A 71,741-nucleotide genomic window follows, 5' to 3' on the forward strand; every position below is an offset into this window, starting at 1 on the left:
AAATCATATACTTTAAATATATTTCTTATATTGTAAGTCAATTTTATTTCAATAAAAGTGTCTAAAAAATAAAATGAACATTCTCTCTTATCTCATGCCATATGCACACATTTTTTGGCCAGACCAGGCAAATTCTCTCCTGTGTGCAGACAACTCCAGTGGGCCCACCTGCCTACTTTCTTGGCAGTCCTTTGCACCATGAGTGAGAAGTGCCCAGCCACCTCTGCAGCAGAGCAGGGGAAAACCAAAAGTTATTTTGAAATGTGTAACAGATCAAAATGCAAAACTAAAAGAACTCAAAAACAAGGCTTAGAAGGTCTTGGCAACTTTGCAACATGCACAGATTTCTTATATAGCATCAAAAACCATGAACCATAAAGAAAACACTGATAAATTTCACCAAAATTTGAAAGAAAAATCATGTTTGAAATACTTTGTGATACTTAAAAGGCAAGCCACAGAGTAGGAAAAAATACTTTCAAAACATATATCCCCCAAGTGCTTGATATCTAGAATATATCAATATAAAGCCCTCTTATTGTTGTTGTTTAGTTGCTAAGTCATGACCGATTCTTTTGCTAACTCACAGACAGCCTGCCAGGCTCCTCTGTCCATTAGATTTCCCAGGCAAGAATACTGGAGTGGGTTGCCATGCCTTCCTTCAGGGAATCTTCCTGACCCAGGGATCAAACCCACATCTCCTGCATTGGCAGGCAGATTCTTTACCACTGAGCCACCAGTGAAACCCATAAAGCCCTCTTACAACTCAATAATAAATAAACAAGCTAATTCGTTAAAGGAGTAAAAGATTTGAATGGATACACTACAAGAAAATAGATACTGAATGGCAAGCATGCACATGAAAAGATACTCAACATCATTAGCTGTAAGGGAAATGCAAAAGAAATCCACAGTGAAATATCAGTACACGAGGGTGGGATGATTTGAGAGAACAGCATTGAAACATGTATATTACCATATGTAAGGACTTGCCTGATAGTTCAGTTGGTAAAGAATCTACCTGCAATGCAGGAGACCTGGTTCGATTTTTGAGTCAGGAAGATCCGCTGGAGAAGGGATAGGCTACCCTCTCCAGTATTCTTGGGCTTCCCTTGTGCCTCAGCTGGTAAAGAATCTGCCCGCAATGTAGGGGACCTGGGTTCAGTCCCTGGGTTGGGAAGATCCTCTGGAGAAGGGAATAATCCCACTTCAACAATCTGGCCTGGAGAATTTCATGGACTGTATAGTCCAGGAGGTCACAAAGAGCTGGACACAACCGAGCGACTTTTTACTTCAGACGGGCTGGGGAGGGAAGTGGGAGGGGGTTCAGGATGGGGGACACATGTACACTCATGGCTGACTCATGTCAATGTATAGTAAAAACCACCACAATATTGTAATTAGCCCCCTATTAAAACAAATAAATTAATTTTTAAAAAAGAATCAAACTGCCAAGGGTTGCTATTTAATGTATGTCAATAAGTCAAGCCTACATTCAAGACTGCAGTTGTCCAAGGGAGTGAATACCAAGCAGCCGGGATCACTGTGTGCAGTCTTAAAGGTTGATTGCCATAAGTGAATTGCTCAGTGATTAGTGATATATCCATACAATAGAAAACTACTTAACAATGAAAAGGAATTAAATATTTATTTGCAACAACAAGGATGAATCTCAAAAATAATATGCTTATATGCACACTACTATATTTAAAATGGGTAAGAAAATAAGGACCTATAGTATAGTACAGAGAATTTTGCTCAATATTACATAACAACCTAAATGGGAAAAGAATTTGGGAAAAAATACATGTGTGTGTATAACTGAATCACTTTGCTGTACACCTGAAACTAACATAACATTGTAAATCAGCTATACTGCAATATAAAAATTTAAAAAGATTAAAAAACAAAACAACAAAAAATAATATGCTTAGCACAGGAGGCTAGATTTCATAGTGTATGATTCCATTTATGTGAAACAGAATAACAAATCTATAATAGCAAAAACAAATGTAGAATGACAGAAAACAGATCAAGGGTGGACTGGGCATGAAGGGAAGGCATTGTCTGGAAGGGGTAGAAAGGAACTTTCTGCTGTGATGGAAATATTCGGTATCTTGATTGTGGCAATAGCTACACAGAGGAATGAATACTTTTAACAGAACTCATCAAAATGTGTTCTTATTAGGGTTGCATTTCATTGTATGTTAATTATGCCTCAAACACAGGAAAACTCTGAAAGGTGGAAGTAAGGATTCCATCGGGACCCTGGGGCTTAAGGAAAGACCTGGCAGTGAACTCCCTGGGTGTTCTTTTTGCCTCTCACATATCCACACAGGGCACTGGAGGAGCCTGCAATTCAGAACCATCAACAAAGAAAAGCTGTTCCCCTTAGCCAAGGGACTGGGAAAAGGTAGCCTAACAGAGCAGGGCACCTTTTTGACAATAGTCACCTTCCTCCAAGTCTCTTTTCTGCAGTTTGAGCAGGGCTGGGTGGGAGCTGGTCTTCAATCCCCGCTTCAACCTCCTCGTGGAAATAAGAGGGCAGGACTAATCAACCCTTTGCTTTTCTACCCACTGTCAGTAGCCAATTATTATTAGTTTTTAGCTTTTATTTTTTAATTAAGTTTTAAATTAATTTTTATTGGAGTACGGTTGCATTGTAATGTTTTGTTAGTTTCTCACTGTACAGCAAAATGAATCAGCTGTACACATAAATGTTGCTGTTGTTTAGTCCCCAATGCATGTCCAACTCTTTTGCAACCCCATGGACTGTAGCCTGCCTAGCTCCTCTGTCCATGGGATTTCCCAGGCAAGAATACTGGAGTGGGTTGCCATTTCCATCTCCAATACATATACATATAACCCCCCTTTTTGGATTTTGGTTTCCTCCCCATTTAGGTCACCAGAGCATTGAGTAGAGTCCCCTGTGCTATACAAGTAGGTTCTCGTCAGTTATCTATTTTATACATAGTAGAGTATATATGCCAATCTCAATCTCCCAATTCATCCCACCCCCTTCCCCTCTTTGTATCCGTATGTTTGTTCTCTATGTCTATGTCTCTATTTCTGCTTTGCAAATAAGTTCATCTGCATCAGTTTTCTAGATTCCACATATAAGTGATATACAATATTTGTTTTCCTCTTTCTGACTTGCTTCACTCTGTTTGACAGTGTCTAGATCCATCCATGTTTCTTCAAATAGCACATTTTATTCCTTTTTATGTCAACTGCCAATCCTGTATCTAGCAAATACAACCTTCAGGAATGAAAGTGAAATAAAGATATTCTCAGATGAAGGAAATCTAAGAGAATTGGTTGCCAACAGACCTACCTTTAAAGAATGGCTAAAGGAAATTCATTAACCAGAGAGGAAATTATAACACAATAAGGATGGGCCTTTAGGAAAGAAGAGTGATAAAGTGAGTAAAAGTTAAGGTAAATAGAATACCATCTCCTCATGAATTTTTAAGATCATGTTTCATGGTTAAAGCAAAAACTGTACCATCATGTGATGTGAGTTCAATGTGCACAGAGGAAATACTTAAGCTATTTTTATTTAAAAGCAGGAGGATAGAGGAACCAAAATGGAAGAAAAATTTTTCTACTTGATGAAGTGATTGAAATGATGATACCAGTAAACTGGGATATGTACACATGTATATTGCATTGAAAACTATAAAATAAAACAAACTATATGAAAAGCTACATTCAAAAGCACTATAAATAAATAAAAATGGAATTTCTAAAAAATGCTCAGGTGTCCTACAGGAAAGCAAGAAAAGGAAGACAGAGGAATGAGAAGCAAGATGAACAAACAGAAAACAAGTAATAAAACAGCAGACTTAAGCTTTAATATGACATAATTACTTTAAATGTAAATGGTGTAGGAATAACAATTAAAAGAAATTAGCAGAGTAGATTTTTAAAAAACATCACCAGTGGAGAAGGAAATGGCAACCCACTCCAGTATTCTTGCCTGGAGAATCCCATGGACAGAGGAGCCTAGTGGGCTACAGTCCACAGGGTGGCAAAGAGTCGGATATGACTGAGCAACTTCACATTCACTTTCACTTTCAACCCTCAGCTGAGAAGACTTTCAGCTCTTGTGTTTGCTATTGATTGTTTTCTTGAGTTCTCAAAGACCTGTGACCATATTTTTTTTTTAAGTTGCCTATTTTCTAATTGCATCACTTTACACACTGTTGTCTAATATGTGGTATTTAGAATGCCTTTTTAACTATTTTGACCAGCCATTGCCTGGATTTTCTTAGCACCTCCTTGGTTTTCTTATGTGAATTCATCTGACAGGGAAATGCAGCTTTTTTGTTTGCCCTCTCTGCATACTGGACCGTCTGAGTCAGTGTTCTAACTAATCCCTGATGGTCTCTGAGCTACTGTTCTACCAGACTCAGTAGTTATGTGCTTCAAGAATTTTTCGGTAGAATTGGTCCTATTAGGAGACTCTTGGTGTCACCTTTGTTATCTTAAAAGCTGGTCCCTTCGCTGAGGCTCTTAATTATTTGAAAACTTGATTCTATTTCAGCTGAAAATTGGCAAGGCTATTTAAAAAATTGAGGGAAGCCATTTAAGAAATTGAAAAGTAATCGGAAACAACATTGGGTAGTTGTGACTTTCAGTTCTGTATCAGTTGAATTTTTGTGCTCTTTCCCTGTGTACATGGTGGTTCTATTTTTCTCCAATAAAACTTTTTATTTAAAAAAATAAAAATAAAAAAATAAAAACTACCACCAAATTCTATGCTGTACACAAGAACCTCATTTCAAATTTTCATGTTGTTTAACAGATTTATTCATTCTAAGCATAGTTTTATGCTTCTTACACAAAACATGTTTTCTAAATAAATTACAAAATAAAATTACTTTATTTTATAATGAACATAAACAATAGTGAACTTGAAAGCAACCAAGCCTGGAACTGTGAAGGATCTTTTGCACCATCTAGTTTAATGGCCTCATCATGGAAAACTTAGTTTAACAATATCCTAGACCAACAATTAATTTCTAGGTGATGCTAGTATACTTAAGATGGCAGTAGTCTCATTACTCCTCAAGTCTATCCATTCCCTAGGTTGATCAAAGACAGTTGCAGCCCTTTGGTCTTAATTCTAAACCATGCAATAGTACAGTGGCAATTTCATTCCTCTTAGGTCTGGTAAACTTTCAAGTATTTGAACATGCTGTCATATCTCCTTTTCAAGTCTTTGTTCTCTAAACCAGGTGTCCCCCACCTCCAGGATCTAATGCTTAATGATCTGAGGTGGAGCTGTTGTGATAATAGTAGGAATAAAGTGCACAATAAATGTAATGCATTTGAATCATCCTGAAACCAGCCCCCCCAACACTGTTCCATGGAAAAATTGTCTTCCACAGAATCAGTTCCTGGTGCCAAAAAGGTTGGGGACTGCTGCTCTAAACTACAAATGTTTCTTTCATCCATTCATCACAAGACATGGATCCAGCTCTTTTATCACCCACATTGCCTTCCTCTGGAAACACTCCAGAAGAATGCTTTTCTTAAAGTCATGAAACAAATCTTTAAGTATTTAAAAGAATTGAAAGTTTACAGAGTTTAATTTCTGACCACAATGGGATCAAACTAGAAATCAATAACAGAAAGATAGCAAGAAAGTCTCCAAATGTGTTGAAAAAAAAACCACACTTCTAATTAATTCTCCATAATTTCTACATGGTAACAATGAGCATGTGAAAATGGAAACTAATATATATATATATACAATTTATAATTGCTTCAAAGAAAATGAATACCTAAGAACATATTTATTAAACATGTACAGGATCTGAATGCAGAAAATTACACAAATTTTGGTGTAAGAAATCAAAGATCTAAATAAATAAATAAAGAGATATACTCATGGGAAATGCCAGATGAGCCATAAACTGGAATCAAGATTGCCAGAAGAAATATCAACAACCTCAGATATGCAGATGACACCACCCTAATGGCAGAAAGCAATGAGGAACTAAAGAGCCTCTTGATGAAGGTCAATGAGGAGAGTGAAAAAACTGGTTTAAAACTCAACATTCAAAAATTCAAGATCATGGCATCTGGTCCCATCACTTTATGACAAATAGATGGGGAAAAAAATTGCAACAATGATAGATTTTATTTTATTGAGTTCCAAATCACTGCAAACAGTGACTGCAGACACAAAATTAAAAGATGCTTGCTCCTTGGAAGAAAAGCTATTGACAAACCTAAACAACGTACTAAAAAGCAGAGACATTGCTTTGCTGACAGAGGTCCATATAGCCAAAGCTGTGGTTTTTCAGTAGTTATGTATGGATGTGAGAGTTGGACCATAAAAAAGGCTGAGAGCCAAAGAACTGATGCTTTCGAACTGTGATTCTGGAGAAGACTCTTGAAAGTCCCTTGGACTGCAGGCATATCAAACAAGTCAATCCTAAAGGAAGTCAATCCTAAAGGAAATCAATTCTGAATATTCATTGGAAGGACTGATGCTGAAACTGAAGCTCAAATACTTTGACTACCTGATGCAAAGAGCTGACTTATTTGGAAAAGACCCTGATACTTGAAAAGATTTAAGGCAGGAGGAGAAGGGGATGACAGAGGACGAATTGGTTGGATGGCATCACCAACGCGATGGACTTGAGTTTGAAAAAAGTCTGGGAGATGGTGAAGGACAGGGAACCTGGCCTGCTGCAGTTAATGGAGTTGCAAAGAGCTGGACATGACTTAGCGACTGAACAGCAACAATAACAACTGTGTTCATGGATTGGAAGATTAAACATATAAATGATGTCAATTCTCACCCAAACTGATCTGTAAGTTTAATACTTTCTAGCAAGCATTTTGTACCCATAGACAAGTTTATCCTAAAATTTGTACAGATGAGCACCAGCCCTAGAATAGCTAAATAAATGTTGAAGAAGAAAAATAAAGTGTGAGGAATTACTCTAACCAATAGTAACATATACTCTATAGCTGTAGTAATCAAAATAGTGTGTTATTGGAGAGAGGATGGATAGACACATAGACCAAAGCAACAGAAGAGAGAACATCAAAATAGACCCACAGAAATATGCTCCACTGGTTTTTGACAAAGATGAAAGAAAAAAATTCAAGGGAGGAAGGATAGCCTTTTTAAACAAACTGTGCTCTAGCAATTGGGCATTTTTAGTCAAAAATTGAACTTGGATTTAAACCTCCAAACCATACTTAAATATTAACTTAAAATGGACCACAGACTTAAATGTGAAATAAAACTTTAAAAAATTTAAAAGAAAACATAGGATAATATCTTTGAGACCTAAGGTCTGGTAAAAAGTTCTGACGTATAAAACCAGAGCCATGATCCATAAATAAATTGGACTTCATCAAATTACAAATTTTGCTGTGAGAAAGCCCTTGTTAACAGAATGAAAATACAAGTTACAGATTGGGTGGAAAAATATTTGCAAACCATCTATCCAACAAAAGAGGCATATCTAGAATATATTATATAGAACTCACAAAACTTAATAATAAAAACAAGCAGTTCAATTAGAACATGACAAGACATTTAGCTAAAAAGGATACATGCAGTTTCCCAGGTGGCACTCATGGTAAAGAACCCACTTGCCAATGGAGGAGACATAAGAGATGCAGGTTTGATCCATGAGTAGGGAAGATTCCCTGGAGGAGGGCATGGCAACCCACTCCAGTATTCTTTCCAGGAGAATCCCATGGACAGAGGAGCCTGGCAGGCTACAGTCCATAGGGTTGTAAAGAGTCAGACACAACTGAAGTGACTTAGCATGCATGCACAAAGACAACATACAGATAGAAAATAAGCACATAAAAAGATTTTCACCATTATTAGCCATAAGGGAAATACTGGGTTGACCAAAAGGTTTCAATGAACATTTTGGCTAACCCCAATATAAATTAAAACCACAATAAGATATCACAATACACCTATCATAATGGCTAAAATTTTTAAAAATAGTGATAATATCAAAGGCTGACAAGGATGTAGAGAAACAATATATTCAGAAATTGTTGACTGGGAGTGTAAAATGTTACAGCCACACTGGAAATTTTAACTGAGTCTTATGAAACTAAACATGCACTTACCATACAGCTTAGAAGTTGCACTGTTGGGCATTTATCCCAGATAAAGACAAAATCTTGTTCACACAATAATCAGTGAACAAATATTCACAACAGCTTTATCCCTAATAGTTCCAAACTGGAAACCCTGGTGTCCTTCTTGGGTAGGGGGTATACAAATTCTGGTGCAACCATGCCAAGGAATACTAACTTAGCAATAAAAGCAGTGAACTATTGACACTTAACATTTCCAGCAACTTGGACGACTCTCCAAAGAAGAATGAAAAAAAAAAAAAAATCCCAGATTGAGTGAAAAAGCCAATCTCCAAAGTAAAAAAAGAACCAATCCCAAAAAGTTACATCCTATAAGATTCCATTTTTACAACATTCTCAAAAAGACTAAATTATAGAAATGGACAGCAGATTAGTGGTTGTGAAGCATTTAGGAAGGAGAACAGGAGAGAAGTGGGTGTGGTCAAAAAAGGGCAACATGAGGAATCCTTATAGTTATGAAACTGTTCTGTATCCTGACTGTGATGTTGGATGCATGAATCCACATATGTGATAAAATTGCATAGAACAATTCACAAACAGACATACAAATGAAAAAGTAAATTGGGGAAATCTGAACCAGATAGGTAGATTGTGTCATTATCCTGATTTTGATATTGCACCATATTGCAGTTTTGAAAGATGTGGAAAACTGGGTAAAATGTACATGGGATCTATTTTTTTTCTTGCAACTGTATGTAAATCTACAGTTATCTCAAAATAAAATGTTTCATTAAAAATTCAATTGCAGGGACTTCCCTGGTGGTCCAGTAGCTAAGACTCTGATCTCCCAGTGCAGGGGGCTCAGGTTCTATCCCTGGGCAGGGAATTAGATCCCACATGCCACAACAAAGATGGAAGATCCTGTGTGCCACAACTAAGACCTCGATGCAGCCAAATAAATAAATTTTAAAAATCAGTTGCACTCTGTATATGAAAAGTGAACATGTGGAAACCAAAATTAAACACACAGTACCATTTACAGCCACTCTAAAGGAAATGAAATAGATGACACTCTAACCAAATATGTATAGGGTTGCTGAGTAAGTACAAAGAGGTGGCCCAAATCAGTTCTTTTGTGCTGTTTGGAATATTTTTATATCTTGATCATAGTGGTGGTTGCATGAATCCTGATATGGGATAAAATTGCTAGAGCGACACAGGCACACATACACACAAATTAATGCAGGTTAGAAAAATGGAGAAATCTGAATTGGGCCTATAGTCTAGTCAAGAGTAATATACCAGTGTCAGTTTTCTAGTTTTAATATTATACTGCATCTATAGAAAATGTCACTAGTGGGGAACCTGGGTAAAAGGCACAAGGCCTTTTTTGTGCTATTTGTGCAACTTCCCTGAGTCTATAATTATTTCAAAATAAAATGCTAAAAATAAATGAGATGTGGCCAAGGAGAGGTTTCAGAAATGATTGGAGGGAACAGGTTCTGCACATGAATGAGGCAGGATCCAGTCTAGGGAAAAAAAGGTTTCTATGTAGCTTAAGTCTATATTCATATGGCCCCTTCTTTTTCAAATATTTTGTTGTATTATACAAGTAATAGTTACAGACACACAAATGGATATACATACATATACACGGAAAACAAAAAGTATGTCTTTCTTCCTACTTCCTTAACCAGAGTAAATGATGTTCAATAATGTGACATTTATCTACCCTGTTGATTTTTATGCATTCATATTCATGCATGGTTATATTGCTGTGATCCAATAACCTAGTGCCTCTCAAACTCTCTCTTCTCCCCTGATCAGGTAGGTAGGACAACTGCTCAATCAGTGTATATGAATCTGCTGAGTTCCTTAAGCATTTATAAAGATGTCACAGAGATATTCAGTATGACTGTGAACAGGCCTTCTGAGAGGAATTAGTAAGGTATTAACTCAGGCCAGCCCTCCTTATGAAAACTGGGATGAAATCTTCATGAATCAACTTTTGCAGATGGCTTTTTAAAAGTCCTGACTACAATGAAGCATGCACATTTCAATAATTCTGAAAATGTCATGGGGTTTAAATTGGATTTGGTTTAGAAAAAGATTAGATGAAACCAAGAAAGGGCTTTAAAACTCAACAGCAGGTAAAAAGCAATGAATGAGGGCAAATGTATACCTGAGAAGACCTTGCGCAGCATCCAGGGCAAAGAAGGACTAAGAGGAGTGCATAGAAATCACTATGGTATGAAAGGTAAGGACAATGGGGTAAAGAAACATTCACGAAATACACATGAAAGGGGGGAAAATGAGCATGTAGGTTTGGTGAAACTCCACAGTGCAGAGTTACCAGAAAAAACATGAATTAAAAGTATAGTGGCAAAAAAAAAAGTATAGTGGCTAGCTGGCCAGATTTTCTGCGGAGACAGTGAGGGAAAGGGTATGGTGTAAATGGGTAAAGCACTCCGGGGGGTCCTTCCTTGCAGAATAGCGCATTCTGAAAAAGGATCCCAGGAAGGCAGCGCCTTCCAAAGAAAGCATTCAAGCCCTCGGGTTCTCTTGGGAGTCCGGGAGTAGGCGGGGCTTCTCGGAGGGGCGGGTACCGGGGGTGGGGCTAAGTCTTTGGCAGCAGTTTTCTGGTACCCGACAAGGGGCAGGGCCATGCTAGGGGCGGAGCTGCGCAGGCGATAGCCAATGTGCGTGCCGGCGAGGGGGCGGAGCCGTCCCTGGGCAGCTCAGGTGGGGCCTTGGCTGTGGCGGAGGAGTCATCAGGAGCCAAGCCCCTGAGGGGAGACCGAAGGCGGGGCGCGGCGGGACAAGACGGAGTGGGTCGCGACTGCTGTTGGCCAGCAGCTCCAGGCCTCGCGTCCACCTGTCCTCCAGCTCGTGCTGAGGTCGGTCGGCGGGGCCCACGCGGGCCTGGGTCCATGGCGGCGTCGGGGGCTCTGTCTGCCGCGGCGGCAGCAGCGGCCCTGTCGGGCGTGGCAGTGCGGCTGGCGCGCTCAGCCGCGATTCGCGGCTCGTACGGTGCCTTCTGCAAGGGGCTCACACGCACGTTGATCACCTTCTTCGACCTGGCCTGGCGTCTGCGCATGAACTTCCCCTATTTCTACATCGTGGCCTCGGTGATGCTCAACGTGCGCCTGCAGGTGAGGATCGAGTGAACGCCGGCTACCACCTCCGCCTGGTCGCGACGGCGGGGGCATCAGCATGAAGGATCACGGGTCTGGGGGTCGCCGGGACGCTCCAGGGGACGCGGAAGGGGCGGATCAGGCCTCCGGGCCCTAGACCTCCACGGAGGACGCAGCCACAGAGCCCCGGCTCTGGCCAGCCATGTCGCGGCCGGTGACAAACTGCACTGAAACTCTCAAAACGGGTCCTTTCCATCGAACTCGAGAAAATTATCTGAACGCAGCCGACCTGTTGCCTCACTTTGGCCGAAGAGGGGAGCAGAAGGAAGAAATTCTTCAGTAGGAACATGAATGACTGACCCCGACCGAAAAGGTAGGAGGCCAGAGGTTGGACTTGTGGGCTGGAGGGAGGCGGTGGCCATGACATCTAGATGTCCAGGCTGCCGGGCGGTTTGGGGTGGACGAGGAAAGGACCTGAGGAAACCAGCCTGGAAAGTTGCTGAGCCGAGAGCAGGCAAGACAGGGTGCACAGGCCCTCTGGACTCCCTTGTCATATATCCAAGATGGGGATGAGGGGCGGCTGCCTGGGCATCTCCAAGGGTCAGCCCATCACCTCGGCCCATGGCCCCGGTAGTGTCACCTGAACACGGGGGAATGGAAGGAAATGGCCCCAGAGAGGCCCAGAAAAAGCCCTAGAAGAGAGCGCATGCTGGCCCCCTTGTCCTCCACCCCTCAAGAGGCAGCCTGGAAGGATGGTTGTGTTCTTGGCCCAAGCCCAGGTCTGTCTCTTTCTCAGCCCTTCACAAGACTTCCTCCTGGTGGGTGTCTGGGACTGCTCTCTGCCTGCTCCTGCTGTCTCTGTTGCTCCTCTCCACCCTCCAAAGCTTTGCATCAGGGGACAGGGAAGAATGGGAAAGACGTGTTCCTCCCAGCCCTGCCCTGTCTCAACCACGCTCCCTCCACCTCCTACCAGTGCCCTCCTGGTGCCACAGAATGCGCTGCTCCAGTCCTGGACAGCCTCCAGCAGCCGCTGTGTCCCAGAGCATTTGGGAAAGTGGGGGTCTCCTTGAGTGGAGGGCAGCTGTCAGGCTGGGTTGGGAGAGCAGTTGGAGAAGAGACTTGTAGGGTAGGTGACAGCTGGGGAGACGGGGACATCTCTGGGTGAGGAAGGAGGCAACTCTCAAGTCCCCATGTTTTTCTTGCAGGAACTGGAGTTATAGAAGGTGAACTGCCCCTTCTGTGGTCTTGTCGAGAGAGTCAAATCCCTGCCTGGGGCACCCCTGACCCTAGAGCTGCCTGGGGGGCAGCCAAGAGAAGGGCCTGACCCCCGGAGGAGAGGAAGGGCCTTCTAGGAAGAGAGTCTGAGGGGAGGGGTGGCCTGGTGATCCAGCACTGGCATGAGGAAGGAAGGATGGAGCTAGAGACACTCTAGGGGAGCTCTGTTCTCCCCACCTGCTGGGCTCTGGGAAGGGAGACATTTGCCCTTGTCACATAGATCAGAAGTGGGGGAGCTGAACCTGCCTCTGGGCCTGCAATCCCCACCTGCCCCCCAGTCTCTGGGAGACCTGGCACAGTGGGATGGGGGAGGGGAGCACAGGCTCCCAAGAGACCTAGAGAGAAAGGCCCATGGTAGGGAAGGTGGGGTGTATGGCCAGTCACAGGGAAGAACCGGGGGACAGTCTGAGCTGAGATGGTCACAGGAGAGATGAGTCCCAGAACCCCTTGGGGAGCAAGGCCCTCACACACGGTCAGGCCTCCCCACCCCAATCCAAGCCCCACCCGAGGCTTAACCAGGAGTTCCTTGGTGTTGAGTGGCATAGGCCTCTCAATTTGGGTGGGGGTGTTGGCTGGCTCCTGGGGCCGAGTGTAATCGGAGGGAAGGGATACATGTGGGTGGAGTGGAGTTGAGATCCACGTGTGACCCCATGTCTCTGTCCCCAGGCTACCCCTCCTGCTAGGATCACCCAGGAGCAGCTGCTCTGGATGGGCGGGCCTGCAGCGGTCCTGGCTGTGCTGCTGACTGGTGCACCAGAAGTGGCACTGAGGGGAGCCGGGAGAGGCCCTGGCCCTCACCCCCCATCCCAGATCCACATCTGCTCCCTCACTGATTGCTCGGGGTCCTGGTCCTCAGTTCCCGGGACTAAGAACCACAGCAGCCTGGTTGCCCCTGGGACAGAGGGGCAGAGCCTCACACCATGTGCCCTCCTCAACCACCCGGGTCCCGGCTGAAGATCTCTGCCTGCCTCACCCCGAGGCCTGAGGCGGCACCCAGGCTACCACATGCTCCCCGCAGATTCCCACAGACGGAAGGGTCCTGATGGCTTCCTCCCTTGTGCCAAGTTGCCTGCAAACCCCTGGTCCTGGTGGCCCCTCCTCCACCCCAACTGTGTCCCTCCAGGACCACTTCCGGGAGACTGCCAGCCTTCAGACTGCATCCCTGGAGCTCTGGGGACAGCCTCTGAGAGACTGTGACATGGGGCTGCAGGGGAGGAGAGGAGCGGAGGACCAGGGGCCTCCTTGGGGCTGATGCGTAAATGTGCCCTTTTCAAGTTTCAGTGACTGGATCCCCAGCCGCAGCCTCCTGGGCCAGCCTGAGAGGACCTGGGGAGGGCACTAGGGAGGGTCTTTACTTACTATGTGTGTGCCTGTGTGTGAATGTGTGTGTGAGTGCCCATGTGAGTGCATGTGTGAGTGTGGGATGTGTGTGGGGATGTATGTGCGAATGTGTATGCACATGCATGAGGGCTTGAGTGTGTGAGTGTGTGGGTGTGAGTGTGGATGAGTGTGTGGGTATGAGTGCAGATGCATGAATTCACAGATGTTTGTGTGTGAATGTGTGGGTGTGTGTGTGTGTGTGAATACATGTGTCAGTGTGCATTTGTGAATGGGTGTGTGTCTGTGCACAAGTGTGTGATTGCTTGTGCACACATGAGTGACTACGCGCTGCAGAGGGTGCAGAACTATTTCGCAGGTGTGCAGTGCAAGATGGGCTCCGTGTCCTTCCCGGGCTTGCAGCTTTGTTGGAGCTGCCTGGGCCCTGGGAGGCTGCTTCCCAAAGTGGAGAAAGTATGTTGGAGATTCAGGGGCCTTGGGCTCAGAGACCCCTTGCCACCTGCAGAGAATCCCCCCTCCTTGTGGGGGCTCTGGCTGGGGGCTCTCTGCCCCCAAAGACACTGGCTGTGGGAAGGTCAGGGACATGTCCTCAGCACGTGTTCCTGCCACTGCTTTTCTTACCATTTTGATCTCGAGTAGTTTGTTGCTTCTGCTCTCCCACCTCTTCCTCATCTCCCGACTGAGCCCTTGCTATTCTCTATGCACTTTATTTGCAGTCTGTTTTTCAGGCAGTGGAGCTTCTATACAATCACTGACTTGAATAAGACAACTTTTCCTTGTCTGCGTGTGATGAACTCTGCACCAGTCAGCGCAGTCTGGTCAGAGAAATGTTCTTGTTTCCAGTGTTGTCAAATCTTGTGTCTAAGTTAATAAAAAAATCCCCTGAATTGAATAAACTAAAAACTGGAGCCCTCCTGTTTCTGGTGTGGTGCCCCCTTGGAGGAGAGGGGCTGGTGGTGAGCTCACCCTACTCTGGTGGCCAGAAGCTGGGGGAGGTGAGCGTCCTGAGGGCTATAAGTGGGTGAGGTCATGGCAGGGATGGTGGCCTGTTCAGAAGGTGCTCTGAGACAGGACTTGACTTAGAACGCTGCCCCCATAATGAGAAGTCAGCAGCATAGGCCTGGCCTACGATGTGGCAATTGTCCCAGTTTGTCCCATTCACAAACTATTTGAATAACCAGACAGCTAAGCGTTTCCTTTATTTTAAAGCCTGGTGTTAGAAAGCACTTAATTCAGTTGAACCCCAAGGATGGGGTGGGGTAGGTGAGGTGAAATGGACCATCTGCAGATCCTTTTGTGTCACCCAGAGACCCCTCTGCAGCAGCAGGTGGCAGGGACCCATCACTTCCCTGACAGCCAGGTTGGTGCCCAGTTTTGGAGAAGATCAACCTTGGGGACCAGAGACCATGTTTCCTTCCCTCCACCTTAGGCTCAAGCTGTCCTGTCACAGGGCCCGGGGTGGGGGCTCTGAGACTACTGCAGAGGGAGGAGGGGTGGTGGTCAGAGGCTGGGGGAGGGAGGCCTACAGAGGAGCTCAGCACCCACCTCAGAGGAAGGAAGGTAGGGCCCTCTTCTGCTCACAGAAACAGAAACGTCAGGTCGTGGGGTGGCTGAGACCTGTGCTTAAGCAGAGTCCCACGACAGGACCAAGGCTCTGAGCTACTGGCAGATCTTAAGACCTGGCCCCGACATTCCCTGAGGGTCCTGTCACCCCACTGGAGGGACTCATTCTCTGCTTCCCTTCCCCCCTGTCTGTCTCCTGACTCTGCCCACCCTTAGACCAGGATCCAGCTCAGACCTCACCTCCACACCTGCACCCACCTAACCAGGCAGGGAGGAAGAGCACACAGCTTCCCCAACCCTCATCTGGGCACCCTCGGCTCCCCAAGAGATGATTCCGTCTGCTCTCCCTCCTTAACCTCAGCCTCTGGTCTCAGCCAGACCTCTCCTGCTGTATCTTTCATGCTGCCTCTTGCTCTGCTCCTTCACTTCCACCACCCTGGGCTAAGGGCTCACTCAGCATCAGGGCCCAGGCACAGCCTGTGACTTCCAGTCCAGTGTTCTCGCTGCCTCTGGGTCTCCTTCTTGGCAGCCATGATTGTCCTGGGCCTGAGACTGCTTCTGAGCCTGCACCCTGCACCCCATCCAGCTCTCAGCTCCCTGCACCCACTTGCCCAGACTCTCCAGGGAGGCCCATTCCAGCCCTTCTGCTGCCCCCCACACCTAACCAGGCAGGAGGAAGATGCCCAGACAGTGCCTAACCATGGAAGCCAGCATGGTGGGGCTTCCCCTCTGGCCAGAGAGCCTCCTGGGGCCTACGACTGATTTTCCAAACCTCCACAAACAGTAGGCCTCCATGGGCCACAGCTCCCCACCAAGGCACGGGGTATCCCCCCCAACCCTGCACACTCAGAGACAGTCTCACTCCCCACTGCTCCACTGACAGTGGCAGAAGCTCCTGACTATCTTGAGGCTGTGTTCCACCTCAGCACTGGGGATCAGGCTGAACCTGGGAGCCTCTGCTTCTTCTGCAGAGCAGTCCCCAAGGCTACCTCAGTCAAGCTTCTCCCTTGCCTGGTCACCAAGCCTTTCTCGAGCCTTCCCTCAGTGGCTGCCATGACAGCCCTCCCTCTCTGTGGCCACCACGGGGTCCATCTGCAGCAACCGCCACTGCTCATCCACCCACAACACCCCTTACCCAGAAATCAAAGGTCTCCTCAGGAACCCCTCCTTCCCCTGCCTCCCACATCCCAATTTATGCCACACATCCCCTGTAGCTCATTAACATTCATCCTGATAATGGGGTCACAGTGGCACCCAGAGGGCCTCAGGGAAGGCGATTCTTCAGAGACCCTCAGCTGCTCATTTGGCAAGACATATTTCCTGGGCTCCTCTCCATGCCTGACCCCAAAGTAGGCCCTGAGCACCAAACCCATGGACCAGTCAGAGGAGCCCACACAGACCATGTGAGAGCAGAATAGGTGCAGGGCTCATGGGAGGGTTCAGTCAGGAGGAATGCGACCCCTCATGTACCCAGAAAGTAATCTGGGGTGTCGTTGCTATGACCAGCTCCAGGTCCAAGGTTAACTCAGAGCACCCTGGCCACCCAGACCAGCAGAGCCATAGGTGACTTTCCCAGTTCCCAGAGACTGGCAGCCAAAGATTGCATTTTTACATGGTATAGACTAAAAAGAAATGTCAGGACACATGTGGCAGGAATTCCAATGAATGCACCAGACACAACTGGAAGATAATTCCATCGATGTTCTCGAGGCAATTTTTCTGGAAAGTCTTATCTAAAGTTGTTTCCAGGTGAATACCATGGCAGATCTGAGCACTTTTTAAAGCATTTCTTATTCAGATATTGTGCACATCCTCAACCTAGACCCTGTAGAGTGTTCTCCATCCTGCTTTTCCTACCTCTCTCTACAACAGGATTTTGCACCCAGGAGTACAGAGGGCAGAGCCCCAGCCCAGGAATCAAAGTCCAGGTGGGGTTCCAGCTCTACAGATCACCAGCTATGGGGATGTGCGCGTGGCACTGTGCCTCACTGCACCTGTTTCCTGGCCTACAGGCACAGTAGTGCAGGCCCCAAGGAAGCAACATCTCAATTCTTTTTGATGTTTTGAGACCAGTAGACTATTTTCTCTATGTTTCTGTTTTCTTATTTTCTATGACTTCATGATGATGGCAACTCTCCATTTATATGCCACCTGCAAAATACTGCAGTTTGATCTTGCCCTGCTGGGCACCCTTTTCCACAAGGTCAAATTTAACAGAAAGCCAGTCTCTGTCACCCTGGGAATCCCAGTGATATGGCTAAAGCAGAGGCTCTACAACCTCATTTTGACACCCATTCCTCCCACCCACTTTCTGTGCCCCAAGACCTCTCTTCTCATCCAATTAGCATGTGCCTGTTGGCCATCTGTATGTCTTTTTTTTTTTTTTTTTTTTTGAGAAATGTCTGTTTAGCTCTTCTGCCCATTTTTTCAGTTTTTTTATATGGAGTTTCCTGATTTGTTTGTATATTTTGGAAATTAAACCTTTGATAAATTAGGAGTATGGTATTAACATATACCCACTACTATATATAAAAGAAACAAGGATTTACTGTAAAGCATAGGGAACGATATTCACTATTTTCTAATGACTTAGAAAAATTTTAAAAAGAATATACATATATAAAACCGAATCACTTTGCTGTGCTCCTAAAACTAACACAATATTGTAAATCAGCTGTACTTCAATTTAAAAAGCAAAACTGACTGCATATGGATGACTGCTTCTGTCAATGAAGTTCTTGGTCACACAATTCCCACAGGGTTTTCTGATATAGTTCAAGGGATCCACCAACACCGGCCAGCCTTGGACTAAAGCATGAAGGCTTCACCAAGTTTTGGCAGAATTTGCTTTCTGTAATGAACAAACCATGAGGATAAGATATACAGGTTTTTGAGTTATAGGAGGTGCAAGATCTTGAGTAAACAAGAATGTATGAACTGACTATGTGCTTCAGATTTCTATGCATACCACAAGATTTGCAAATATATCTGGGACGCAGGGTACCCCCTTAAGTCACCAGGGACTTTTCAGAACACCAGCAGTACTGGGAATTGTCAGTACCTTTTGTACACCAGGCACATGGTGCTTGGAGCAGACTTGGGAGGGGAAACTAGCTGGGTTTGAACCCGGACTCTTGAGCGGAGTCACTTTGTCCAGGTCCTTCAGACTCTCTGGGCTTCCCTGGTGGCTGAGTGGTAAAAAATCTGCTTGAAACCCACTTGAGAGGTGGGTTCGATCCCTGGGTCAGGAAAATCCCCTGGAGAAGGGAATGACTACCCACTCCAGTATTCTTGCCTAGAGAATTTCATGGACAGAGGAGCCTGGCAGGCTATGGTCCATGGGGTCATAAAGAGTCAGACAGGACTCAGCGACTGAGCACATTCAGATTCTCTGTCGTTCACTTCATCTGTGAGATGGTGAGTAATTCTGTGGTTCTCTGAGGAACATGTGAACCAAAACACATCAATCACTGAACACTGAGCACGGTGACTGACTCGTGGAAGTGGTCTGTACACAAGACCCCGTCTTGGTTAGTGATCAGCTTGATTCAGAGCTGGTCAGAAGAGCTGCTCAGTCTCAGGACATCAAAAGACAAGCTGCTCTTGCTGAAGCTGGGGAGGGGCTGGTGACTAGAGTCCTGCCTCTGGCCTTCCATCCACAGCAGCAGTGAGAGCTCTTGAGCCACTTCTGTAGTGTACGCTAGCCTGCTACTCAAAGTGTGGTCCAGGGACCAGCAGCATCAATATCACCTGGGAACTTGTCACTCTGAGGCCTCCACCACAGACCAATTGAATTAGGACTTACACTTTCATAATAACTGGTGATTCCAGTGCACATTAGAGTTTGAAAAGCACTACTCCCTGGTATCTTGAGAGTTGAGAGGTTGACATAAGTAAACTGTATTTTAAATGAACTAAAAAAAGACTTACAGTGATGTACCCAAAGCCACAAAACTAATGGGTGGGAGAGTCAAGATTAGCATCCAGGTTTCCTGACTTTCAGCTCAGGCTTTTCTGCACTATTCTGATCAGTTGCACCCTATGGCAGATTCCCCTATGATCCCAGAGGACAGGTTCATGCCTTGTTTCTGCAACTTAGCCCCTGTCACATGTCCTTGCATCTAAATCCATGACTTGTGAGACTTCCTTGGTGACCCAGTAGTTAAGATTTCACCTTCCAGTGCTCCCTTGATGGTTCAGTGGTTGAGAATCAGCCTGCCAGTTCACCGCACAAGGCTTCCATCTCTGGTCCAGGAAGATCCCACTTGCCAGAGAGCAACAAATCCAGAGAACCACAACTATTGAAGCCTTCTGGCTCTAGAGCCTGTGCTCCTAAACAAGAGAAGCCACGGCAATGAAAAGCCCACGTACTGCTACCAAGAGTAGCCCCGGCTAGCTGTAGCCAGAGAAAAGAAGACCCAGCACAGCCAAAATAACCTAGGAACCAATTACATTCTTCCGATTTTTTGAGTGAAACAGCGCCTTCTGCTGGTTGATTCCTTGAACTACATCAGAAATCCCTAAAGGTGTTTTGCCAAGGCCCTCAGCGACAGGGACAGTCATCCGTGCACAGCCAGTTTTGATAAGGGCAAAATAAGAAAGAAGAGAGGCCTTGGGACACACGAAGGGAGTGGGAGGAATATATGTCAACGTGAGGGTGCAGAGCCTCGTATAATTCGAAAACCCAGTGGAGCTGCGCCGTCTACTGGTGAATTCTTTGAATTACATCAGAAAATCCTGGGGGTGTTGTGTTGGCAATCCACATCACATCCATCAGTGGACACTTGAGCACAGTGGCTGACACGCAGAAGCGGTCTATCCATGAGGACCCGTCTTTGTTAGTGATCAGCTTGATTCTGAGCTGGTCAAAAGAGCTTCTTAGTCTCAGGACGTCAAAACGCAGCACCCAGTCAGGGTCAAGGGCATAAACTCTCTATTTAGACATAGCAGCTCCACCACTTAACCAGGGCAGGCCACTCAGCCTCTCTGAGCCGCAGCTTCGTGACTGGTCAAATTGGCGTGGATAGCACCCACCTGGCGACTGTCGTGGGTCCAATGCGGCCGCGAGCGTGGGTAAGGGCCTGGCTCATCCTGGGACGGGTTCGGTGGGTGGCGGCCTCTGTGTGAACCCGGCTGCGAGGGCGCCTCCACTGAGCACCATCTGGAAACAACTCACTCCTTCCGCCTCATCTGTAGCTCCTTCACCCAGTTCTCATCTGCTTGCCCTCAGCTGCACAGAGTGGATAGCCGAGATCCAAAGGAAGAAAAAAGAACACAGGAAATGGAAGGGATTCTATTCATCAACCTTTCCCTGGATTTGGAAAAGACAAAGCCACCCTGTGACTTTCAGGGTGTACTACAGCTGAAACTCCCTCACAGCCTTCCCCTGCTGCCTCTTTGGTGTACCTGAACCTTTGGCCTCCCGCAGCCACAGGAGCAAGCTAGTTGGTACTATTGCGTCTCCTCCCGGGTGTGGGGAGGGGGGCCGCTGGAAGGACAACTGAAGGCTGAGAGCTCCGCTGGATTCCTGCCCTCACTCGGTTTTGCCCTCTGCCTCCACCAATCTCTATCTATGCTTTTCCATCACCTGTGTGTTCCATGGAGCATACGGATTTGCTCAGCCTTTTATGCCACAGAGGACTTAAACCTGCAAAGTCAGCCACATTGTTTTCCTCTGGAAAATTTGTGGAACTGTAGACTATTATTTTTCACCTGGGGCTTCTGAGGTCCCCAGTTAAAATACATCTGTTCTAGCATCACTTTCCCTCAAGAATACCTTCTGCTTTCTAATTCGTGTTGGTATTTTACCCTGGCCATTATAGTTCCCACTGTAGTTCTCATCATGAAAGCTGATTGGCATTCTAGCTTGTATATCAGTCTCTGGTGAGTATATCTTAATTTTTGACTCTTGCAAAAATGAGTTCATTACCCTGCAATATCAAGAACCAACCCTTAGTGGTAACCAAGCAGATTCTCATCAGAGATCTAGCTGCTTTTGGCACACTCAAGTGTTCATAGTCAAACTGTTCCAAGCTGAATTTGTCTTTTCTAAAAACCCAAAATACCCTTCTTTTCTTTTTTGGTTCCCTATCTTGTGTGGTGTCACCACCATCCACTCCAAAATCAAGAGTCGTCTCTGAATTGTCTGTGTCCTTCTCCCCCATGCATCCTGTTAGTAAGACTCCACTTCCTGTTGTTTCTTGAATCCTTCCCCCTATCAGCCTTGCTTTAGTTTAGATACAACTTATTTTGCTGTTGACTCTCTACAAGTTTCCTGTCACTGTCTACCCATTCCCAGGTTTTCAGCCCCACCCCAACCAATGCCAAGTTCACCCTCCTTCTCCTAGATAATGTGCTTCAAGGAAACCATAAATATAACCATTCCATTCTTCTCTCAATATCTTTGAACAGATCTCAAAGTTTAGGATTAAACTGCATCTCCAGAGCACCTCTGACCCCTTCTCGCTGATGCACATTGTGCACTGTGAGGTTTGTTTTCTTGCTCTCCAGAGAATAATGAGCTTAAAAGAGCACTTCATGTGCAGAAGGGCCTGAACTTGCTGTTTCTCACCAAACAGATTGCATTTCACAAACTTCATGAGAATGATCAAAACACATGGAAGTTGAAAAATAATACAGAGAAACTGCATGTTCTCATCATCTATGAGCAATAAGTATCAACCCATAGTCAATCAGAATTGATCTCTGCCCCCTTCTCTTTCCTACCACCATGCAATTAATTCAAAATCAATCCTATATGTCCTATATGAGTATGTACAGGAAATTGCTTTCAAAAGGTGAGCTGGAAAGCCTTATGAATAACACTAAATAAGCAATTTTTGGATCTGTTGTATTCATCCATTTTATCGGCTTGTGAGATAATTCAGACATCCCACATGCAGGAATAATGTTTTGAGTTTCAAGGTCCATGAATAATACACAGCCCTATAGGAAAAGAAACCTTTGCAGGTGACTCCAGCTGATGCAAGTGAGTGTACTAGGCCATGTGGTGTGGTGCATGATGGTGCTGTATTGCATATCAGGTGACTGTAAGAAGCCTATGTCAAGTCAATAGATAAGAGTCTTCCTGGCATATACTAGAGGAAGTGCATGCTCTCTTCATCTTTTTATTGCCTCCCTGATACTAGAAGACTAAATGCCCCACTGTGAGATACCAGGTCTTTCAAGCTGCCCTGCATAACTGGTGATTTCTGAGGCTTAACAATTCATTAAGAAAAGAAAGAGATTAGGTAAATAAATAGAAGGTAAATAAATAGATCCCTATGAGAATTTATCCTTTGGGCCACAACACAAAGGCCACACATACATATTTGAGGGCTATAAGAATGTTTAAGGAAATCTCCTGACCCTGCTAAGGTAAGGCAGAATTAGAGTGAATGATATGGTCCTATGCATGGTCGCAGAAGAAGTCAGGAGGTTCTGACACTAAAAGTAAAGGAACAAAAGCAAAAAATAAGCAAGTGAGGCTATATTAAACTAAAAGGCCTCTGCCCAGCAAAGGAAACCATCAATGAAATGAAAAGGCAACTACTAAATGGGTGAAAATACTTGCATGTCATATATCTGATAAAGGGCTAATATCCAAAAAAAAAAAAAAAAGGGAACTTCCCTGGTGGCTCAGATGGTAAAGAATCTGCCTGCAACTCAGGAGACCCAGGTTTGACCCCTGGGTAAGGAAGATCACCTGAAGGAAGAAATAGAATATATAAAAACCTCATACAACTCAAGAGCAGAAAAGTGAGCAGAAAAGAGCAGAAAGTAGTGCCATTAAAACTGGGCAGAGGATTTGAATAGAAAATTTCCCAAAGACATACAGATGACCAGTGTTAGTTGCTCAGTTGTGTCTGACTCTTTGCAGACTCCATGCACTGTAGCTGACCAGGCTTCTCTGTCCATGGACTTCTCCAGGCAAGAATACTGGAGTGGGTTGCCATTCCCTTCTCCAGCAGATGTTCCCAACCTAAGGATCAAACCCAGGTCTCCCACATTGCAGGCAGATTCTTTACTTCTGAGCCACCAGGGAAACCCAGATGGCCAACAGGTACATTAAAAGATGCTCTCACCACTATTATTCAAGATAGTTTTGGAAGTCCTAGCTACAGCAATCAGAGAAGAAAAAGAAATAAAAGGAATCCAGATTGGATAAGAAGAAGTAAAGCTCTCACTGTTTGCAGATGACATACTATACATAGAAAACCCTAAAGATACTATCAGAAAATTACTAGAGCTAATCTGTGAATTTAGCAAAGTTTCAGGATACAAAATCAATACACAGAAATCACTTGCATCTCTATACACTAACAATGAAATATCAGGAAAAGAAATTAAGGAATCAATCCTATTCACCATTGCAACAAAAAGAATAAAATATATAGGAATAAACCTACCTAAGGAGACAAAAGAACTGTATGCTGTATACAGAAAATTATAAGACACTGATGAAAGAAATCAAAGATAAAAAACAGATGGAGAGATATTCCATGTTCCTGGGTAGGAAGAATCAATATTGTGAAAATGATTATACTACCAAATGCAATATACATATTCAATGTGATCCCTATCAAATCACCAATGGCATTTTTCACAGAACTAGAACAAAAATTTCACAGTTCATATGGAAACACAAATGACCCCGAAAACCCGAAGCAGTCTTGAGAAAGAAAAATGGAGCAGTAGGAATCAACCTTCCTGACTTCAGACAATACTACAAAGTTACAGTCATCAAGACAGCATGGTACTGGCACAAAAACAGAAATATAGACCAATGGAAAAAGACAGAAAGTCCAGAAATAAACTCATGCATCTATCCATACCTTATTTTTGACAAAGCAGGTAAAAATATACAATGGGGCAAAGATAGCCTCTTCAGTAAGTGGTGCTGGGAAAACTGGACAGCTACATGTAAAAGAATGAAATTAGAACACTTCCCAACACCATACACAAAGATAAACTCAAAAAGGATTAAAGACCTACATGTAAGATCAGAAAATATAAAACTCTTAGAGGAAATCATAGGCAGAACACTTGATGACATAAATCAAAGCAAGATCTTCTATGATCCACCTCCTAGAATAATAGAAATAAAAACAAAAGTAAACAAGTGGGACCTAATTAAACTTAAAAGCTTTTGCACAGCAAAGGAAACTATAAGCAAGGTGAAAAGAAAACCCTCAGAATGGGAGAAAATAATAGCAAATGAAACAACTGACAGAGGATTAATTTCCAAAAATATACAAGCAGCTCATACAACTCAATGCCAGAAAAATAAACACCCCAATCAAAAAGTGGGGGAAAGACCTAAACAGACATTTCTCCAAAGATATACAGATGGCTAATAAACACATGAGAAGATGCTCACTATTGCTTATTATTAGAGAAATGCACATCAAAACTACAATGAGATATCACCTCACACCAGTCAGAATGGCCATCATCAAAAAGTCTACAAAGAATAAATGTGGAGAAAAAGGAACCCTCTTGTGCTGTTGGTGGGAATGTAAATTGATACAGCCACTATGGAAGATGTTATGGAGATTACTTAAAAAACTAGGAATAAAACCACCATATGACCAAGCAATCCCACTCATAGGCATACACCCTGAGGAAACCAAAATTGAAAAAGACACATGTACCCCACTGTTCATTGCAGCACTATTTACAATAGCTAGAACACGTAAGCAACCTAGATGTCCATTGACAGATGAATGGATAAAGAAGTTGTGGTACATATACACAATGGAATATTACTCAGCCATAAAAGTTATGCATTTTAGTCAGTTCTAATGAGGTGGATGAAACTAGAGCCTATCAGAGTGAAATAAGTAGAAAAAGAAAGATAGATGTCATACACTAACACATATATCAAAAATGTCAAGGTCAAGAAGCAACAGTTAGAACTGTACATGGAATAATAGACTGGTTCCAAATGAGGAAAGGAGTATGTCAAGGCTGTATATTGTCACCCTGCTTATTTAACTTATATGCAGAGTACATCATGAGAAATGCCAGGCTGGATGAAGCACAAGCTGGAATCAAGATTGCTGGGAGAAATATCAATAACCTTAGATACGCAGATGACACCACCCTTATGGCAGAGAGCGAGGAAGAACTAAAGAGCCTCTTGATAAAAGTGAAAGAGGAGAGTGAAAAAGCTGGCTTAAAACTCAACATTCAGGAAACCAAGCTCATGGCATCTGGTCCCATCACTTCATGGCAAATAGATGGGGGAAACAATGGACACAGTGACAGACTTTATTTTCTCGGGCTCCAAAATCACTGCAGATGGTGACTGCAGCCATGAAATTAAAAGACAGTTGCTCCTTGGAAGAAAAGCTATGACCAACCTAGAGAGCATATTAAAAAGCAGAGACATTACTTTGCCAACAAAGGTCTGTCTAGTCAAGGCTATGATTTTTCCAGTAGTCATGTATGGATGTGAGAGTTGGACTATAAAGAAAGCTGAGCACTGAAGAATTGATGCTTTTGAACTGTGGTGTTGGAGCAGACTCTTCAGAGTCTCTTGGACTGGAAGGAGATTCAACCAGTCAATCCTAAAGGAAGTCAGTCCTGAATATTCATTGCCTGATGCTGAAGCTGAAACTCCAATACTTTGGCCACCCAATGCAAAAACTGACTCATTGGAAAACACCCTGATGCTGGGAAAGATTGAAGGCGGGAGGAGAAGGGGACGACAGAGGATGAGATGGTTGGATGGCATCACTGACTCGATGGACACGAATTTGAGTAAGCTCCAGGAGTTGATGATGGACAGGGAAGCCTGGCATGCTGTAGTCCATGGAATCGCAAAGAGTTGGACACGACTGAGCAATTGAACTGAATGCATATAAATGAAATCTAGAACAATGGTAACAAAGAATTTATTTGCAGGACAGCAGTGGAGAACGAGACAGAGAACAGACTAATGGACAGAGGGAAAGGGGAGGAGAGGCTGAAATGTATGGAGAGAGTAACATGGAAACTTAAATTACCATATGTAAAATAGATATCCAATGGGAATTTGCTGTATGTTTCAGGGAAATCAAACAGGGTCTCTGTTTGAGACCCACAGCCTAGAGGGATGGGATGGGGAGGGAGATAGGAGGGAGGTTCAAGAAGTAGGGGACATATATATACCTATGGCTGATTCATTTTGAGGTTTGACAGAAAACAACAAAATTCTGTAAAGCAATTATCTTTTAATTAAAACATAAATAAAAAGAAAAAAAATGCACTATGCTGTTAACCATCAGGGAAATGTAAACCAAAATGATAATGTGATATCACCTCACACTTGTTAGAATGGCCATTATGGAAAAGATGAGCTATAACAAGTATTGACAGAAATGTGAAGAAATATGAACCTTCCCACACCACTGGTAGAAATGTAATTGGTGCAGCCACTATGGAAAACAATATGGATGTTCCTCAGAAACAAACAAACAAAAAAAATAGAGCTACCATACGGTCCAGCAATTCCACTCCTGGGAACATATCAAAAAAGAAAAAGAAAAATGCTAGCTTGAAAAGATACATGTAAGCCCTTTCCCAAGTGTCTTGGAGGAGACAAACCCAGTTGGTAGAGGAATTTGTAAAATACTTATGTTTTTCAGTAAGATATGTATGTTGAAAAAGCTCCCACTTGCAGATGTTATTATTTGTGATGACTACAAGCATGATGGATGAAGATGTGGCTCTGCGTGGGCATCACACCAGGTACCGAGTGGGACTCTGGGCTCAGTAATCTGGACATTGATGAGAGGTGGTCGGTGACAGGGGGAGGGGTCTCCAGGCTGGAATTGAAGTTCTCCCCTTGTTAAGGTAAGAAAGGTGGTAGGTAATCTGACACCTTTCTATGTGAAGTGATCCTTGGGCCACAATACATGCTCAGATATTGTGGGGGTGTTGGGCAGTTCCTGCTAGAGTGAGGCAAAGTTAAGGTGACCAGCACGGTTCTGCAGAACATCAGTGCAGAAGTCACAGGGAACAAAACTGGAACTAGTGAGCATGCTGTTCTCTCTGGGTAAGATGGTAATTGATGTGAATGGTGAGTCTCAGAAGGATGTACCCTCTCCCTACCGCAGCCACTGTAATAGCCCCCATACAGATCTTGTGATGTCACCAAACTGATGTTGCTCCTACTTGGAATGTTTCCCTTGAAGCTGGAGCAAAGAGGAGGCCCATATAATTGCTCTTAGGCACTAAAAAGGCATTCCAACAGGGGTCTTCACCTAGTCCCCAATTCAGCCCCCCTTCAGGTAAGCTTTCACTAGTCTGCCAATGCAGGAGATGTAAGACACACAGGTTCCATCCCTGGGTCAGGAAGATCCCCTGGAAGAGGACATGGTAACCCACTCCAGTATTCTTGCTTTCACCTATAAAGTTGTTTGCTGCTCAGGATTGCATCTTGATTCCTTGGATGACTGAAAGTTGAAGTGTTTAGAGGAAAGAAAATCCTTTTTACACAGATTTTACATAGTTTCTCTTTTTTCACTTAGTGTTTCAAACGTATTAGCCAAAACATAACTATGGATGGGATCTGGGTGTTATGGATTTAAATTATAAGTAAATTATAAACCTTTAATTATGTAGAGTTTTATAACAGAAAACATGGGTCAATGTATGCTTAAACCACTAATCATATTAATAGTATATAATGAAATTTAAGTGAATTACAACCTGTCTTCCTGCAGTCTATAGTCATTTTTAAATTTTTTTTTTCTTTTCTTTGAAGCATATAAGCCATAGTAGGTTATAAGGAAAACTGAAGAGATCATTATACTTATTTCCATATTCATTCTAAATGAATATAACTGTATAATCGAATTTCTATTGAAGACAATTATAAGGAATAACTTTGTGCAGATTAATATTAAATTTCACATGGTTTAAAAATCTTACTATTTAACAAAGAGGAAAAAGAAGAGAAAAAGAAAATGCCTTTCTCTGACCATCCTCATTGGTTATTGACTCAGCTGAAAGGTAACCCTGGGAATTATCCAGAAGCAACAATACTCTGACTTCTTTTCCATTGTCATAAAACATTCGGTTGAAAACGCCTGACCTCAGGAACACAGCTTTGAAAAAATCACTCTGAAAACGACTCCCTGGTGAAGCAAACATCTTTACTAGTTTTACAATCACAGATAATGCACTGTGTCCTCTCACACTTTTGGGCAGCTTTGCTCTGCAAATAAGGATTAACCTTGTCTTTTGAGCGTAAACTTAGTTTGCAAGTTAAAAGGCGGACTAGCGCTCCTTGTTTATTTTCCTCCTTGTCATGCAGATCTCTGGTATCCTTGCAAGGGTAGTTTCTCACACTGATTTTTCACACTGACATCAGTTTTATCTCCACTGTACAACTGAGCTACACATAGTTTCTCCTCTTCGATTCTTATAGATAACCTTTGTCCAAATGGCTCAATACTAGGTAAACAACGAAAATTTGGAGACACTGAAACCCGAGATATCCGGGTTCTTAGAAAGATGCCTTCTCCAAAGAACTTTGCTAAGCACTACAGGATGTGTAAGAACCTCTAAGTGTAAGATGAAACAAGATTCCGTCCTTCAGGGAAGCACAATATAGTAGCCTAAGCATGGGGTGTGACAACAGGAGACCTAAACCGGACTAAAATCTGCCACCTGTAATCCACGTGACTCTGCGGACACCACGTCCTATACCTGAATTTCTTTATATGTCAAAGAGAAATATAAATGGAAGGGACATCATGAGGTTAAAACCTACCTAACAAGAATAAAATAACAGTTGGGAAGCACGTGCCTGCAAACCAGAAAAGGATTTTTAAAATATCAGGGACTGAGGCTCCTGATCCAGCGAGGGGTCTGGCCAGAAGGACCAAAAGCCTCTTAACTCGAGTCCTGGGACAAGCCTAGTGACGACTTTCGGAGATAGGGGTCCTAACCAGGGGAACGTCCCGGTAGAAAAGGCCGCCAGCTGTTGGAACGTGATGTAGTAGTAATCTGGACATAAGACACGCAGCAAGTCTGGGGGTCCGAGATCACGGCGCTGGGCGTCAGCCGGCTACAATGCTCGCAGGAGACAGCCTCCTTTGCGGCTCCGCTAGGACTCCCGTGAACCCGAGACTCGGTGACACGAACTGTCTTTTTTTTTTTGCATCCGGGGCTGAACCCAGGATGGGGCGGACCTGCGAGACAGTTCCGGACTCGCGCGTCTGCGACTCCCCAGGTGGAGGGAGGGCGGTGATGGGCGTGGCTGTCACGCAGCCACCGGAAGCGCATTCTTCCTTTTCCGGCCGGCGCCCGGCCCACAGCACGAGACCCCAAAATGGCGAGCCGGGGTACGGTCTCACGGCGCTAGAGGCGTAGCGCCGGGAACTGAACTTCCAAGGCCCGTGCGCTCCTGGGGCCTCGCGCCTTCCCGATATCATCCCCGGGGGCGCGGGAATCCGGACCTGCCTTCTTCCCCGCGACGGCGTGAGGTGTGGTGACTTCATAGCCGAGCCCAGAAAGAGGGAAGTGGTGTCCACGGAAGCCAGAGCTGGGTGGAGGTAATCGAGAACCTGATTTTCCTTCTGGGTTTGGTCAGGAGACCCCCGAGAGATACCGAGAGATACCCTTAGAAATACCTCACGTGCCAGCTGCGTTGTGGTGAGCGAGGATGGGGGGAAGGGCGGAAGTTAGCCGAGGCGCAGCCTTTTCGTTTTCGCTTTGGCTTCTTTGCCGGGCGGCGGGTCGGTCTGAGAACCGGCGGGACCTGTTCTCGAGGAGGCCGGTAGTCAAGGCCACCTACAGCCACATCTAACCTCCAGAAGCAAACTTTTGTACAGTGTGTGCAAATAAAACCCAGGGATGCTGCTGAAGTAGACTCGGAAGCTGCTGGTGTGTTGAGAGCTTTTGGTACTTTCGACCCAGAAGGTGTAGGTGGGGCATAGGGCAGTAAGGCCTACCAGTGCACCCAGCGAAACTTGCCCGTTTCTGCTGGCTTATGAGCATATTACTGGTGGAAGTGAAAGTCGCTCAGTTGTGTCCAACTCTTTTCGAATACAGCCCATGGGATTCTTCAGGCCAGAATACTGGAGTGGGTAGCGTTTCCCTTCTCCAGGGGATCTTACCAACCCAGAGATCGAACCTAGGTCTCCCACATTGTGGGCGGATTCTTTACCAGCTGAGCCACAAGGGAAGCCCAAGAATATTGGAGTGGGTAGCCTATCCCTTCTCCAGCAGATCTTCCCGGCCTAGGAATCGAACTGGGGTCTCCTGCATTGCAGGCGGATTCTTTACTAACTGAGCTATCAGGGAAGCTCCGAGAAAGGGGTCATTTCAGCCTCCAAGACATTAGTTTCTGCTGACAGAGAAATTCAGGAAGTGTCCCTGTACCTCCTGAGCCTAGATAGGCAGCAGGAACCAACCATTTGTTTGAATACCTGTGGCTTCCTTGAAAGAGCTTTGTTGTTGTTTCTCTTGGGTAACCTCTGAGAAAATCAGACTCTCAAGGCCATCATCAGCCTTGCTTAAAAATCTCTATGACCCTGAGGAAATGTAAAGTCAAGACAAGGGTTACCTTTTCTAGGACCTTTCTTGTCTCTGAAGAACCTTAATCGTCACTATTTCTCCTTTTTTTTTTTAAACAGTGTGACATTTGGATATCTTGTAAACAAAGCCAGCTGTCAGTTTTTCTAGTAAAGTGAGCAGAAATTTTCATCCATAGGTAGAAAGGAGCACAGTGACCATTATAAGTGTTCCCAGGAGGTGCCAAAGAAGCAATGTTGATGCCATCTGGTAGCTTAGTGGGGGGAAACTTGCTGAAAGGAATAAGGTTACTTTTTCTCTAATTCTTTTCTGATCTGGGTGTCTCAGTTTCCCTTCCAGTATTAATATGATGGAAAAGAGAATATAGATGTTCCATAAAGCAAAGGAATCAGTCTGCATAAGAAGATGAAGGGACAGAGAAGTTGTCCCTCATCTCACGGAAGATAAGAAACTGGAATGATTTATTAAAATGTAGAGAAAGTAAAATACCCCTGTTTGTAAAGGTGGGACATGAAGTACACGGATTAAGTATTAGATAATATCAAAGCTTCTTTTAGCAAATGCATGCAAGTTTTTTCATCCATCAACCTTAGAGAAAAAGTGATGAACTAACATTTGTCTTTCCAGAGCTGTAAATTTGTTTCAAAGTTGAGTAACAAAGGAAAGGGTGAAGACATGTCCTGAGTCTTGAGTTTTCAGGAGTGGCAGTTAATTTTAAAAAGGAGGCAGAACAGTTGCTTTCTGTTCCTTCTTTTCTGATAACTTTCTGTTCCTCCTTCTCTGATAACTATAAATAGTAAATGTGTGTCATGTGGCTTTCTTCTTGATGTGTACTTTTTTTTTCCTCCCCTCTCTCAGTGCCCTTGGGGAGAAGATCCACTCATTGGTTTTGTACCAAGCCTGACAAGGCCTCAGTTATCAGGTGGCCCCAAGAGGATGTCACACGTAGGAGAAAAACAGTTCCTAGAGCAAATAATGATGAGCCATGTGAAGGCGAATGCATGCTTGTACCCACATGTGGAGGTTTTGCAGGGGACTAAGAGGTCTGTGAAAGAGAGTTCCAATCAGAGTAAGAAATCCAGCCCACAGATGGGCAGTCTTAGTCCTGAGAGTGCTCGCCAGCACTTCCGGAGCTTCTGTTATCATGATGCACCTGGACCGTGTGAGGCTGTCAGCCAACTGCAGGAATTATGCTGTCAGTGGCTGAGGCCAGAGATCCACTCAAAAGAGCAAATCTTGGAATTGCTGGTGCTGGAGCAGTTCCTGGACGTTCTGCCCAGTCATATCCAGAACTGGGTGCAGAAGTATCATCCACAGAGCGTCAAAGAGGCTGTGGCCCTGGTAGACCGCTTTCAGAGAGAATCTGGTGGAATAAGCAATGAGGTGAGCAGAAAGATTCCTTACATGTACACTGTGAAAGAGGGTGAAAGTGGGGGGCAGTAATTGGAGAATGAGATGGATTAAGTCACTCTACTATTGTTCCTTTAGAATAACTAAGTGCAGTCTGAAATCACAGACTTGCAGTGACAGCTTTCAGATTTGGGAGTTCCGGAGAGTCTTTTCCTGGCCTTAGAAAAAAATGCATTTTGTCCTCTTTAGGGCCAGGGTGAATTGAAGGTGGTGGGCCTGGCCTAGCATGGCCAAGGAGACAGGACTTAGCAACCAAGAAATAGAAGGCAAGAAAATGCTAGGAAGGGAGGAAAAAAACTCTGAATGCAGGGTTTTAAAGGTCAAAGGCAGGAGAGGGTAGCAGCCAAAGTATAAATCAAACCTTTCTGGGGAAACTGCAAAGAAAGAGAAGAAATGGAAAGAGAAAAGGGAAACAAGGATCAGAAAGAAGAAAAAAGCTAACAGAAAAATGGAGAAAATCTGAATGCTGAGGGGTGGTGCTCTCTGGGCTGGGAACACACATCTAAGGGTCAGGAGAAAAGAGCCTCCATGGCCTTCCTTCATGCTTTGCCTTGGCCTTGCTGGTGAGTGGGTAACCAGGTCTGCCCTGGGGAGATGGCAGCATACTTTCTCTCCTTGGGAGCCCACGTTGAGGAGCACAAGTGTCTTATACACCTGAAGTGTATGGAGGAAAGTTGAATCCAGCTCTTCCCCCATTTTTTTCCTCTGCTGCATCCCCTTTCTCCATGAAATTGTTCCCTTGACGTGGGAGGATTGGAAAATCTAACTGACAGAAAACCCTTTTTTATTCATTTTCTTATTCTTTAGAGAAAACTAGAAAATAAAAGCCCACTAAATCAAGGATCCAGGTCTAGAAAGCAAGAGAGTGGAGGCAGTGAGAGAACAGGCAGCCTGCCCCTACCCTGCTCTTGGTGTGAGCCGTGGCTGTCCGAGGAGGTGTAGAGGCCAGCAACAATCATAGCTTCTCTCATTTTAATCTGATTTTCCCCGCTCATGTGTACAGTTCCTTGTGAGAAAATCATGGCACAATATCTCTTCATTTTTAAAAATTACTTCCTTACACACTCCCCAAACCTGGACTCTACTCTTGTATGTTCTTCCATCACCACCCCAAAACCAAAAGTTCTTTGCTAATGAGGATGGGGATTATTTCTAGGTCACAGCCCATGAACTGGGAAAGGACACAGAGCTCTTGGAAGGAACAGCAGTGGCCCCAGGCTTTAAGTGGAAGCCAGCAGAGCCCCAACCAACGGGTGTGTTCCAGAAAGAATGTTGGAATATATACCAGATACTGCAAGATCCGGGCTGGAATACTCACAAAGAAACCCAGCCTGTGTATGAAAGAGGTAAGGAGTTTCATCATAAATATCTTCTCTTGGGAGCTATGATAGTAATTGGTTCAGGTAGCATGTCATGGGAATTTTCCAGGTGCCCAGTCATGCTTTCAGTTAGGATATCTTTCTAGTGGGAGTACAGTAGGTCAGTGGTGGGTGAAGGTGAAGGTCCTTCTGGGGTACAGAAGCATCCAAACTACAGAACGCTGGTATTCATAATGTGGACCTTTCTCTATAGAAATTTGAGAGGAGAGAAGAAGGTAGAGCAGGGACAAGCGGGATCATCTCACTGTTAGAAGTTAGAGGAGAAATTGGGATCAGAAATGGGCTGTCAGTGGCAGAATGGGAAGAGAATTGTACACCAGGAAAAAAGTAATGAAATCTCCCATGTTTCCCATAATACACTGGAGGACACGAGGTTTTAATTTTCAAACATCCCTAATGCTTGCCCAGCTCAGTCAACAGTTTCTTTAATGATAGGAAAAACAATGGATTTCCTTTTATTTAATGGAAGCAGTGAAAGTGAAGTTGCTCAGTCATGTCCAACTGTTTGCGACCCCATGGACCCACCAGGCTCCTCCGTCCATGGGATTCTCCAGGCAAGAATACTGGAGTGAGTTGCCATTTCCTTCTCCAGGGGATCTTCCCAACCCAGGGATCAAACCCAGGTCTCCCACATTGCAGGCAGACGCTTTAACCTCTGAGCCAGCAGGGAAGCCCTATTTAATTTAATGAAAACTGGGAACCAATTCTATGGAGTGGTGGCTTTTTGGTTCTAATTTACAAGGAGAAGGCCACTCTTGTTGTACATGTGTGAGTGTGTGCTCATGCGCGTGCGCACACACATGTGAAGGTGAGCTGTCTTTACTGAAGGAGTCCTAAACTGTAGAAGTTGATTTGGGGTATTCATAAACAGAAAATATATATATTTTTTCTGGCTCCTTCTCTCCCACAGCTGTGCCTGCTGAAGAGAGTCTAACCTTTTGTGAGCAGAAAAGCACTCCAAGCTGGAAGACGGCATCTGAGCTCACCTTGCCTGAGTCTCAGGTGAGCTGTACTTTACAAGCTTTTTCAGGCAGCCTGAATGTGGCCTTGTCTGCTTTTCTCTGCTGCCCATGATCCTACCTTGCACAGCAGGTGCTCTGAGGCACATTAGCCCCAGATGTTCCTTAGGCAGCTAGGATTGGCGCTGTGGGATTGGGGCACCTCCCAAGCTGTGTACTGATCTCTTTGGCACCTTTTCTGTCATCTCACTTTTTTTCCCTTGAATCTTCTCTTAACTTTTTTGGTAACTGGCCTCCCATGTAATTCAGAGATGAGTGATAGGACGGCTTCTGTTGTAGCGAGTACTGAACTACAACTTACTCTCTTCTTTAGACGCAGTTGACATTTGAAGATGTGGCCTTGTCTTTTTCCAAGGAAGAATGGCAAATAATGGACCCTAATCAGAAGACCCTCTACATTGATGTAATGCGGGAAATCTATGAGACTGTCACCTCTCTAGGTAAAGAGTCTTCCTTTCCTTTGTGTAGCAGTTGAGCAATCTGTTACATCCTCAGTTCATGGAAAATGCACCCCTGTGAGAGTGTCCCAGTGTCCCAGCAGTGGGTTGGTTCTCAGCTTGATGGTGTGAGGGAAAGGGAAGGCAGATGCAGATCACCTGGAGAGTTTTTTACAAATACACATCTTTTTCCTAAGTAGACTGCTTGATCTATCATACTCTTGCCCTCCCCTGCAAGCCCACTCTTTCCAGATCTTTTCCATGTCAGTAGAAAGCATACTTTACCCAGTTGTTCAGGCCCCAAACCTCTCAGTTATCCTTTTTTCCAGTCCTTTTGTTATACCCTACCCCCCCCCCAGCCAATCAGTCAGCAAGTACTCTTAGCTCTGTCTTCAAAATAGGTCCTGAATACAACCATGTCTCAACCTCTTCTGCTCTTACCATCCTGGTCTCAGCTGCCTCATCTCTAACCAGGTCTGCTGGAATACCACATGACTCCCAGTCCCACGACATTTCCATGTGTCCTTAGGTTTAGTTCCTAGTTTCCTCATTGCACATCCACCCACAGCCATAGTAGAATATAAAGAAGATAACTGAGTTTAAGATTCCGCCCATTTAAATGTTTGGAGTAAATAAAAGTATAAAGAGTTATTCGCTTTTTCTGAAATTAGTCTGGAATTTAGATGGCAGTTCATGACCTCCAAGTTTTATTCTCAGAGCATTATCATTGCACCCTAAACTTAAAGTGATCTGTTTAGCACAAGGGCAAGAACCATAGACCCAACGTCCCTAAGAGTTCATGGACATTCTTGGAGAGTCTCTTTGAGGTAAATGTACATATAGGAAGAGGAGAAAATTCCTTAATAGGAGCCTTTATAAGGGCTTAACATTTTTAAGATTTTGTTCCTATATATTTTTAAAAATTAACCTCTTTATTGAGTTATTTGTAGATTCACATGCATATTGAAAATGTAATACAAAGAACCCATATACACTTTACCCATTTTCCCTCAATGATAACTTTTGCAAAAGTATATAATGTCACAACCAGGATAATAAAATGGGTATAGTCCACTGACTTTATTCATATTTCCATTTTTCCTTGTATTCATTTGTGAGTGTGTATGTATTTAGTTCTATAAGGTTTTATCACATGTGGAGGTTTGTATATTCACCACACCAGTCAAGATACGTTACCACAAGGATCCTTCCAGTTGCCCTTTTATCAATATAACAACACATACTTCCCTTCCACACCCTACCTCATCACCAACCTAGGCCAACCACTGATCTGCTTACAGTTTTTAAATTTTGCCATTTCAAAATTATATGATTAGAGTCATAAAATACGTTGCTTTGGGAGATTAACTTTTCTCCTTCACAGTAATTCCCTGGAAATTCATCTAAGTTATTGTGTGTATTAGTAGTTCATTCATTTTTACTGCTGAGAAGCGTTCCATAATATTGATAAACCACAATTTGTTTAACCATTCATCCATTGAAAGATATTTTTGCTGTCTTCAGTCTTGGGCTATTGCGAATAAAGCTGCCATGAATCCTGTACAGAATTTTGTGTAGAGACAGTAAATTTTCATTTCTCTGGGATAGAGAGTGAAAGAGTGAAATTGCTGTTTCATATGGTAATTAGATGTTTAATGCTAAAATGTTTTTCAGAGTGACGGCATCATTTTACCTTCCTAGCCAGCAATGGGTGTGATCCAGTTTCTCTACATTCTTGCCATTGTTTAATATTATTACCATTAAAAAAATTTTTTTTGGCCTTCTGTTAAGTATGTAATGTTATCTCATTGTGGCTTGGACTAGCATTTCGCTAATAGCTAATGATGTTGTAGTTTTTCATGTGCTTATTTGCCATCTTTATATTATCTTCAGTGAAACGGCCTTTGCCATGGTTTTCATTAGGTTGTTTTTTAACTGTTGAATTTTGAGAGTTCTTTTATAGATTGTAGTGCTTTCTTGGATATATGGTTTGCAAGCAGTTTCCCCAAGTCTGTATATTTTTCTTTTTATCCTCTTCCCATGGGTTTCCACAGAGTAAGTTTTTAATTTTGATGCCCAATTTTTCATTTGTTTTTTTACCGATGTTATTTTTGGTATCAGGGCTAGCCATAGAGCCCTAAAATTTTCTATATTTTTCCTAAAAGTTTTTTAAATTTGCATTTAAGTCTGTGATTCATATTGAGTCGATTCTATATAAGATACGAAATTTAGGTTGAAGCTCATTTGGTTTTTTGCCTATGTAGGTCCAGTTGCTTCAGCCTTGTTTATTGAAAAGGCTGGCCTTCCTCCATTGAATTGCTTTTGCACTTTTGTCAAAATCAGTTGGGCATACTTGTGTATCTGTTTTGTTCCATCGAGTTATGTGCCTGTCCCTCTGCCAATATCGCACTGTCTTGATTACTGTAGCTATACAATATAGAAAGCCTAAATCAGAGTCTTTCTTCCTACTTTATTCTTTTGTCAAGATAAATTTTATTTTAAGCTATGCTAGGGCCTGTCCCTTTCCATGTAAATTTTAGAATAAGCTTACCTATAAGAAACTTTTTTGGAATTTTGCTAGAAATTACATTAAACTATATGTTAATTTGAGGAGGATTGATATCTTTACTGTGTTGATTTTTCCAAACAATGAACACAGTATGTTTGTTCAAGTTTTCTTTGATTTCTTTCATCATTTAAAAAATTTTGTTTATTTACTTATTTTGGCTGCACTGAGTCTTTATTGTGGTGTGCAGGCTTCTCCAGTTACAGCTCGAGGGCTCTCTCTAGTTGCAGCTACTAGCTTCATTGCCCAGGGGCATGTGGGATTTTAGTTCCCCAACCAGGGATCAAACCTGAGTTCCCTGCATTGGAAGGTGGATTCTTAACCACTGGACCACCAGGGAAGTCCTATCACCAACTTTTTGATAGAGAAAAAAATTTATTTTATTTATGTTTTTGTTGGAGTATAGTTGTTCATCTACTTTTTATAGTTTTCAGTGTGCAGATCCTCTGCATGTTTGCCAAGTATATGCAGAAGCATTTAATTTTCATTTGCACAACTGTAAATGGTATTATTTTAAATTTATGTTAAAACAAATGTTCACTGTTTTTGTATAGTTATGCCTCTAATTTTATGTTTTATTTTATCCTGTGACCCTACTGAGCTTGCTTATTAGTTCTAAGAAGGTTTTTTTTGGTAAATTTCTTGGGATTATTATACATAGTCACATGATCTTTAGTGCTTTTTATTTATTTATTTTTTTACCTTGTTGCAATAGGTCCAGCTTCTGGTACAGTGTTGAATAAGAATCGTGAGAGCAAACATCCTTGCCTTCTTCCCAATTTTATCATGGAAACGTTATGTCTTTCACTATTACATGTGATGTTAGTGCAGGGTTTGTTTTTTTTTCCATTTATTTTTATTAGTTGGAGGCTAATTACTTAACAGTATTGTAGTAGTTTTTGTCATACATTGACTTGAATTAGCCATGGATTTACATGTATTCCCCATCCCAGTCCTCCCTCCCACTTCCCTCCCCATCCCATCCCTCTGGGTCTTCCCAGTGCACCAGGCCTGAGCACTTGTCTCATGCATCCAACCTGGGCTGGTGATCTGTTTCACCCTAGATAATATACATGTTTCGATGCTGTTCTCTTGAAACATCCCACCCTCGCCTTCTCCCACAGAGTCCAAAAGTCTGTTCTGTACATTTGTGTCTCTTTTTCTGTTTTGCGTATAGGGTTATCATTACCATCTATCTAAATTCCGTATATATGTGTTAGTATACTGTAATGTTCTTTATCTTTCTGGCTTACTTCACTCTGTATAATGGGCTCCAGTTTCATCCATCTCATTAGAACTGATTCAAATGAATTCTTTTTAATGGCTGAGTAATATTCCATGGTGTATATGTACCACAGCTTCCTTATCCATTCGTCTGCTGATGGGCATCGAGGTTGCTTCTATGTCCTGGCTATTATAAACTGCTGCAATGAACATTGGGGTGTAGTGCAGGGTTTTTATTGATACTTTATCAAGTTGATATAATTCCTAACTTTCCTAGTGTTTTTATTTATTTTTGGCTGTGCTGGGTCTTCGTTCAAGCACTCAGGATCTTTAGTTGAAGCATGTGAACTCTTAGTTGTGGCATGCAAATTCTTAGTGTCATTTCAGAATCTAGTTCCCTGACCAAGAATTGAACCTGGGCCCCTTGTATTGGGAATGTGGAGTCTTAGCCACTGGTCCACCAGGGAAGTCCCTCTTGAGTTTTTTTTTTTTTTATCATTAATGGATGTAGAGTTTGTCAAATACTTTTCTGTGTCAGTTAATGGGATTATGATCTTTCAAAGCTTGTTGATATATGGTGGATTATGTTGATTGATTTCAAATATCGAAATCCTATGTGATCATGGTATATAATGCTTACATATTGTTACATTCAGATTGCCAATATTTTGTTGAGGATTTTTGTGTTGAAGTTCATGGGAGATGTTAGTCTGTAGTTTTCTTTTTTAGTACTGTCTTTGTGTGATTTTGTTATCAGGGTAATTACTGGCCTTATGAAATGATTTGGGTAATATTACTTCTTCTTTTCTGGAAGAGATGATACAAAAGTAGTGTTAATTGTATAGATATTTTGTAGAATCCTCCAGTAACACTATATGAACCTGGAGATGTCTGTTTTGGCAGCTTTTTAATTATGAATTCAATTTTTAATTTTCAGAGTGCTATTCAGATTATCTATTTCACACTGGTTGAATTCTGGTAGTTTGTAGATTTTGAGAAATTCACCCATTTCCCCCTAACTTTTAAACTTTGTGAACGTAAGTTGGTTATAGTATTCCCTTATTATCTCTTTAATTGCTGCAGAATGTGTAGTGATAGACCCAGTTTCCTTCCTGATATGGATGGTTTGCATCTTCTTTCATTTTTGCCTGAGTTAATACAGGTTTATCAATTTCATTAATTTTTTGAGGAGCAAGTTGTTTAATTTCTGCTGTGATCTTTATTATTCCTTTCTTCAACTTTTATTTTCCTTTTTTTCTAGTTTTTTGAGGTAGAAACTTAGATTATTTATTTGAGAGCTTTCCTCTTTTCTGTTGTATGCCTTTAGGGCTATATATTTTCCTCTAAGCATTCCTATAGCTGCATTCCACATATTTTGATATATTATAATTTCATTTTCATTTAATTATGTATTTTTACATTTCCCTTGAGACTTTCTCTTTGAATCATGGATTATTTAGAAGTATATTTCCATTTGTTTCCATATATTTTAGATTTTTCTATTGTCTTTCTGGTTTTGATTATCAATCTGATTCCATTTTTGTCAGATTGCCTTTTCTCACTCAAGTTGTGTTGTTTTTTTTTTTTTGGTTCTAGGAGTGCTGTGTGACTTATTTTTTTGTATCCTGATCATTTTGTCTATTATGTTAGGAGAGTCTGGGTCCTATTTAAATATTTTAATGGGCAGTCACTCCGTTTTAGTTTAGCATGTTAAGTTCTTTCCTACTTTGTGGGAAAAGATTCATTCAGAACTCCCACCTTATTAAACACCTGCTTTGTAGAATATGTGTCTAGTGACAGCTTAATTTTCAGAGCTTTTATGGTATTATTTTGGTCTCCTTGATTTATGTGGTACTGCTGGGATTCCCATGTGCTCCTGCTTATGCTGCCACCAAGAGTGAGGAATGAGGAAGATCTTTACTTAGGCTAGAGTGTCTCTCAGTGGGCATCTCTGACTCATAGGGATGAAGAGGCTTCCTGGGGCAGGCTGCTAGTGGCTGGTTAGCGAGGTCTGTCTTGCTAGTTCTGCATGACAAATCTGATGTCTCTGACTGGAGTTCTGATGTTGTCAGAAGGTTTCCCATTTCAGATTGGGGATGGAGTAAGCCTATTCAGGTAGCGTTCTGTTGCTCAGTTGAGATTTAGAAAACACTAGATCTGGTTTGCCTACATTTTTGGATGTGGGGATGTAAGATACTACTGTGTTACTCTTCTAGTCCTGGGGTCCCAAACCATTTTGCCCTCCTCTTAGCACTTTTTAGAATTCTCTGTTCATTGTATCTTGCATTCTTGAATGGATTTGTTGTTGTGCCCAGCAAGGAGGACCAAGGAGAAATGTGTCTGTGCCATTTTGCCCAGATTTGACCAAAAATCCCTTGTTCCTGTATTTTTTTAAAGCTGTCAGCATTGATTTTTCTTTCCATGTCTACAGTTTTCTTATTCTGGGGAACAGATGGCTGATTCTTCTGTTTATTCCAACAGGGTTAAAGCTCAAAAATGACACTGGAAATGACCAACCTGTATCTCTTTCTACATCAGAAATACAACCATCAGGATGCAAAGTATTAAGAAAGGCCAGAATGAAAGTTGCTCAGACAACAGAGGGCAATGAAAATCAGGGTGGTACATGCAGGGTACGGAAACGACATCGTGCTTTTCCAGGGAGGAAAAGAAAGAAACTTAAAACTTGTAAACAAGAGCTTCCAAAACCTGTGGATGTTCATGGGAAGGGCTATGCGGGAGAGAAACCTTTTAAATGTCAGGAATGTGGGAAAAGCTTTAGAGTTAGCTCTGACCTTATTAAACACCAGAGAATTCACACTGAAGAGAAGCCCTATAAATGTCAACAATGTGATAAGCGGTTTAGATGGAGTTCAGATCTTAATAAGCACTTATTGGCACACCAAGGAATTAAACCATATAGATGCTCATGGTGTGGAAAAAGCTTTAGTCATAACACAAATCTACACACACACCTAAGAATTCACACTGGAGAGAAGCCCTTTAAATGTTATGAATGTGGGAAAAGATTCATTCAGAACTCCCACCTTATTAAACACCAGAGAACCCATACAGGTGAGCAGCCTTATACTTGTAGCATATGCAGGAGAAATTTTAGCAGGCGGTCAAGCCTTCTTAGACACCAGAAACTCCACAGGAAAAGGGAATCATGTCCAGTGTCTCCAGTCTGAGGAAAGTCACCATTTAGAGCTAGATCCTGGATGTGATGAAAGAATGCATAATGTTGAGGTAGCCAATGATAGGAATCTGTCATCAACAATGTTTTTAGGAGGGGCATATGGGATGTTTCACAAAAAGGAATCTAAACTCTCTTTTATGCAGCATTGTATCTTCAGTGCCTACCACCAATACCTGGAAAATTCTTTATAAATAAAAGAATGGAATCATTCTTGTATATCTGAAGTTACCTGTTTGTATCTGTCTGGTTACTCAGCCTCCCCATCCTCCATGATCTAAATTCTTCAGGTATCAGGTACTCAGCAAATAATGATGGTGGGGAATCCTACTCCCATTCTTTCACAGGAAAGATGGATCATAAGAGTATTCAGTTTCTCTGAAGGGAGCTCAGAATGAATTACTAAGTTTGAGGCAGTATCCGTGGCTATCATCCTATCTACATGAACAACCTCAGCCCAGGGTTCAGGAAACTGTATCCTGAAACAGAGAAGTTTCAGTGTTTGCCCTGGGAGAAGTACCCCCATTCTAGTTGCCTCTCCCCTGAGCACCCACTACTGCAGTGTTTTCTGTCAAGGAATTCTAGCATTAAGCAAAGGCCTAGGGGCCTTGGAAGCACTTGATACCTTTCTTCCTGCTGAGCCTTTGACACTGAGGTATTTAAACTGAAATGATGAAGGAGGCAGCCTGGAATCTCATCCGAGTACTTGTCTCTGTAGAAGGCATAGGCCATGTGAGTGGCCTTCTTTTTTTTAACTTTCATTATATGGACTGAAGACTTTCAAGTTGATGCCACCCTGCTCCAGGACCTAACAGGAGGCCAACTTGTATGGCTGTTTAGGCATTGCTTCATACGTATGGATGCTTTGCAGGAAGATCTGGAGATTTTGCAAACTGATTTATTCAGAATGGTAAGGAGAACCCTGTGGCCTCATGGTCTTATAGCCTCCGTGAACATTGGATGCTAGGAGGGGGTGTCCAGTCAGAGCAGGGTGAGGCCTGTGACTTAAAAGTGATGACTCACTGAAAGCCAGGTCAGACAAAAACTGGTTTGTTCATGTTGGGATTTTAGTTCCCGGACCAGGGATCAAACCTGTGTCCCCTGCAGTGGAAGCGTGGAGTCCTAACCACTGGACAGCCAGGAGAGTCCATGTGTAGTGTTTAGAAAGAAGAGATGGACTCAAAAATTGAAGGAAGTACTGTGTGGATGGAGCCAGCAGTTTTTGCCCATTCACCAAAGTTCCTGAGAACAGGTTGGCAAAAGGGCACTCTATCTTCCCAAAGTTGCTGTCCCCACTCACAACACTTGCAGCTTCAGAGTTCCTATTGCAGGTTTTCGTCTATACTGACATTCCCAGGAGAGGTTAAAAACAGGAAACATGGGTCTTCTTTTAGAGATTTTTTTTTTTTAATTGGAGGAAAATCACTTTACAACGTTCTATTGGTTTCTGCTGTACAACAATGCAAATCAGACATAAGTGTACATATTTCACCTCCCTCTTGAGCCTCCCACCCCTCCCCTCTAGGTTATCACAGAGCACCTGGCTGGGCTCTGTGTTATATAGCAACTTCTCACCTGCTATAGAGGTCAGTCTTTTTTTTTTTTAAGGCATAAATGGCAGGAAGACCTTTTAGATGTAAATAGAAACAGGAAGAGGATTGGGGATTCCTGGTTCCCAGTTCAGATACCCCACTGCTCCAGGAAGAAAGGACATTCTTGTCCTAGTGAAACAGAATGTAGAAGTTGGGTCTCCTGGCTATCTCATTAGTACCTATTCTTGCCTTTGAACCCTCTGCCACGGCCTCGCAGGGCCCCCTTCCCCATGCATCTTGACCACTCATATCAGCCCTCAGTATCTCAGAAAAAGAAGTGGGCGCTAAGGGAAGAAATGGCAAGATGGAATGAAGGAGAAATGTCATTCTGCTTCATACTCACTAGCCACCTCCCTGGCATGTGGCTAAAGAGGCGAGCACTCCGATGCTTTTCTGAGGAAAATGGAGACATACAAAATCCAGGGGACTGGAGATGCAGGCTGGATATTCATTCAGGGGACAAAATGGAGAGGCCACTTAAGATCCCACAGGCAGAGACGGCACTGAAGAGATGAAAGATGACCAGACCCAGGGGTGAGGGCTGTGGGCTCCCATTTCCACCACTGTGCTCCGACTCACAGCAAGTGAGGGATGTCAGGGAAAAGATGGGCTGAGAATGGAGCCAGGATAGCAGCAGGCAGTGGTCTTTTGCCCTCCAATCTCTGTATTTGTGATGCCTGAGGTTGGGAGTCAAGGGCTCAGGGAGCAGAGTGCCATTGCCCGCTGTGACCAAGGTACCAGGACCTGTCCTCATGTGCAGGCCAGTTCATGCAAGACATGTCTCTTCAACTTCTGCCCAGAAAACAGTGACGTGGCTGCTACCAAAGAGCCTGTGGGGGGTCCTTTCCAGCCCTTCTCCCATTCCAGCAGCCTCTTCCTCCATCACTGCCTTGCTCTCTTGGCCATGGCCACGCCTGCTTCAGCCACCACCAATTGTGAATGTAAACTGTCCCTCTGTCCCCAGGGGAATGGGCACAGCGACTGAGAATGGGCAGGGAGAGAAGAAAAATGAAATTATGGTCTTGTCGTTGTCAGATTCAAATGCTCTCTTTGCTACCTCTTCTCTCCAGTTTTTTAAAAACATGAGATGTTAGGTTGTTGGTCACCATGATGACCCTGTTGGGGTGGGATGGAGGGAAGCTATTCCTAATATGAAGGAGGGGACTCCCTACAAAAGCCTGTCCCAGGCTGGGTGGCCAGACATAGTAGTGGTGAAGGCCGTCCATTCCTGTCACTGTCATTGCCTTCTTCCCTCCCTCTGTGCCACCTGCTCCTTCCTACCATCATGGGCCAGGCGAGGGATGCAGCTGTGGACAAAGTGAAGGGGAGAGAGGGCCATCCTCCTGAGGATCAACAGTCATGAGCACGTGAGGAGGAAAGGAGCGGTGGTGAGCACCTGTCACCTCTTGATCTTTCAGATCACCTGGGGGAAGGAGGGAGGGAGGAGGCCAGGCAAGCTCAGGGAAGCAGTTCTGCTCCAGGGTTGGCATTTCAGGTGAAGTGGAGAGAAAGAGACAGGAAATGCCAAGAGAGGTTTCCCTCTTCCATCCTTAGGCTCTGATGTGTGACCGGGGGCGACAGAAAAGAACTGACTCCAAACCCTGGGCTGCAGACACCTCAGAGGAACTTGAGTTTGGTGACAGATCTCATGGCTGACAGTGTTCTCTTCAGGTAGTACCCATATGTCTGCCACCCCCAGGCCTCTCTTGAGGAGGCCCTTTAGCTTCCCTAATGGGTGTTATTCTGGGTTTTCTTCTTAACCTTATGCCCCATTCACTGAAGTATCAGCACCATATTTTCTGGGCATTCCCCATGCTGGAGCCAGTGCAGGTTCTCGCATAAAGTTGAGGTGGTACAGGCACAAACTATCTGCGCATTTTGTGTGTGTGTATGTGAAAAGTAAACCTAAAGGGAAACATCTAATCCCTTACCAAGACTGAAAAATAGCCATCTTAACTCAATTGTTTGCTTTTAAGGAATAGTTAGGGAGTTTTGGATGGACATGTACACACTGCTGTATTTAAAATGGATAACCAACAAGGACCTACTGTAGAGCACTGGGAACTCTACTCAATGTGGTGTGGCAGCCTGGATGGCAGGGGAGTTTGGGGGAGAATGGATACATGTGCATACATATGGCTGAGTCCCTGGGCTATGCACTTGAAACTATCACAACATTGTTCATTGGCTATACCCCAAAACAAAAGTTCAAAAAAGGCCCTTCTTAAAACAGGTAAGCAGGAATGTGAGCTGAGAGAAATGTAACAGCAGGGGGCAGTCTATGTGGATCATATTCTGCTTTGTCCAGCCCTTAACTCCCACAGATCCTGACACAGTGGGTGAAACCTTTCTGAAAATTCACAACAATGGAGAAAATTCTTGGATCTTCAGGCTCAGTGGACACAGGCCTACTCAGGCCCATGCTCCTAATGGTCCTTGTACAAAGACCCGCCCCTCCCTTGCCAAAGCCTTTCTGCCCATTGTGCTGGCCAGGGCCCCTCTGGGAGCCGGCATCCCCGCGGGATAGATCAGCACGAAAACAATATATCTTCCCTTCAGTGGTCTTTGACAAGTCTGGGAATCAAGGCTTCTTTATCTGTGGTCCATGGATGAGTTCAAAGGACTTTCAAAATTCTGAGTATGTGGGTATTTCTCTGAGAAGCTAGGCGGTAACTTTTTGGGGTTATTGAAAGTCTTCGTGATCCCTGAGCCTTTAGGCACAATTGCTGCTGCAGTTACTTAAAGCTGTGTCCCTGACTCCTCAAGTCTTGTAGTGCATTAGGGCTGAAGGGCCCTTGGAAAACCCAGGGAAACCATTCCCCTGGTTTTACAGAATAGGCAACTGGAGCTTAGGTGGTTTCCTTTCCAGGGTTTTGAGGCAGAGGGGGGATTGGAATAGTCTCCCAAGCCCCAAGCCTTGAGACTAAGGTCCCTCTCTCCACACATCACAGTACCTTCACCCTGGCAGTGGCATCTCAGGAAGTGTCATCACTTTCAAAAGGTGATCTCTTGGCTATCTCCCATGAGACTAGGAATTCGTTTTTAGCGATGGTCTGTTTTGTTGTTGCTTCCCAGGTGGTTCAGTGGTAAAGAATTTGCCTGCCAATGCAGGAGACATAAGACACAGGTTCGATCCCTGGGTCAGGAAGATCCCCTGCAGGAGGGCATGGAAACCCACTTCAGTATTATTGCCTGGGAAATCCCATGGACAAAGGAGCCTGGTGGGTTACAACCCATGGGGTTGCAAAGACTCGGACACAGCTCAGTGACTAAAGAGCAACAATATCCTTGCACAGGCAGGATATCAAAATCCTCTGATAAAGGAGAGCACTCTCCAGAAGTCGGGGGTGCTGCAGTTCCCTAGCCCCTGCCAGTCAGCAGAAGCCTGGGTACTCGAGGCCCAGGGAGGCCTCTTGGAGATGCTGTCTGAGGAGCTACCTCCGATGAGTCCTTTAGTCCAACAGGCTTCAAACCAACGTTCACTGTGCCTGGGGGGCACCCACAGACTGCCCAAGGGAGACTGGGGCACAGATAGTTTTCAAGGAATCTATTTCTGGGGCCTCCTGGGTGGTCCAGTGGTCAAGACTCTGCACTCCTAATGCAGGGTGTGAGGATTTGATCCCTGAATAGGGAACTAAGATTTCACCTAGTGCGGCCAAAAATAAATAAAGAATCTATTTCCAAATCCTTAGTTTCATATCTTTTTCTTCCTAAAACTTATCTGGGGAGACCCAAAGGACAGTATTCTGTTCCCACCTTCCCTTCTCCTCAAGCCTCCCACCTCTGCCCTGACCTCACCATGGTACCCCACCCCAGAGTGAAAAGTGTTTGAGGAGCCAAAGAAGCCTCATTATTAGTGCTGTTGGAATCCATTGAACAGATAGGCATATTTTGTATCCATTCTTTCACAGAAGGACATTAGGGGTATTTCGATCTTTTGGCTATTGTGAATAGTACCATAGGAAGATTCATGTACACGTATTTGTTTGGATGCTTCTTTTCAAAATAGGGATTCCCTAGTGGCTCAGATGGTAAAAAATCAGCTTACAATGAAGGAGACCCGGGTTCGATCCCTGGGTCGGGAAAATCCCTGGAGAAAGGAATGGCTACCCACTCCAATATTCTTGCCTGGAGAGTCCCATGGACAGAGGAGGCTGGCAGGCTCCTCAAAATAATTGAAAATACCAATTCTTTTAGGTATATACCTAAGAATAGAATTCCTTGGCCACATGGTAGTTGTATGTTTAACTTTATGAGCAAACTCCACAGCATATGCACCATTTTACATTCTCACCATCCAAATACAAGGGTTCCAATTTCTCCACATCTTCACCAAGTCTTGTTAATGTCCATTTGTTTTTCATTATGGCCATTCTAGTGGATGTGAGGTAGTACATATCATTTGTGGTTTTGCTTAGATTTCCCCAATGACTAATAATTGAGCATCTTTTCATGTGCTTGTTGGCCATATGTATATATTCTTTGAAGAAATGTCTGTTTGAGCCATTTGCCAATTTTTAATTGGGTTGTTTGCCTTTTTGCAGTTTGTTATTTACATATTCTGTTTATTATTTATTATTTATATATTCTGTTATTATGTAATAGTTATTTTTATATATTCTATATATAATAAATAATAGTTATTTATATAGTCTGGATGCTTGAACCTTATCCTATATGTGATTTGCAAATATTTTTTCCCATTCTGGAGAAATGCATCACTTTCTTGCACAAAAGCTTTTACTTTCATGAAGTCCTATTTTTTTCTTTAATTGCTTATAATTTTGGTGCTATATCTAAAAACCATTGTTAAACACAAGGTCATGAAGATTTGACCTATGTTTTCCTCAGAATTTTTATGTTTTAGCTCTAACATTTAGGTCTTTGATCCACTTTGAGTTAATTTTTGGTTGTATTGTAAGGTAGGGGACCAACTTCAGACTTTTTCATGTGGATATACAATTGTCCCAACACTATTTTTTGAAGAGCCTATTTTTCCTCATCGAATGATTCTGACACCCTTGTCAAGAATCATTTGACAGTAGATGTATGGGCTTGTTTCTGAACTCTCAATTTTATTTCATTTGTCTATATGTCTGTCTTTATGCCAGTACCTTACTGACTTTTTTCATTTATTTTTATTAGTTGGAGGCTAATTACTTTACAATATTGTAGTGGTTTTTGCCATACATTGACATGAATCAGCCATGGATTTATATGTGTTCCCCATCCTGAACCCCCCTCCCACCTCCCTCCCCATCCCATCCCTCTGGGTCATCCCAGTGCACCAACCCTGAGCACTTGTCTCATGCATCCAACCTGGACTGGAGATCTGTTTCATACTGATTTGATTACTATAGCTTTATGACAAATTTTGAAAAAATCAGAAAGTGGGGGTCCTCCAACATTGTTCCTCCTTTTCCATGTTGTTTTGATTATTGGCATGTCTTGCAATTCCATAGGAATTTTAGGGTTGGCTTTTCTGTTTCTGCAAAAAGGGCTGTTGAAATTTTGATAGAGATCATACTGAGTTTATAGATTGCTTTGTGTAGTATTGTCATTCTATCAATAAATCTTTCAATCTATGAACACAAATAGTTTGCATAATCAAAGAAGGAATTACTTTGATGATTAAGGTCTGTTTAAAAATGCAGATTTTAAGTAGATAAACATCAGGTAGATCTGGGTGGGCCATATTTCAGGCCTTGTGAAATCCACTATAAGACCAATTGTAAAGAAAGCAGAGAAGAAAAAAGTAATAGGTAAGAAACTTCTAATTGCATATTAATTACTTGATCATATGTAATATTTACTATGCCTGGAAAGCATCTCCAAAAGGTATATCCTGTAATGACTGAACGGTACTGATTTGGTTAGTGCTTTCATTTGCAACAACATCTCTCCAATACTAAATAAGCTTGTTCTAAAATTTTAAGTTATAACTAATATTTTAAGAAATATTAGACTCGATTATACTTACCAAAGGAACATTAATATTTTCCTCTGTGTTAAATATGGATTTAGACTTTTACTTAAAAAGGAATTAATGTGATCAAACTGATTCATTCCAGTCATCACTGTTGGGTCACACCTAGTAGCAATCAGTCTCTGAAACTTTTGCTTCTGTCTTCCCTTTCATGGCACAGTTGCTAGTCAATGTACTCAGTTGAATTTGGGGGCAGACCACTAGGAGGCTTCACAAAAGCTATAAAAGGTCCTTTCCTCAGGTGACCCTGGCATTCTAGGAGCTCCGGGTCTGCATAATGGCTCATTCTAGTAACTGTGTGTGAGGATGATCCCAGGGCAAGGTACACTTATGTCCTTGTACACTTAACTTATAATTTGCACCTGGCTGTATACAACTGGCAGGAAATTACAGACACAGAGGGTCAGCATTTCCACATATTTTGGTGGGGGGGCGGAATTCAACCCCTAACACCCTGTTTTAATTTGTATTGGACTGTATTAACTATTTATGTGGCATTGAAGGTTCAAGGTCTTCCATTTTATAGAGCCAATTGTGTCAAAGACTTTATTATTCATTAACTCAGAGCATATTTTAGGGTAATGGGCTATGGGGGAATTTATGCAAGGCAACAGTTCTGATGGTTACAGTGAGGCATAGTTTTTGTCCTCTCTTTTTGTGTTTGGTAACTCTCTCCTAAGAGTATAATAGGTTCCTTTTTAATTTTTTTTATTATTATTATTATTTTTAATAGGTTCCTTTTTAAAATTTAGTGAAGACACCCAGGTATAACTGTGCTTGTTTCCTAAGCCTGGTGCTGATTAAGGCTATGAAGCTTTGCCAATTGGTGCATATGAACAGATCCTAAAGTTAATTTAGAACCTATATTGTAGAGGTACAAAAGCCAATTAGTATAATTTAATCTTTTGTTGAATAAAAATTCTTTTAGTAAATTTTAGATTTCAAATTGGTTAAAACTATGGACCTCTATTTTAATTTTTTGTCCTCACCATCCAATGTTTTGTTTTTTGAATAGTTACTGGATACTTCCAGGGTCCACTCTATCCTGATCAACCCCAAATTTGGTTTAGATATCAAGCCTGATGATGCCATACATGCATTAAAGCACTAGTAACAGGATTACCACTCACATATTGAAGCTTTCTTGAGAGAGTAGGGCAGGTTCTGTAGGCAGATCTGAAAATGGCTTGAGTGAACATGGAAAGAAAATTGACTTTGAGGCTTTATTGGGCTAGGAGATGGAGCTGGGGTGAGGGATTTTGCTACCACTGGATGAGGCTGGCATGGTTTGAGCTTCTGGCTTGCATCAAAGGAGGGAATATGTGTCCCAAATCTTCTTTAAGATGATATGGTCCATATATACAATGGAATATTACTCAGAAATAAAAAATAATGAAATAATGTCATTTACAGCAATATGGATGGACCTAGAGATTGTCATACTGAGTGAAGTAAGTCAGAAAGAGAAAGACAAATATTGTATATTGCTTATATGCAGAATCTTAAAAAAATGATACAAATGAACTTATTTACAAAACAGAAACAGACTCACAGACTTAAAGAATGAATTTATGCTTACCAAGGGGAAGGATAGGGGAGAGAGAGACTGGGAGTTTTGGATGGACATGTACACACTGCTATATTTAAAATAGATAACCAACAAGAACCTACTGTATAGCACAGGAAATTGTCTGATATTATGTTACAACCTAAATGGGGAAAGAATTTGAAAAAGAATTGATATGTATTAAAAAAATTTGTAATAAGAGGGAGGAATTGGGAAATATATTCCACAATGAATGCATAATCCATGTACACAAAATGCTAAATAATAACTAATAAAAAAATAGACACATAAAAAAGGAGGGAATACTCAGGTACTCTTATCAGCTTGCCCACACATGTAGGAAGAAGGGGAAAGGGTAGTAGCAGGGCTTGAAATCTGTGAGCAAACATTAACACTGAAGTGATATCCTTTACTATCAACATTTTCTTGACAAACTCTGGGATGGGAGCAATTATGATCTTCACTTTACAGATGAAGAAATGTGGCTTAAATTGAATCCTCAATGTGAAGGGATTTGAACACACATTTATTTTATGTCAATCAGTGCTTGTGTCTTTGATATAAGGTAAAGTAGGGGAGCATTTGCACTAACAAGTTGATTTCCAAAGCAAGTGAGCAGAGTGTTATTATGTCTGGATTCCTGTAAATTAATGAAAAATGTTGTACTAATTATTTACAGTATACAATTACCCTTTAAATTTCAGGATGTTACTGCTGGTATATGAATCCTTATTCCATTTGGACACAAAGCTCACCCTTACATCAGTGCCTTGTACTACATTAATGAAAATGTCCTGGTCTGAAGGCACACATCCCTCTCTGCCACCAGCAACACTGTAGACATAGACCATAGATGGTGTGTCTGTAGGCTATGGAACTTCATGGTCTTGTGCCTGACTTGGGGCAATGACTCCTTAATCAGGGACTAATGAGCACCGTTAGTAGCACCAGCAGCAGTGCTTCTGGCCTAGATGCCCAGACTGGCTCGCATCTGGGTCACAGACAGACCTCGGGATCCCCAGCCCCAGTGAGAACTGGAATTGAGCTCACACATGGCTGCAAGAATAGTTGTCCTAGCTCTCTGGGACTATGGCCCATGCCAACTTATTCCAGCAATGCTTCTCAAAGATGTTAGCAGAACTTTCAGGGATACAAATGAAATGTTCTCTCTTGAAAGAATACAATTAATTGCATAACCAAGGAAGTTGCATGACGTTGAGACCAGCTTGAGACTCAGGAGCCCTGCCCCTTCTGATATTGTGAGGAGCATGAACTTTGCCTTACGCCAAGACTTTGTCTTTGGAAATGCGATGAAGAGGAGGGGAACAGTGTTACTGGGGGGGGGGGGGTGAACTTTGAAGGGACTCAATATACAGTATATCCAACTAAGGCTGCATCAAATTGTTGTGGCTGAGATGACCACAATGATGAATGCTAAGGTCATCCGAGCACTCCCTGTGTGCTAGACACTGTTCTGAGCACTTCAGTAGTATCATCTCATTCAATCCTCACAACTCTAAAGGAAGGGCGTGTTGTTGTCCTCTTCCCTTTACGGAGGGGGAGCCTATGGATCAGAGAGTTTAAAGGACTTGTCCAAGGTCCCACAGAACTGGCACTGGAAATTAAACAGCATGTCTCCTGAGCTTGTACTCTTAAACACTACTATGTGTAGCAACATTTTCCTAATGTGGGCAAATGGTAGTCACATAACTTTTACCCAGCAGGGCTGGGGTTCATCAAGCCAATTCATTTTGTGATGGCAGCTAAAGATGCTACATTAGCTAAATGTATCTGAATGTTTTACCACGGAGGTTATTCTGAGAGGCCACATTTTTCACAGGTGTAACCACTGGTCTGGAAGGGAGAGCAAAAAAGGGGAAGAAAATTACTTTTTCCCTTTTCCCACTACCTTTCTCTAAGTCCCAGGACCTGATTGGTTAGGCACCAAGAGGAGTCATGATGACTCACAATGGCTCAGAACACTCTGGTCACGTGCAGTGGTAAGATCTGACCATGGCTGCCACCACCTGAGTTACTCCGTGTTCAGGCATGAACACACTGAATTAGAGGCGCTGGAAGAGAGGGCAGACTATCACCTATGTTTGGGTACCATCTGTGTATCTGTTCCCTGGACATTCAGTTTTCTTGTCTTAGGAGCTTTCTTTTTATTTATTTATTTTTGGTAGCTCTCTCTTTAAAAAAAATAATTATTTATGTGGTTGTGTCTGGTCTTAGTTAAAGTAGGCGGGCTCTTCATTGCAGCGCACAGGCTTCTCTAGTTGTGGTGGGTGGGCTTCTCTCTAGTTGTGGCCTGTGGGTTCCAGAGTGTGTTTGCTCAGTAGTTGCAGCATGTGGGTTTAGTTACCCTGCAGTATGTGGGATCTTAGTTTCATGACCAGGGATCAAATCCCTGTCCCCTACATTGGAAGGCAGATTATTAACCACTGGATGGCCAGAGAAGTCCTGGCTCTTCCTGGACTTGAGCAAAATCTCTCTGTTAAAACTCCTCCCATGGCAGGAAATACAAAAAGTGTCCTAACTATGTTCATTGGATTTCAACAGGTCTGCTGAGTAATGTCAGCGATTGTGGTTTCAAGATCCAATCATCCAGTGAAAGCTTCAAGGCAATTCAATTCAAGGTAGGATTCTCTATACTTCCTTGATCTCATTGCCAGCCTTGGCAGTGAGTCTCAAATTACTGCTTTTTGTTTAATACCAATTCACATAAATGGGGTGTTAAATTGAGGAAAATATAGTTGTGAGTGGTCAGACTTCTCACACCATATTACCCTGTGAGTCTCTGATATCAAACAACTAGATAGTTAATGTTAAAAGTGTGTGACCCATGTGGATATTGTCTCAAAGTAGGACATAGACTTCTGTAGGATGTTTTTATTAACAGTGAAGATCAGGCTTTGTGTTTTTTACAGTGCTACTGTTTAAGGAACTAAAATGACTATTATGAGGAAATGTGACTTGGCCCCACACTGGCTGCCCTGCTCAGTCTCACATGACAACTGAGGAGACCGAGATATGGATGCCTGGACAAGGGACCCAGGCCATGTGCCCCCTTTCTTGAGTGGCAGGGAAGGCTCAGCCCTCCAGGTTTCCTCTCACCCACGTAGGACCATGTAAAGGCACTATGATACTGTTTTCAATGTTCAGAACAAATAGAGGGATGGGAATTGTCCCCTTGTCTTCTACAAGGATCAAGAGGAGGCAAACTGAAGGGGTAGAAGGCTGGGGCCCTTATGCCAAACAAATTGGGTTCACTTCCTGGTTCTGCCACATACCAGCTGTATGACCTTGGGCCAATTACATGTTTTTTCTGTACCTCAGTGCCCTCTTCTGGGTAAGTGGGCACTGAGTAAGACCCACCAAAGCTGTTATGATATTACATGAGCCATAGTATGTTAAGCCCTTTGGAGAAGTGCCTGGCAGACAGACACCCTGAGCAGAGGTCTGCTTCTGCTGCTGCTGTTCTGATCAGGAATGTATTCCTCATAAAATGGAAGCCTGAGACTGGAGAATGCATATCATCACTTTCTCTTTCTCTCCTGAATGAGAACTTCTTAAAGCCACAGACTGGTAGAGAGTCTTCCCAGGCAAAGTCTGTGCCCTTGCTTTGAACTCTAGTTACAGGCTCGTTCACTGTTTGTTTGGGAGTTTTGTTTGTTTGTTTGGCTCTTTCTTCTGAGCCCCAGTGCTCTTTTCTTGGAGGAAACAGTCCGAATCTGTGTCAACCTGCCTTGATGTTTGCACCTCTCTGTGTCTCAAATTTATGCTTCTAGGAAACTTTCTTTATTTAAATAATTTTATAGAATTGACTCACATTTTTAGATTCTTGTTGTAGAAAATACAAGAATTACATCTACAGAGATCAACTAGTAATCCATCTCTCCACCCTTTTTCTTTATTCCCTCATCTTACACTCCTACCCCAGAAGAACTGCCATTTGCTTGCTGTAAATATTTCAGATTTTATTCTTTGCATTTACTTTTATCAATATAGATGACTCTGAAGAAAGACAAATGTGATACTAAGACACATATTGTTTTTCAAGTTTCTTTCTTCAACTATCATTTCTTGGATATTCTTTCCAGGTCAATACATAGAGGACCCCTTCACCATTTTCAATAGCTGCATTTTATATCATATTATTGATATACTATAATTTATTTACATAAGGAAATTAGAAAAATTGCCTTTGTCTTAAGTGGGTGTCTCTTTGGAATAACAAGTCATTAACCCAGATATTTTATAAAAACTATTGGATATAAGTTAAATACATAAAAGAAGATATTATGTGCTCTAACAATAAAATATGAAATAGCAGAAATGATGTGTCCATTTCACACTGACTACAAAACACACATGAATATAATTTTTGAAACTAGAGAGAAATGTGCTTGAAGCTTTTTGTTTTCTGTTTTAAGACTAAAAATACCATTTCTTGCATAACAGGAAAATTAATTACTACCATCCTATCAGTTCATCCCAAAATACATCTTTGAATTTAGTGCAAGCACAGTCATGAACCTTAACAGGATTTTGCCATGAAATGAACAGATTATTCAATCAAATAAAAAAATCCATGTGAAAACTTCCCAGGTGGCTCAGTGATAAGGAATCCTCTTGCACATTTGATCCCTGAGTCAGGAAGATCCCCTGGAGGAGGAAATGGCAACCCACCCCAGTATTCTTGCCTGGAGAATCCCATGGACAGAGGAGCTTGGTGGGCTACAGTCCATGGGGTCACAAAGAGTTGACATAACTGAGCAACTAAACAACATGTGGAAACAGCCATGACTGTGAGCTGTTTCAAGATGTGATGATCTACACTATAGATTTAGCAACTAAAACAAGAATCAAAAATATGTCAATGGAACAGAACAGAGATTCTCAACACAGACCCATGTATATGACAGAATGAAGGAAATGATAAGGTTGACATTTCAAATTATACTATGCCCCAAAGCAATATCTTATGACCACTTGCTAAAACAAGTGTGTGTGGCAGGGAGGTGGCAGGGGTGTGGGGCAAGAAGTCCCTAGGTCCACTGGATTAAGTGAATTTCCTCATCTTTTTCAGGCCCTCTCAGCTGTGCTCTCTTCTGAAAGCTGTCTGTGGAATCAACCAGTCATGGATAAAGGAACCTCTAAAGTCAGTCCTAACACGCCCATACCAACCATCAGAAGGCTGGCAGATAAATACCTAAAACCCACCCTGGCTTCCAAAAACACAATGAGTTTTTTACTTGGTAGGCAACTGGGGAGGCACAGAAATGGCCTGGATTTGTCCAAATGGCTGTGGATGCTGACAAGAGCTGCACCAGGGTGGAGTTGGCCATTGCCAAAAAGTCATATAACCTACCTGCTTATGCCTGTCCATAATCTTGGAAAATGAAAAAAAAATAACAAAATCCTCCCTTGTTTCACTGGTTAAAGTAAAAGATGCCTGTCAGTCCTTCTAGTTTGATATGTTTTTATGTTGATATAATTTTCCTGGGTTACACTGGAGAGGAAATTCATTCTAACAGTCTTTACAGGGGCTCTCAGACACAGTGGAGATGGTGAGATCACACTTCATATCAGATTTCTTTCAGCTTTAATCTGAAAAAAACAATGAAGGGAATAGTTGGGTAGTCCTAGGTCACTCAAGGACCCAAGACTCCTATCCCCTAGGAAAGACATTCACTGCCATTCACTGCCAAGGAAGTGCACTGCTTCTCTCCTGGGCCTGAAACTGCCCTCCCCACTCCCCCAAGAGACACTCTTCTGCTGGGAGGCACCAGCAAAGGGAATCAGGCCACAAAGAGCCCAGGCCCAGGAAATACTCCCCATCCCCACTGGTCCCTGCCTCTTGCCTCCAGAAGCTCCCCACATAGCAAACATTCCTGTCTCTGGGGGCAGCAGGGGGAATCCTTTCCCTCACCTAGAATCCCAAGGTGGGCTGGCCTGGGGAAACTCCTTCCATTTCCCCAGGAACTCAAGGAAGCCCCAGTAGCCTGCAATAAACCAAGCAAGGTAAAGGCCCCACAAAGGCTCTGAAAATCACGCTGTCTTCACAACCGCAGCCCAGAGCAGAAGGCCAGGGCCTGCTCTCCAAACCCAAACAGGGAGACTGCCTGCTACACTACCAAGCTTCCACAGAACCCACTGTCTCCTAACATGAGGCCAAAAGTCCAGGACACAATGGAAAACTACCCTTCATACAAAGAAGCAGGAGATTCACAACTTGAATGACAAAAGACAACCAAGTGACACTAACTCCAAAATGAATTAGGTATCAGAATTATCTGACTGTGATTTTAAAGCAACGACCATAAAAAGAATTTAACAAACAATTTAATGTTCATACCAGCTTGTTTGAGGCTTCCCAGGTGGTGCTAGTGGTAAAGAACCCGTCTGCCCACAGGTGTATAAAACAGACTTTTGGACTCTATGGGAGAAGGCGAGGGTGGGATGATCTGAGAGAACAGCATCAAAACATGTATATTATCAAGTGTGAAACAGATCGCCAGTCCAGATTGGATGCATGAGACAAGTGCTCAGGGTTGGTGCACTGGGATGACCCAGAGGGATGGGATGGGGAGGGAAGTGGGAGGGGGGTTCAGGATGGGGAATACATGTAAATCCATGGCTGATTCATGTCAGTGTATGGCACAAACCACTACAATATTGTAATTAGCCTCCAACTAATAAAAATAAATGGAAAAAAAAAAAAAAAGAACCCGTCTGCCAATGCAGGAGACATAAAAGACGAGGGTTTGATCCCTGGGTGGCAAAGATCCCCTGGAGGAGGGCATGGCAACCCACTCCACTATTCTGGCCTGGAGAATCCCGATGGACAGAGGAGCTTGGGGGGCTACAGTCCACGAGGCTGCAAAGAGTCAGACACGACTGAGCGATTTTCACTTCACACCACTAGGGAAATGAGGGAAAGGGGAAAGAGACATCTCTATTTCTTTCAACTGCCTGTCAATCTACAGTAACATCAAAATGAAAAGTTTAATTAAAAAAAAAAGAGGAAAAAAAAAAAAAGAGGGACTCCAAGACATGCTCCTCCCTTCCAGAAAGACCCCAAACCACCATTTCTGAGGTCTTTCATTCCACACTCACTCCACCTTGACTTCAGACTTCAGAAACTCTCTCTTGTTAGCAGTCATGCTCCATCCTGCCCGGGAGTGAGGCCATTCCACAGCCCTGACTGCTGACCTTAATATAACAGCTAACAACTTCATTTGTTTGTTTGGTGGGGGCACGGGGTCTAGCGATGTTGCCCAGGCTGGAGGGCAGTGGCTACTCACAGGCACAATGTGGTACTGATCAGGAGGGCAATTTTGACCTGCTCCATTTCAGACCCCTCCATAGGCCACCTGGTGGTCCCCTGCTGCTGGGATATTCCCTTGTGGATGATCACAGGGTGCCCTGGATCCCAGAAGTCCTGAGCTCAAGAGGATCTCCCATGTCAGCCTCAGGAGCAGCAGGGTGTGCCATAAGCAGAAATCACACCAGGCCTGCTCCATTTTAAGCATCGACTATGTGATCCAAACGTACACGCTGGTCTCCCTTAAATCCTCAAAATCCCAGATGCCATTTAACCAAAAGGGAATTGAGGCCCAAAGAGGAAAGTGATTTGCCCCAAGTCACGTTGCCACTGAGCAGCAGGCAGAGCCAGGATCCAAATCCCTCTGATCCAAGATGACACTGACTATTTGCAGCAGTGACCTGCCTCCCTGTGGAGACAGGCACTCTACAACCGTTCCTCTGTGTGCTTGGGTTGAGGGTGGAATCTGGAGGGTGAAAGTTCCAGACTAAACTACAAAGTCACTTGCCCATGTCGTTCTACTCAGGAGACTCTTGAGGGGAAGTAAGACATTGTGATGTTCCAGTCGGGGCCACGAAAGCCCACATAAAACATCTCTCTCTCAGTCACCTCTTCCCTCATTCTCAAAAGCTCTGTCTGTATGCATTTTAAAAGAGTCACAGCTTCTTGGTAAGTTTATTGGATGGTGCAGAAGCTACATGTGCACCCTGCTGTGTGTCTCCTAGGACAGGATGGTCAGGAACTGCTCCATCACCAGAAGCTTCAGGACTTGCTCCATGCGCTTCTCCAACCAAAGGCACACATCCATGGCAAAGCTCAAGGAGCCGCCTGAGTGATTCTGGGGACCAGCAGCAGAATCCATAGAAATGCAGATGAGAGGCCCTGGAGCGGGGCCTCCTTTGGCTCTAGCCACAGAAACTTCTCTGGTTTCACAATGAGGACCTCTTTTTGTTCTTGGGAGTTGGGGTCAAACGCAGACCATCTAGGCCGGGAAACCATCCAAAACAGCTGGTGAAGGTACCTGGCGCCCCATGCAACAATACACAAAATCTGCAGGAGTCAGCGTGTCCCTGGTGCCAAGTCCCAGTTCATGAGCCCAACTCCAGCTCAGACAGAGCTGTTTCAAGCGCTTTGGCCTCTGTGGGTTCGGGATGGTGGGGTGCCTGCCTCCAGCCTAGCTTCCACCAGCGCCTCTGGGAGGCACGGTTGCCGGCAGCTTACACACACACACACACACACACACACACACACACACACACACCCCTAGCTCAGTTCCACCAGCGCCTCTGGGAGGCACAGCTTACACACACACACACACACACACACACACACACACACACACACCCCTAGCTCAGTTCCACCAGCGCCTCTGGGAGGCACAGCTTACACACACACACACACACACACACACACACACACCCCTAGCTCAGTTCCACCAGCGCCTCTGACAGCTTACACACACACACACACACACACACACACACACACACACCCCTAGCTCAGTTCCACCAGCGCCTCTGGGAGGCACAGCTTACACACACACACACACACACACACACACACACACACACACACACACACACACACACACACACACACACACACACACACCCCTAGCTCAGTTCCACCAGCGCCTCTGGGAGGCACAGCTTACACACACACACACACACACACACACACACACACACACACACCCCTAGCTCAGTTCCACCAGCGCCTCTGGGAGGCACAGCTTACACACACACACACACACACACACACACACACACACACACACCCCTAGCTCAGTTCCACCAGCGCCTCTGGGAGGCACAGCTTACACACACACACACACACACACACACACACACACCCCTAGCTCAGTTCCACCAGCGCCTCTGACAGCTTACACACACACACACACACACACACACACACACACACACCCCTAGCTCAGTTCCACCAGCGCCTCTGGGAGGCACAGCTTACACACACACACACACACACACACACACACACACACACACACACACACACACACACACACACACACACACACACACACACACACACACACACACACACCCCTAGCTCAGGTCAGATGTGAGGACACACATACAAACTAGCTCGGGTCAAATGTGAGGACTACATCTTACGGATGACATCATTGCCTCTGGCCTGGCCAAAATTCTCCGCTGACCTCCCAGAAGTGAAAATTTGACTCCGGGGGCGGGAACAGGGAAAGACCAATTGGAAGACAAGAGGCGGGGCCATGTTGGCGACATAAAGATCCAAGAGCTCTCTGGTGGCGGCCGAAATCAGAGAGGGGTGTCAGTCCTGAATATTCATTGGAAAGACTGATGCTGAAGCTGAAACTCCAATACTCTGGCCACCTGATGTGAAGAACTGACTCATTTGAAAAGATTCTGATGCTGGGAAAGATTGAAGGCAGGAGGAGAAGGGAACGTCAGAGGATGAGATGGTTGGATGGCATCACCGACTCAATGCACATGAGTTTGAGTAAACTCCGGGAGTTGGTGATGGACAGGGAGGCCTGGCGTGCTGCGGTCGTCGCAAAGAGTCAGACACGACTGAGCGACTGAACTGAACTGAACTGAGCTTCGTCAAATCCTAGTTCTTTAAGAGGAAAATACAAAGATAGCTCAAGGGCACTATGATGCGGAAGGGAAAGATCAGGGTCATTATCCCCAGGAAAGCTTATTAAAATGCGAATCCTCCAGCTCACGCGAGATCCAATGCGTACGGGTGTCGGGGGAGAGCCTAGAAAGCTGAATTTTTAACAGGTCCTCACAAGAAATTCTTCCTAAAAAGAGGTTTGAGAAGCATTGATCGAGTCATAACGGATTTCAGGAAGTCCCCAGCCGCTCCAGTTACTCTAGGGCTGATGGGAGAGAAGCCATCGCTAGGATCTAGAACAGCGGCATGCCCCACCCAATCCCCGGGAATGTACAGGCGTTTAAGACCGGAAATGGGATCGCTTCCAAAGAGGCCTCAGGGCCGAGGGAGGCCAAGGAAAATCCCAGCCTCTCCCGCGTCAGCATCCTTAGAGACTGAGATCGCTGGGCGAGTGTCGTGGAGCCTGCCGGGAGTTGTAGTCCTCAGCGCGACCGCGCGCCTGCGCCATGGGCAGCTGCACCCAGTGAGGCTGGGAGAGCCGCGGGCGCTGAGGCGGTGAGTCCCGGAGCGGCCAGAGGGCGTGGCCGTCCCTGGGGCGCGGGCGCGGGCGCGGGGAGCCGGGCTCTCATCTCGCTCGGGCTGAGCTAACCCGCCGCCTCCAGTCCCGATCGGGCGGCGGGCGCGGGAAGGAGCGACAGGCGGAGGGCCCATGTCCGGCCCGGGTCCCCGCCGCCGTCCCCTGCGACCCGCCGGGCCTTCCCGGGCTTCTCCGGGGCGGGGAGCTCAACATCCTCCCCGGGGAGCGCGCTGGGGCCGCGCCGCACCGCGGGTACCCGATTTTCAACCCGCTTTTTGGTTTGTCCCCCGATCCTTTTCCCGAGTGCCCTCTCTTTATACCCTTATTCATCCACGGGCCCTATGGGCCCGGGTTCACTCAGGAGGGTTTGGGGAGGAGCCATCCGCCCTGGGATGGAGTGAAGTTTTTCTCCGGAGGGGCCGACGCGGGGGAAACCAGTTCCCTGGTCGACGTTGTGTAAGATTTGGGACCGTCGGGGGAGGGCTGCCCAGCTGCGAGGCTGGAGCACGTTCAAGGCACGTCCCTGGATGCCCCCGAGATACTTAGGTGTCTTGGCAGGGTGGAGGTTAAATAGAAGCTTCCTAGGAAATGACCTTTCCTGAGCACTTCCTCTGTGCCAAGCATGCTGCTGTGGGCTCTGCCGAGGGAACTTCTAGGAAAGAGATTCTGTGATTATCTCATGTTAACGACAGAAGCCCTGGGTGTCAGCATCACACAGCTAGCAGGTTATCACTAGATGGGTCTGACGCCAAAACCCAGACTACCATCAAGATAAAGGTGAGATGGGGACTGTGTCCATTTGGGATGACTGGCTGGAATCATGAGTATTTTTTCCTTGTCCCACTCCAAGAAGGAGGAGAGGCACATGAGGTGCCCCTGAAAATACAGACAGAGAAGAGCCACAGTGCCCGGGTGGGTACTAGGGTTGGCATCTATGGAGACATGTATGTGAGGGCCTCTGTGACCTCAGAGATCACACTGAGAACATTTGGATGTTTTTAGACTTTAGCATTGCAGTAGTAGGTCGGTTCCAAACTCTTTGCCACTCCCCTCTGGCATTTACTGTGTGACTTGGAACAAGTTATTCAGTCCTTCTCATCCTTACCTCAGTCTCTCACCTGTGTTCAGGACACGGTACTAGAGCCCACTTCCTGATGTCGGGTAAGGGCTAAATGAACCAATATATGTGGGAGGCATAGAACAGTACCTGGCACAAGGCGTGACAAATGTGAGAAATGTCCTTGGTTATTAATGCAGACCTGATTCCTGCTGGCCTGCCTTGTTGCCATGTATTTTTCTCATGAGAAAGTCACTTAGAATGCTGTTTCAGGGTGAGGGTCATGGTGGTGTTGGCTGAACTACAGGTGACCCCTAGCGGGTAGGAATAAGGGATTGGTGGCTTACTCTCTTTGCAAGGCATGAGTCTAGCTCAGATCCCCATGGTTGAAGATGACTAAGGGCTCCTCAAAGGTAGATGAACTTTTAGGGTCCTTCACCATTGTAAATATTGCTTGCCATTTCTTCTGTGGCCTAGCTGTATGCAAAACCACAAGACAGTGGGAATTAGGTTGGAAGTGGGTTCAGAAGCCACTAAATCTGGAGGGGTTCGTTTAAGGGAAGGGTTTCTTTGCTTTAGGTCCATGGAATTCTAGAGCAGAGTTGTACAATAGAATTTTCTGCAGAGATGTCTCTCCTTTTTAAAAAAATTTTTTTGGGATATAGTTGATTTACAGTGTTGTGTTAGTTTCAGGCGTACAGCAAAATGAACCAGTTATACATATATCACTCTTTTTTTTAGTTTCTTTTCCCATATAGGCCATTACAGAGTATTGAGTAGAGTTCCCTGTACAGTAGGTCCTTATTAGTTATCTGTTCTGTATATAGTAGTGTGTATATGTCAATCCCAATCTTCCGATTTATCCCTCCCTCCCTTACCGCCTCATAACCATACGTTTACTTTCTACATCTGTAACTTTTTGTTTTGTTGATAAGTCATTTGTATCATTTTTTAAGATTCCGCACATTTGATATCATATGATATTTGTCTTTCTGTGTCTGACTTACTTCACTCAGTATGACAATCTGCAGATCCGTCCATATTGCTGCAAATGGCAATATTTCATCCTTTTTATGGCTAAGTAATATTCCATTGTATATATGTACCACACAAAGATGTCACTTGAGCACTTGAAATGTGGCTAGTATGAGTGAGAAATTGAATTTTTAGTTTAATTAATTTAAGCATCCATGTAGGCCTGCTTTTTTCTGTTGAAAGTGAAAGTGTGAAAGTCACTCAGTCGTGTCCGACTGTTTGCAACCCCCTGGATTATACAGTCCATGGAATTCTCCAGGCAAGAATACTGGAGTGGGTAACCTTTCCCTTCTCCAGGGGATCTTCCCAACCCAGGGATCAAACCCAGATCTCCCACATTGCAGGCAGATTCTTTACCAGCTGAGCCATAAGAGTAGCCCAAGAATACTGGAATGGGTAGCCTATCCCTTCTCCATTGGATCTTCCCAACACAGGAATTGAACCAGGGTCTCCTGGACTGCAGGTGGATTCTTCACCAACTGAGCTATCAGGGAAGCCCACTTTTTCTGTTGAGGTGTGGTTAATTTACAATGTTGTGTTATAGGATATTGAAAGATATTGAGTATAATTCCCTGTGCTATACAGTAAGTCCTTGTTGTTTACCTATTTTATATATAGTAATGTGTATATGTTAATCCCAAACTCCTAATTTATCTCTCCTCCCAACTCACATGGGACTATTGAATACCAGATTGGAGAGTACATTTCTAGAGAATCCATAGATGGTCTTAAAGATTTTGTAGCCTTAATGAAATTAAATGCAGAATTTCATGTGATGTGTATTTTTCTAGAAGAGAGTTCATGGCTTTCATCAGATTCTCAATTCCACCCCCCTCAAAGATTGATTTGCTTCCTTAGGGCTTTGGAGAAAAGGAAGCAAGTTAAGGGAGGTAAATCTGCCCTTTGGTAACCACTACTATTTCTCTTTTCTCATTTTGTCCCGACCTCAGCATATACATAGGTGGCTCCACCTGGAGGATAACAGAAGTAAAGAAATTTGAATCTGCCACTTCAAGTTTCATATAAATTGCACATTGCTGGAAGAGGGCAATGGCTGTGGCCCTGGGTTGTGCAATCCAGGCCTCCTTGAATCAGGGCTCGGTGTTTCAAGAATATGATACTGACTGTGAGGTCTTCCGCCAGCGCTTCCGGCAGTTCCAGTACAAAGAAGCAGCTGGGCCTCATGAAGCTTTCAACAAACTCTGGGAGCTCTGCTGTCAATGGCTGAAGCCAAAGATGCGTTCTAAGGAGCAAATCTTGGAGCTGCTGGTGTTGGAGCAGTTCCTAACGATTCTCCCCACAGAGATAGAGACTTGGGTGAGGGAGCATTGCCCAGAGAACAGAGAAAGAGTTGTGTCACTGATAGAAGACTTACAGAGAGAACTTGAGATACCAGAGCAGCAGGTGAGAAAAAGAGGTTGGGATCTTGGATCAGACCTTCTGACTGGTACCACAGGATTTCCCTGCTGGAGCTTTCCAATTTTTCCTTCTGCTGGAATAGGCTCCAGACAGTCTCAACTATTAAACCCAACTCCACTTCTATAACAAATATTTGGTAATGTCCCTTTTACTATCCTAAAATGAAATTTATGAATAATACAAATTACATATACAAAATTAGGGAAAAAATCAATATAATAAGTGCCCTGTGGGCCAAATATTACACAGAGCCTACTTTTATACAACCCACGAAATAGTCATGGTTATTACCTTTTTGAAGGATGGTTAAAAAAAGAAGAGACAACAGACCAGTACTCGAGTACTACCCACAAAGCCTAAAATATTTACTATCTGTCTCTTTACAAGAACATATTGCCAACCCTGAGTTGAGTAGAGTCTAGAAGGAATATAAAAGAAAAGGAATGTGATTTCTTATAAACTAATAAGCATTTTTGTGCATGTATTTGGGCTTGACTGCACCAAAACTTTAGGGAGTTGTCATTTGCTTGACTCTATGCATAGATACACTGGGAATGTGACAGCCAGAACTTCTGAGTGATATGGTACATTCAAACATTATGAGTGGTGTTGCTGCTGGTCATATGATTTCTCAAAGTGACAAACAACTCTTGGTCAATTGGAGCAATAAGTAGCATAGTCTTTCTTTGATTGCCAAAGTAATGCTTTTCTAGAAAATCCAAATCATGCTAAAATATGCAAAAATATTTTGTGTTTATATAACTAACAGGGTGAGATCCTTGACAGATTCTTTTTACCTACGTGAGTGTTTGAGGGAACATTCCTAAATGGTTTGGGAAGTGGAGCAATTCTTCCCTGTGAATTATATAGACTCCCATCTCTGGCTCAATACATTCTGATAGCCACCACCTACCATCCTAGGCAAAATGCCCCATAGGGGTGGTGGCACTGGTCTCTGTTCAGAACCATCGAGTGAAACCCATAGCTGAGCAGAGGCAGAATCTTTGGGAGAAGGCAGGAAGTACTTGTGGGTGGGCATTAGGGGCACTCCAGCAGGGGGTGTCGATGGGGCTCTGTTGTTAGCCTGCCTGAACAGAAGTCATCCAAGGTTCCCTGCCTCCTAGGATAGGATGAATTTATGGTTTCCCTTTCTCTGTCTTTCTGGTTTAGCTTACCATATACGATTTTATCTTTGTATGGTCTGATCATGCACTACCCAGCACAGTAACCAATAGCCAAGTGTGGCTCTTAAGCACTTGCAATGTGGCTATTCCAAATTGAAATATGCTCTAAGTATAACATACATAGCACATTCTGAAAACTTAATATGAAACAAGAGATAAAAATAAATGAAAAAAAAATAATAAGAGTAGGTAAAATATCTCACTAACAATTGTTTATATTGATTACATTCTGAAATTATGATATTTTAGATATATTGGGTTAAATTATGTTGTTAAGATTAACTTTGTTGCCTTTTTTGTTTCATATGGCCTCTGGTAAATTTAAAAGGACATGGGTAGCTTGCATTATATTGCTACTGGGCAGGGCTGATCTGGGCTTTTAGTGATGGTTCTGGCATTTCCTCCAGCTTGATAGGCAGGAAATGCTCTTGGAAGAACTGGCACCAGTGGGAATGGCACACATACCACCAAACATCCACCTGGAGTCACCCCCACTGCAAGTAATGGGACCTGCCCCAGAAGTCCCAGTGGCAGAGGCATGGATCCCACAAGCCGGGCCTCAGGAGCTGAGCTTCAGTGCTGCTGGGGAAGGCCAACCCTTTCTCGACCCTGGTAAGGCAAGGGTTTGATTTCCTTTCTTTGGTTTCTGTCTTGAGAGCTCAAGAGCTCTCTAGGGTTGGGGAATGCCTGATGGAAATGGGCCACTCTGATCAAGAGTAGAAGGAGGAAATAACTCTCTGGGAATAGCTGGTCACAAAGCACCTTAGATCGAGTGGGATTGAAAATCCCTTAAGCTAATGACCCTGCTCAGGAAGCCTATTTTTCTCTTTTCAATTTTTTATCATGATAAAATACCCACAACCTAAGATTTGCAACCTCAACCATTTTTATGTGTACAGGTCAGAGGTATTAAATACATTTGTAATTTTGTGGAGCCATTCCCAACATCCAGCTCCATAACTGTTTTCATCTTGTAAAACTGAAACTCTATACCCATTTACACAACTTCTCATTTCTACATTTCACACCCTGCCCCCCACCCCATCACCACCTCCTGGTTACCACCATTCAACTTTCTGTTTTAATGAATTTGACTACTCTGTGTACCTCATGTAAAATAATGCAGTGTTTGTCTTTTCATGACTGGCTTATTTCACTTAGCACAGTGTTCTCAGGGTTCATTCATGTTGTAGCATATGTCAGAATTTCCATCCCTTTAAAGGCTGAATAATAAACCTTTGTATGTATATATCACATTTAGCTTATCCATTTTCCATAAATGTATACTTGGGTTGCTTCTATATTTTCAGTTCAGTTCAGTCACTCAGTCATGTCCGACTCTTTGCGACCTCATGGACTGCAGCACGCCAGGCTTCCTGTCCTTCACCATCTTTCAGAACTTGCTCAAACTCATGTCCATTGAGTCAGTGATGCCATCCAACCATCTCATTCTCTGTTGCTCCCTTCTACTCCTGCCTCCAATCTTTTCCAGTATCAGGGTTTTTCTAATGAGTCAGCTCTTCATATCAGGTGGCCAAAGTATTGGGGCTTCAGCTTTAGGATTTCAGTCCTTCCAATGAATATTCAGGATTGATTTCCTTTAGGATTGACTGGTTTGATCTCTTTGCAGTCCAAGGGACTCTCAAGAGTCTTCTCCAACACCACAGTTCAAAAGCATCAATTCTTTCGTGCTCAGCTTTCTTTATGGTCCAACTCTCACATCCATCTATGACTCCTGGAAAAACCAGCTCTGACTATATGGACCTTTGTTGGCAAAGTAATGTCTGCTTTTTAAGATGCTGTCTAGATTTGTCATAACTTTTCTTCCAAGGTGCACGCATCTTTTAATTTCATGGCTGCAGTCACTAGAAGATGGGAACTCAGGTCAGAAGGGTAGGAAACAGGTCAAGGGGAATGGTTGGTGGCCTCTACTGACATGAGCTTTGAGCATAGGTTGGAGAATACAAACTGGTGATAGTGTCAGAAGCAGGGCTCTGAGAGTCCAGGAAGAGGAGACTGAGTGCCCCAGAGGCATAAGGATCTGTGTGTTATGCAGAATAATGGAGGTGGGTAGGGGTTGGAGTTGGTATATAATTAAAAATTGCATGAAGTTAACATTCAGGAAGAAGCTCAAGTTTGAGCACACATTTCCTGTCTGCATCCAGGGTATGGTATAAGGTGTAAAGTTAGGTTATTGAGAGTTTTCTTCCTTTTTAATATAGGCGTTCATAGCTATAAATTTCCCTCTAACTAAGCACTGGTTTTACCTCCCAAAGTTTTCATTTTCATTTACCTCAGAATATTTCTAGTTTCCCTTTTGATTTCTTCTTTGACTGATGGGTTACTTAGTAATGTGTTGTTCAATTTCTTTATATTTGTGACTTTCCCAATTTTCTTTTTGTTACTTATTTATGATGTCATTTTAGTGGGGGAATGTACTTTGTAATTGTGATCCTTTAACATTTTTGAGCATTTGTTTTATGTTATAGCATCTCAACTGTCCTGTACAATTTTTTCTGCACCTAAGAAGCATGTATATTCTGCTGTTGTTCACTGTGGAGTGTTGTCTGTAAATGTCTGTGATGTTTAGTTGGTTTATGGTATTTAAAGTCTTCTATTGTTGATATTCTGCCTAAATTTTCTATCTAGCAGTGCAAAGAGGTATTGAAGTCCACAACTATTGTTATCAATTGTCTATTTCTTTTTACATTTTTTTCATATATTTTGCTACTACAAAGTGCACATATGGTTATAATTGTTACATCTTCCTGGTGGATTGATCCTTTTATCATTATGAAGTGATTCTCTTGTTCTGCTATCTATTTTGTCTGATGTTAATAGTCATTCTGGCTGTCTTATGGTTGCTTGCTGCTTGCATAACATATCTTCTTCTGTCCCTTTACATTCAATCTGTTTGTATCTTTGAATCTGAAGTGTGTTTCCTTGGACAGCATATAGTTGGATTTTTAAAAATCCAGTCTGACAATCTTTGCCTTTTGATTGAGTTGTTTAATTCATACCATTTAATCTTATCTTTGATATGGTTGGATTTATATCTGCTATTTTAGTTTTCATTTTTGGGTATGTCTCATATCTGTGTCTCATATCCTTTTTGTCCCTCTATCTGTCATTTACTGCTTTCTTTGACACCAAATAAATATTTTAAATGTAACATTTTACTGACTTTAATGAATTTTCACAATTTTTAGTTATTCCCTTAGTGGTTACTCTAGAGTTAACATGTACATCTTGACTTATAATCAGCTTCAGATTTATACTGACTTAATGTCAGTGAGATGTAGAAATATTTCTTGTATGTAACTCTATTCCATTTTCCCCCTTCTGGGGGTATTAAAAATAGATGTTTCTTAACTTCCTAGACTTTAAATGTTTCTTGTATTATTTTTAATAATTTTCACCAGTTAACCTGGGAAATGGGTCTACAGAGCTCCTCATGGTATCATACTGGAAATCTGTCTCCCTTCTTGCATTTAGGTTATACATCAGTATTTCACATGTAGGCCTTTGCTACTCTCTCTGCTTATTTCAAGTTTCAGTTTGCTTCCATTTTTAATACATAATGGCAGCTTTCCTTTGACCTGTGACCTCCAGTTTATTTGACCTTGGTCTCATTGCCCTCTCATCCTATTCTTAGCTTTGAACTCCCCCCCAAAAAAACAATATAGTGAATTTAAACATAATTTTATATGAAGCACATTTTTGTTTCTTAATCTTAAAAGATCTTTTTTTCCATGAAAATATAAAATAAGATACTTTAGTCCACTTCCTATGTTTTGATATAATGGTTAAAATTCATCAAATTAACCTGCTAATATTATTTTAATGGTGCTAATATTTAAATATCATGCTGCATTTCTATCTCAAATGAGCTACTTCCAACCCACACTTGATGACGGACCAGTTAACTTGGGCAGGGCAGAGAAGGCGAGGAAGGGGTGTGGAGAGAGACTGAGCAGAGAGGCTCTCAGTAAGGAGAGGGTAATAGGACACGGGGAGGGGGCACTGAATGGAGAAATTTCTTCAGTTGTCCTTAGCCTGATAGTGAGAAACACTCTTTAATGGTTACTTGGGGTAATTTCAGGAGAATCAGTCCACTTCCAGATTTCAGCTGAAGCAAACATAAGCTGCTTTTCTGGTTGTCAGCCCAGTCAGTTTCCATTATAATTTGGAAATCTCAATTGAAATTATTCCAATAAGCAGTTGCAAAACTTCTGGCTTTACCTCTTTCTCTTCATATAGTACTCAATATCAGCATTTCTCAGTTTCAATGCCAACTTTATGAAGATTTATTTCATATTTTGACTCTAACCTAGGGTCTTCCGTGATGGCCCAGTTGGTAAAGAGTCTGCCCACAGTGTGGGAGACCTAGGTTCAATCCCTGGGTCGAGAAGATCCCCTGGAGAAGGAAATGGCAACCCACTTTAGTATTCTTGCCTGGAGAAGTCCATGGACAGAAGAGCCTGGTAGGCTACAGTCCATGGGTCATAAAGAGTCAGACACAACTGAGTGACTAACACTTTCACTTCACTCTCTTGGCTCTAACCTAAATAATTCTATTATCAAAATAGATAAAGTAGCAATTTAGTGTATTGATTTCAGCACAGAATTGATTCACTCCCCTTCCATAGGTTAGAGGAAGAGTGCTTTAAGTTGAACACAAAAGGTTGTTCTCTCATTTTTTGTTCTTATCTTTAAAGAAAAAAGACTCTTGCAAGAGATTCCGGGTGATGTAATAGTAATTGAGGAGGAAGTGAATATTAAGCAGCCACATGTCCAAGATATCATGTTTAACTCTGTAAAAACCTTTGATAACCCAAACTATTATGCTTCTCATCTTTCTTCTGGCAAGGATACCCAATACCAAAACTTGACGTGAGCTTTCCTTTGGAACATAGAGAAGAGGCATGGGTGAAGGAACTGCAAGATTCCAAAGAAATTAAGCAATTACTTGATTCCAAGTTAGGTAAGTAATTGTTCATTGATACCACACAAGAAAGAAAAGAAAAAAATCAACCTTGATCAGGGTAAAGAGTTTTGGATTCTACTAAGGAACGTCTTTATTTCTATGAATGGTTTAATATAAACTCTTCATTTTCCCTCATGTTCTTTTCCATGTGGGACATGGTGAGATCTGTATTCTGTTTCTTCTCTCAGGTTTTGAGATTGGAATAGAAAATGAAGAAGATACTTCAGAAAAACA

The 71,741-nt window shown here is 43.4% G+C and overlaps 3 protein-coding genes across 5 annotated transcripts in view; all 3 read left to right on the forward strand.

The window, feature by feature from the left end:
- The first annotated feature begins 10,838 nt into the window (after positions 1–10,838).
- Positions 10,839–14,693, forward strand: LOC136153749 (small integral membrane protein 10-like protein 2A). Its single transcript, XM_065915840.1, has 2 exons — positions 10,839–11,595; positions 13,164–14,693. The coding sequence occupies exon 1, from the start codon at positions 11,019–11,021 to the stop codon at positions 11,253–11,255; it is 237 nt and encodes a 78-aa protein (XP_065771912.1). The 5' UTR covers positions 10,839–11,018; the 3' UTR covers positions 11,256–11,595; positions 13,164–14,693.
- A 14,984-nt stretch (positions 14,694–29,677) lies between these two features.
- Positions 29,678–57,829, forward strand: ZNF75D (zinc finger protein 75D). Of its 2 annotated transcripts, XM_065916998.1 has the most exons (7): positions 29,678–29,944; positions 31,785–32,309; positions 33,493–33,682; positions 34,626–34,717; positions 35,048–35,174; positions 53,865–53,941; positions 56,395–57,829. In XM_065916998.1, the coding sequence occupies exons 2-7, from the start codon at positions 31,863–31,865 to the stop codon at positions 56,707–56,709; spliced, it is 1,248 nt and encodes a 415-aa protein (XP_065773070.1). In that variant the 5' UTR covers positions 29,678–29,944; positions 31,785–31,862; the 3' UTR covers positions 56,710–57,829. The 2 variants fall into 2 exon arrangements, with proteins under 2 accessions (XP_065773070.1, XP_065773069.1); XM_065916997.1 differs by lacking the exons at positions 53,865–53,941; positions 56,395–57,829 and adding an exon at positions 41,443–42,384.
- A 3,118-nt stretch (positions 57,830–60,947) lies between these two features.
- Positions 60,948–71,741, forward strand: part of ZNF449 (zinc finger protein 449) — a 13,678-nt gene continuing 2,884 nt past the window's right edge. Inside the window, exons 1-5 of one of the 2 annotated variants that reach the window (XM_065917001.1) lie at positions 60,948–61,803; positions 64,868–65,321; positions 66,928–67,132; positions 71,391–71,504; positions 71,696–71,741. The exon at positions 71,696–71,741 is cut by the window's right edge and continues 2,884 nt beyond it. In XM_065917001.1, the coding sequence (XP_065773073.1) occupies positions 64,968–65,321; positions 66,928–67,132; positions 71,391–71,504; positions 71,696–71,741 (719 nt within the window). In that variant the 5' untranslated portion in view covers positions 60,948–61,803; positions 64,868–64,967. Of the gene's footprint in view, positions 61,804–61,846; positions 62,603–64,867; positions 65,322–66,927; positions 67,133–71,390; positions 71,505–71,695 lie in introns of those variants that run through there. The other variant, XM_065916999.1, reaches the window with a different exon arrangement.

The sequence above is a fragment of the Muntiacus reevesi genome, chromosome X, assembly GCF_963930625.1.
Source record: "Muntiacus reevesi chromosome X, mMunRee1.1, whole genome shotgun sequence".
Classification (NCBI taxonomy): domain Eukaryota; kingdom Metazoa; phylum Chordata; class Mammalia; order Artiodactyla; family Cervidae; genus Muntiacus; species Muntiacus reevesi.

Bases quoted from the DNA above. Each gene is read 5' to 3' on its own strand.
- ZNF75D (XM_065916997.1), top strand. From the start codon at position 31,863: ATGTCACACGTAGGAGAAAAACAGTTCCTAGAGCAAATAATGATGAGC. The intron at 32,310-33,492 runs GTGAGCAGAAAG...GATTATTTCTAG, and splicing joins CTGGTGGAATAAGCAATGAG to GTCACAGCCCATGAACTGGG. The intron at 34,718-35,047 runs GTGAGCTGTACT...TCTCTTCTTTAG, and splicing joins TCACCTTGCCTGAGTCTCAG to ACGCAGTTGACATTTGAAGA.
- LOC136153749 (XM_065915840.1), top strand. From the start codon at position 11,019: ATGGCGGCGTCGGGGGCTCTGTCTGCCGCGGCGGCAGCAGCGGCCCTG.